This window comes from Nuphar pumila, chromosome 2, assembly GCF_984573655.1.
Source record: "Nuphar pumila chromosome 2, dmNupPumi1.hap1.1, whole genome shotgun sequence".
Lineage (NCBI taxonomy): Eukaryota > Viridiplantae > Streptophyta > Magnoliopsida > Nymphaeales > Nymphaeaceae > Nuphar > Nuphar pumila.
The window spans coordinates 131,813,217-131,885,305 of record NC_143250.1 but is presented as its reverse complement, the minus strand read 5'-3'; the positions used below and the strand labels follow the sequence as shown (position 1 = coordinate 131,885,305).

The following is a 72,089-nucleotide window of genomic DNA, read 5'->3' as shown; positions in this document are numbered from 1 at the left end:
TGTGGGTTGTTATGGGGCTCTAGCATGATAATGGTAAATATGGGTTTAGGAAAATTGATTACATATATGATAGTTATGTCCAGAGGCTAAACCTGTTTGAACTGCAATGATGTCTAAATTTGACTGAATATGTGGGGACACTTTGACTCCCACACGAAAACAATATTCTGGTGCACTGATCAGGCTATGCTTGAAACAAAATTTTGTGTGGATTGCAAGCATTGTGCAGGTTTGGATATGCTCATGCATGTCTTTCTTCTTATGTTAAAAAATCTTGTGCAAGCCTGGTTATAATAACAAGTTCTTGTGTTTGGGATCTATGATCTGCGGGCTTTAGAGATTTTTTTTTCTACGTAGTTTTATTTGTATTTAGAATATGAGAAGTGATATCAAGGTATGATTACACAGAGTTGTCGGTCGAGGAAGCAAGAGCGAGAAGTGAGAATCAAAGCACTTCTAAAATTTTAGGAAGCGAAAAGCACAGAACAACATAAAAGCAAATTGGGAATCGTCCCGAAAGCAAGAAGAGAATCAAACCGGATGCGACCTAGGAATTGAACCAGGATTCCAAGGGGAAACAAAGAGGAAAATGACCTAGAATTTGAGTGACAAGCGAACAAAAATCGAAAGGAAAGCAAAAATATAATTATATTTTTCTTAATTTACAAAAATTTAAGATTTATGAATAAAACATGAGTAAATAACATTAAAGTTGATCTATTAATCTAAAAAATTAAATCATATATGCAAGTGCAACCATTTAACAAATGCATCATGTTGCGAGCATTTAATAAATAATACATCAAGAAAAATTCATATTTCAAATTTCTGTTGCAACCATTTAACAAATGCATCATATTACAAGTATTTAATAAATAATACATCAAGAAAAATTCATAATTCACATTCTTGTTGCAACCATTTAAACAAAATCTTTGTGGCATAACTTGAAATTTTGATGTGCAGCTGATTTCTAGCGTTGCTATTTTAATTTCGAGAATGATTTGATTTTAGGGATCACTTGTAGGGTTTTGCATAGAGGAAACACTATGCTTGGCGAGTCAGCAAATGCTGTCAGGGTTACCTATGCTGCAACCAAAATTAGCACGATCTAAAACTGAGATAAAAGAAGACAAAGCAATATGCATCCACACATCAATTGACTGACACATGTTTGGAGATCATATTGAAAATGCTATCAAAATCTAAAAATGTTTTAGAGTGAGACAGAGAGAGAGAGTACGTACTTGAGGACACCCCATCGTCGGAGGCTCAGAAGTCAGTGGAGATTGCAGAGAGAAAGAGAGTTGCGATGTGTGAATGAAACACCAACTCTATGAGATTTGGGGATTTTTCACATTTTTTTTGAAAATGACCATTTTGCCCTCTTAAGAAACACAGTTTCTTTTTTTTGTAGCAAACTTTAATAAGGGGGTAAAACTGTCCAAATTCTTAAAAATCCTGATTTTGGGAAGCACATTTCCCGTTAACGTGGAAGTACACTTCCCCATTTCGGGGAAGCGTGCTTTCCTGTGTGTTTCGCAAGTGCGTTTTGCGCTTCCGAAGCGCATTTCGGGGAAGCACTCTTTCCTTTCGCAAGTGCGTTTTGCGCTTCCGAAGCGCATTTCGGGGAAGCACTCTTTCCTGTGTGTTTCGCAAGTGCGTTTTGCGCTTCCGAAGCGCATTTCGGGGAAGCACGCTTCTCCACTCCTATAGACGCTTCCAGTAACCCTGGTTACACAGCCACTGTAACAATAGACTGAACTCTACTCTTAATTGTTTGGTTTCATAATTTTTCTTTTCTTACTGTTGTTACGGAAGATTAAATGTAACTGTTGGCACTAGATTAAATGTTGTGCTTAAATGCTTGATCTCATGAAATCATTGCCACTAACTATCAAGTGATATCAACTATCAACATGATTGGGCCTTTTGCACAGAAGTTCTGTTTTTTAATTGTTATTTTACATGAGAGGCCAGCCATTTTCCTTTAATGGTGTTGAAACTACTAAGGGTGCTTAGGTATATGTTAAAACATGCTTCTAGATGGTATCGTATTCTCAGCCATAGGTTGTCCTGCAGGTTAGTGCCAAATGAAGAAATTAGTAGCTAATGCTAAGGCAAAATTTCTTGTGATTGCCAAGTGGACCATGTTTATTATGTTAGCTCCTGGTAATAATGCTTAGAATCCAGTTGAATCTGTTACTACTATGAAGAATCTTGATTTCTTCTTGTCGGGATGTCTTTGATGTGCTAATTCTTAATTCTGTCTTTATGACAGACAACTGGGGGCTAAAGGTCAGTCTGTATTGCTTCTCAAAACCTATTCTGGTTGAAAGGGTTGCTTGAAAGCGTGGTAGATGAATAAAGATGGCAACTGAACTTTCTTGGAGATTCCTCTCCTTTAGAGGAAAAAATAATAGTCTTAAGACTGTAATTACTAACTATGAAGCCACAATTTTCCATACATCTAAAGGACCTTGGGTTTTGGTGGCTAGTTCTGCAGCCAAGAGATGCATCCTTCCAAACTTTTACTTATCATGAACTTCTCAGTTGCAGTTTCATGATGGGAATGTTGGGCCCTTTATTTTGCTCCATACTTCTTGCTTTTGTTGCCCCATTGCTTTCTTCCAGTTTGCTTCGAGTTTGGGCTTAGGTTTTTGTTTATACTTGAGTTGGGGGAATTGATGTGCTTGCTTCACCTTGTTAGCCCTTGTATGGTTTCAGCTTATTCGCGGGTTTGGTTTGCATTGTGTTGCATGTGATAGATTTAGAGGAAAAGTGATTGATCATTTCCCTGGAAAAAGTTTAATGTATTTCAGACACTTTAGTCCTAGCTGTTACTATCGAATTATTTAGTTTTGCTTGTTAAGAACTTACAGCTGTACAATCTTTTCTGTAAGCTTTTGAATTGTAGCACCAACTCTCTAGACAGTGGTATATCAATGAAACTGTTGTATGGTCCCATTTAAGTTTTACTTTTTTTTTTTTTTTAACTTTTCTAAATTACTGTTTAATGGATTTAGAGGACTGAATAGTTCTTTTTATCTTGATAACTAAAGATCTGACACCATTAAACATAGGAAATAGGCCATATCTTTACAAACCTCCATATTGCAACTATGAAAAGCCAAGAGGATCTTAACTGCAAGGTTGAGACTTGGATTGTTTTCCCATATGATGCTCGCTCTCCTGAAAATTGGTGCTAACATGCCTGAATCACCCTGTGGCAAAAATGTATCTTTAGGCTAATGCTCAGCATTTGGTCTGTTCGTTGTATTAGATGTGACCAACAGGTTAGTATCTTTGTACCTGTGATTAAAATTCCTTTTGTTGATGGTAAAATTTGTTCTTTGCACATACATACACGAAAACAGAACTTTCAAATTTGTGCATTTCCTGTGTAAAACTGTGAGAAAGGCAGACGTGCAGTTGCATTTATGTAAATGCACCCTCTGTTGTTCTTTGATATTTGTTATTTATTGGTCGGCTAGTTATGACCTATCAAGTCTGTTTGCTACGTCTGGTGGCCGTGTGACATTGGCCCTAAGCAGGTGTACGCATGTGCGCGCGGGGCAGGCGTACCCATGCCTTTTTTTACAGATTCCTGGCCAAACTGGTGCTTGGATTAGTGCTCTTGATGAAAGAGTTGATAAGCATGTTTCTATTTGGTGTGGGTGGTTATGCATTTTTTTTCTTCCCAAGTTTGCCTTTAAAGTATATGAAATTCAATCTTAAGTACAGTACTGAAAACAAACGCATATTTTGTTAGTTGTAAACTATGATTTGAATAATATTTATCACTCGTTAGGTGACGTTTAAAGTTTGTTTTTTGAACTGTTGCTATTGTATAACTTTATTTAAATAGTCTTTTGGGCACATGGTATCTTGGTAATTCCTTTGTTTTTTTTTTCCTGTTAACAGAGAATTCTATGTAGTGGGGTTGGATACTGATAAACGGATGGGCGCATGATTAAACTCAAAATTTATAAGACTAATTGTTGCCTAATATTTGTTACAAGTATGATTTAGAATTCACTAAAAGAAATAAGTCGTGATTGTTTCTAATTGTTTTGTGTAATTCAGTCACGTAAATTTAGTACTTGCTGCACATCGTGGTAATTCAGTTTTTTTCACTGTTACTCCACGAGGCGTAGTCATGTCAATTATTTGTTATGAACTTGTAACTACAGTAATTCAATATGCTGTTGCAAAATTTGCAATAGCACATTAAAATGTTTTCTTCAAAAAGAAAAAAAGCTATTAGAAAATGTGGAAAGTAAGAGTCCAGATTCGCTGCTGCTGATTAAGATAAATGAATGGCGGTCCTTAATCACGTGACTGAAGCTTGTTGGTTCGTTGGACGTTCAAATCACAAGCGTGGTGTTTCAGGTTCGAATGATACGAAGGGCTACTCCGAAGCTTGTCCATAGGGGTGTGGATCTGTCGGGTTTGACCCGGATCTGACCTGTACCAAACCATATAGAGTCAGGGTTTGGTGATGAAGGAAGTCCGATTAGAAATGGGGTCGGACCCCAAAAGTCTGATTAGTGTATGGAGCTGGGTATGGTTTGTGAAATTTCATGCCAAACTTGGTCTGGTTCATGTTATCTTTAGAGAACCTGCATATGTTTTTTCTTATAGCACCTCAAAATCAGATTTGGGTTCAGATTCACCTGCGTTAGAACTGGATCCTACACACCTCTACTTGTTGTCTATCCCCACCGCTCCCCTCCCCTCTCGGGAACAGAAGATAAAAGATGGGAAAGAATCCTTATCAATAAACTGATTTTGGGATTGCCAGGGTTGCAGGGGTTCGGGGAAGTTTAAAAAAAAAAAAAGATTTACAGATACCGGCTCAACCTTTGAAATATTTACAAATACATGTTCAACGTTTTAAGTTTTACAAATTACGGGTTTGGTTTAGAAACTGATTTTCAAACACCCGCCTAACCTAACCCAAATGCTTTAGCCCGAGTAATATCAAAGTTACTTCAAAAAGTCAATTATACCATTCTAGGCGCCGGTTACCAACCATGACATGGAAGGATGGCAGTGGACCGGTGTTATCATTGCAAAATTTTACTTTTTCAAGTCAAACTGACCTTTGAAAAAGATTTTGAAAAAAACTTGACTCTATTTTAAAATGCAGGATAATTTTGAAGAATGAGACTCGCATGTCGGTACGAGGTTCAACCATTTTTTGCGTCATAACCAGGGCTAATCGAACCAAGGATCAATCTTATGCTTTGTTTTGCTCAACTTGTCTAAATCGATATTCTATTCCTGAATGCACAAAGAATCAGACATGTGTTAACTTTAAAAAATGCAGATTGAAAATATGATGTATGCTTCAAATACTTGAAAGTACTTGGGAAAAGAAGACACTTTGAAAATCGTAAACTTGGACTTAGAAAATTATTTGGAAAAGGGAAATACCTTGAAAATTGATTTTGAGGAAAAGTCAGGCAATTTTGAGAAAATAAATTTTTTTTGAAATGGATTTGTAAAATAATCCAACAGAGATGGGCGTGTGGCCCTATGAAATCTTTTCATGATGCCAACTAAACCTAAATGATGCATGAATGTCATTTGAGAAAATATTTTCTGAGGAATTTGAGGAAAATCATTGATAAAAGAATTTTGTGCCTTATAAAACTTAGCTGAAATAAATTCTTTACATATCCCTGACTATTACCACGAATATGCATTGGCTATAGTTCATTTAATTTTAAAAGGGATAAATACTTGGAAAAGTTTTGAAGTATGCTATGATTTCTGAAAATGCCTAAGAGTGTAGGCTGTTTGTGGCTTAAAAGAAGATAATAAATTTGGATATTGTTCGTATTCTGACTATGACCACAAATACGAACTCAATCGAGTTTATTAACTCTTTAGAAGTGAGTGCATGTGTCATTCGTGTAGACCATTGTGAATTTAAATATGCATGAATCATCATTCATCACACAAACCATATTATTAAAATAATAAACTACATGCAATATGACCCTATTCTAACCAGGAAATTAAATTCTTATTCCAAATTTACATCAAAAGAAAAAAAGAAATAAAAAAAATACACTCTTAAATGTCTCTGTAACATTAGCAAACTTGTTAGTGGAGATCTGTCAGTTTTTAATTTGGAATTTATCCAGCAATATCTAGAAATTGTTAGATTTATCTGAATATAAGCCTTTTTTCATACTTCTCTGAGATAAACATAATAAATGATAATGCAGAATTGAATTAATAATAAAAATAAACAACTTTAAAATTCAGAAATTTAGGAAAAATGACCAAAATGTTCCTAAAAATAAGACTATGGCTTTGAAATCAGGGATTTTAAAAAAGATTTTTGTAAAACTTTTAATTTAGGGATCAAACAGATTCAAATCAACACCAAATCGGGTGTAGAGCACCCTAGCATGATTATGAACATGATAAAACCCTAAAAATATAAAACTTTTCATGAAAAATTTAGAATATCATAAAAATATTAATTTTTCCCGTGTTTCAGTTGAACCAGACTCTACGGGTATCCTGTTTTTGTGATTTAACTAAACAATGCATCAAGTGAATTTCAAAATTCACAAAAATTGACATGGACACTTCTAATAATCCTAAAATTAAAGTGTAATAAAAAAATATTTTTGGTATTATTTTAATATAAAAATTAAATAAAAATATGAAAATATGTGATTTTTGTCTGCGAGCACGTACCTGTCACAGTGTCAAACCCGAATCAGATATCAAATCACCATGAAAATTTATAAAATTTTACATAGAGAAACTATACTTAAAAAAAATAATCCTTTTTATAGATCAGAAAAATCATCACCGGTTAGGGAGATATCGTTCCGGTAATATACGCTTGATTACGACGAATGTGTAACAGTTTTAGAAAAAGCAGTTCTAGTTTTGGTTCAATTAAAAATAGCGAACAGAATTAAAAAATTACAAAAATTATACTAATAAAACTAGACATGCTGATGAATCCATGATTTTTTACAAATCATCAATCGGATATCCGGTTAGGGAGGTATGATTCACGCAAGTTGAACTAGGGCTTAAACAATATATAACGGTTAATGTGAAATAGATTCTGATTTTTGACAAAGAAAAAATATCAAACGACCATAGAACAATCTGAATTTTTTACAAAATATACTATACATCATGACAAACCCACTACTTTTCATGGATTGTCGATCGGATCTCCGGTGAGGGAGATATCACCTTGATAAGCCATCCTCGATTCCACATAGTGTTTTCACAGTAGAGGAATTAGAGTTCGGTTTCTGGTTTTTTTAGCAGGGTTACATAACTCAAAATAGTCCAAAATTTTTATGGAAAGTCACTGACACATGCATGATTCAACTCTAAAATAATAATATTTTATTGACATAAAAATGCACATGAAATAACGTCATTACCGCATGCTCGAAATCAAGAATGCATATTATCAACAAAGCACATGATTAAACCTAATTTAAGCATGTAAAAAGCATAAAAAAATGCAAATAATGTAACAAATCATGATTTGATGCTTAAACACATAAAATGAAGATTAACATGATGAAATAAAAAAAAATCAAGGAAGCATAGCCACAAATTTGATTTAACCGGTAAAAGAGGGATTCAACCCATTGAAGGATCAAATCTCGATCTTTTTCGGGCGTTTAGCATAACAAGTATATCATCAACAAATTCAATAGATCAAAAACATATAAAATCTCATGGATGATCAATAGATCATCCTTTTAGGTTGTGGAACATGGTATTTGAACAAAAAGAATAAAAAATCATGCATAGAGGGGCGGCAATGGCAAAAACACGCAGAAAAAAATAAATATAACAAATAAAAGAAGAAGAAGATGACTAACCTTGGGGGGCTGCAACAATGGAGGAAGGAGAGTCTTGAAGGAGAGAAGGCAATGAGATACAAGGAGAGAAAAAAATGGGTCGACCCCCCTTGTGCCCCCTTTTTATAGAGTTTTTAAAACATTCATTAGGAAGAGTTTTGATTGGTTTAAAACTTCCTTAATTAAAAAAGATAAACCAAAATGAGAGGGGCGATTTTTGGTGAAGTGTTCTAACCTAATCTAACTCTAACTAACTGAATTGAGTCCTAATTAAACCCTAAAAAGATCAAATGTAACGCCACTTAGTGTGAGCCCATATTTGGTTTGTTAAAACTCTAAAAACAAAGTTAAAAACACTAAAGTGAAAATGGATTTTTAAAATCAATTTTGACTCTTTTAAACTTCTAATCTAGGTAGAACACTAACTATATCCTAAACTAACCTAAACACTTCCCAAATATGGTGCTACCTACTATGTGCCCCATTTGATTTTTCAAAAAATGATTTTGAAACCTGAAAATAAAGAGTTAAAAATAAGGTTTTCAGAAGGGGATAGAATAAAAATGAATTTGAAATTGAAGGTTTTGAATCAACCAGAGTTCTGACTGGATCGAAATTCTTCCAGATGTGGCACAAACTATGTGGGCCCCACTTGTTTTTCAGAAAATAATTTTTAAAGTTTGAAAATAAAAGGGTTAAAACAAGATCTTCAAAAAAGGTTTGAAATAAAGGATAAAAATCAAAGTTCTAAATCAATTAGAGTTCTGAATGAGTTGAAAGTCTCCTACATGTGGCGCCAACTGTGTGGGCCCCACATTAGGGTTTTGAAAAAGATTAAAATAAAGGTAAAAAAGGATTTTTTAAAACATATGAAAATAAAGACAAATGATAAAATCAAGGAATTTAGAGTCCTAAACCAACTGAAACTCTGGCTAGAGTCCTAAAATTTTGAAACTCTTAAATTTGGGTTTTTGAAAGACAAACGAAGAGTTTTTGAAAGATCTTTTAAGAGATTAGTGAAGATAAGCAAAATGATGAAATCAGGGTTAGAGTTCTAATTAACCGAAACTCTATGATAGAGTCCTAAAATTTGAAACTCAGAGAATTGGATCTATTTTCAAAAACAAGTGAAATAAAAGTAAAAAGATGAAATCAGAGTTGAGTTATGGACCGACTGAAACTCTAGGACAGAGTCCTAAAATTTTGAAACTCTACAATAAGGTCCTAAAATTTTGAAATTTGATTTTTTGAAAGATAAATGAAGAAGTTTTTGAAAAAAAAAATCTCAAAAATGAAGTCAGGGTTAGAGTCCCAATCCAACTGAAACTCTGGGATAGAGTCCCGACTCGACTAAAACTCTAGGATTTTGACTTCTTTTGAAAGGTTTTGAAATATTTTCTTGAAAACAGGTAAAAATAGAAATGAAAAATAGAGTCCTAATCCGACTGAAAGTCTGTGATAGAGTCCTAGTCTGACTGAAACTCTACAATTTTGGCCAAAATGAAAGAAATGGACGAGGGGTAAGGCTATGTTCGTGGCTAGATTCTCTTCTCATTTCCCCAAAAGAGAGACTCAGGATTGACCCTTACCTGAACGGGTAATAAAAAATACTCATCTCTTCCTTGAAGAGGAGGTGTTTGCAAAATGAACTTTCGTAAGTTATGTTATCATACTATTTCTTTGATGTTTTTATTTGCATTGGTTGTGGATCCTATAAAATTGCATAACATGAACTCCCCCACATTCATATATATTTTCCAAAGAACACAATGTTGGTTGTCTTAGTTGACATAAATTAAGATTAATAATATAAATTGAGTTTAAAGTCATTATACATAATGAAAAAATTTATGTTTTGTAAGTATGCAAAGTTGTCTAACAGATACCTTGTCATATTAAAGAAAATGATACCACAATTCTCCGGTCTCCAAGCGTCTACGAGCCTCATCTTTCATCCCCTTACTTTTGACCATTTGCTATAAACATTTAATGTTTACTACTTAGTTTTTATTAGTTGATAGAAAAATAATAGAAGCATCTTTTTTGAGACTCACAGAGAAATACAGAGTAAGGTAAATGATCTTTGGCACTTCTATTGCCATGTCTTGGTTGTGGGATGCTTAGAGTCTTTGCATGAATCTTGCTAGATGCTATATAATCAAAATATGTGATACATTCATGTTATATTCAAATGAGTCAACTTACAAACATAACAAAGGAACAAGCAAGCAAACGTACAAACTTAACACTTGCGTCACTTATCAACACAGTTTCTTTATAAAATTCATGCTTTTTTGGGTCTTGACTGCTGCATATTTTTTCTGTCCCATTAACCTATTATCATCACCAAATGAAATTAAATATAAACACATACATGTCAATACCACTGACTATATACGCACATGACTTGGGACATTCATTATACCTAAGACACCATAATTGTGTCATTGCTTGGTGGTGGTGTGTGTGTGTGTGGGAGGTCCTTTTGTATTGTCACGTTTCTCTTTATGTGCATACACCGTGAACTACCTAAGATATATATAAAGGACATAAGATATTTAAGTAGTTCATTAAAAACTACTAAATAAATATAAATAAGCAATTTATTAAACAACTCTTAACAAATATATATTTTCAAGGCATAGGTACTCAAAATTTTTATTATTTGTGCTTTTTCCTATTGTGATCTACCTCACAACATACACTACACTTGTATGGCATACCACCCTTGTGTTTTGTTCTTCATTTCTTCATCTTAGATCACTCTGCTTTATGAACCACTTTTGGTTGATATATAAGAATAAGAGTCGATGAAGCGATGTGAGGGACACTATCCGTTATCTCAATAAATGGATATGCATTATATATATGATTTAATTTTGAAGAACTTATCATAATAATCCTTTGGTAGCATGCCCTCATATAAAATGCATGTAATCGCATAAAATCTCACTAATTTGTCACTCTTTACAAGAACATAACTGCTTCTCAATATCAACATTGTAACCCTGAGATCGGTCACAAGTTTGTACCAATGTTGATGACAATACACTACCTACCTACGTAGTTGTTGTGCCTTTTTCTTAAGTACCTCTACCTTTTATTTGACCTTGGGCACAAAAATGCCTGATATTTTTGTTGGATATTCTTTTTTTTCTCAAAAAGTTTCACCAATATGAGACACTTTGAAAGTCATTTTCGGGTTATTATGCATGTGTTTGTGAATAACACTTGAAATTCACTTAGAAGACACTTTTTTACTACCTCTCATTTGTTCCTATCCACGCCATGCGTTTTTGTAAGTAACTTCCACACCTTTTTCGTGACTGATGTCATACAAAATGCATGTAATCGCATGGAATCCCACTAATATGTCACTCTTCATAAGAACATAACTCCTTCTCAAGATCAACACTGTAACCTTGAGATCGGTCACAGGTTTTGTACCGATGTCGATGACAATACACTACCTACCTACGTAGTTGTTGTGCCTTTTTCTTAAGTACCTCGACCTTTTATTTGACCTTAGGCACCACAACACCTGATATTTTCTGATGGATATTTTTTTTCTCAAAAAGTTTCACCAATATGAAACACATTGAAAGTCATTTTTGGATTATTATACATGTGTTTGTGAATGACACTTAAAATTCACTTAGAAAATACTTTTTTACTACCTCTCTCATTTGTTTCTATTCACGCCATGCTTCTTTGTAAGTAACCTCCACACCTTTCTTGCGACTGATGTCATTAATATTTCTCTTTAAGTCATTTTTAGATTATTATGCATGTATTTGTGAATAACACTTGAAATCCACTTAGAAGACACTTTTTTTACTATAAGGTTATCCAATGATCTACCACATGTATGCTCGTTGTCCTACTCCTTCACTTGAAAGAATGTTGTTCATCACACCTTTGTACAATAGATCTTTTAAGAGCAATCATGCATAATCTTTGAGTTCTTTCTTGTGCATATGATAATGACTCTATTATTACAGCTCTTCACAAATTTTGTTTTATAGTTATTCTTGATCACATAATCTTTCAAAAACTCGTGATAGTGCTGAAGATTATTAAACATTTTGCCGCATGCAAATTTTTTATCATTTGAGCCTGTTGTTAACCACTAAAAATATTCACAATCATTAAGTTTTTCGTTACGCAACTTGTCATACAATTAAGATTTCTCTGTTTCAATGATTTTCAATTGCTTTTCATTGTATGAGAACCCATTGAATGAGAATTTGTTCAACCATGTCTTATTAGTGTAAATATATAAAATAATTCTACTACTCAACAAATGTACATATAACTTGTACAACATACCAAGGGTTTGACTTCTTAATTGCCATTTATGCATTATTTTTACTTGCTATTATTTGTCTCATGTCATTAGTGTCTTCGTCCTATCTTATCATTTTTTAATCTAGATCAAAAGCCATGCTATAGTAATCATCATTGATATCATTCGATTCTTCACTATTTATGTCATCATTGCTACCACTAATTGATTGTTCTATTACACAAACTAAATCAAATTTCATTGTATATATTGCTTCTTTTGCTTCTATGCATGCAATATTCCTGTATTTTTAACTTTTAAGATTAACCATAAAAACATGACATCCATCATCACATACATCTCAAGTATAAATTAAAAAGTCCAACAACTTGTACATAGCTTTGTTATTTGCCCTAAAAGGTTGAATGTCATCCACATTACAACAATAAAGATCACTGGCACTGATTTGCCTGCGCAGTTCCACATCTTCTATAATGATCATCTGATAATATACAATATCAATTATTCAAGAAAGTTCTTCATTGTATGTACGTCAAATATCTATATTGCTAATCGGTTTGGGCAATTGCATGCCCTCTGTATGCCTGAATTTAATGTTTGAGACATTAATATCGTTCATTGTTTGGGACAACTAGATTTTTGCCAAAGGATTGAGCTCGATATGTGGTGCCAGAGATAAATGTACATTCTCTAAAGGATTCTCATCATTTCATTTATCAACCGCTTCTTATATATAACTTCCAAATACTTCTTGTTTAACTCTGAAAGCAATATCTTCTTTAATTTTGCAAGCAAATATCTAAACATCATCACTAAATAACATTTATTCTACAACATCATCATCCAAAATATCTATTTATATATATTGCCTATCTAATTTTGAAGAATAACCATACTGGAGGATCATTATCTAGTTTTATAAGACATTAAAGCTATAAATTTCTTATAGCTATTGTTTTTGGAGACCACTATAGATCTCCAAGTAGGTTAATTAGTGTTACAATAGTATACTTTAATCTTTTCAGAGGCCATCATTAACTACCTACACCAACTACACAACATAGCATTCATCTAATGAAAATAGCATGTGAGAAAATATCATTTACATAAATTTTATGCATTCAATTAACATAATTATCTACAACAACTACTCTGAAAATCAACCACCCATAATAACTCCTAACTCTTATTCAATGCTTGTGTACAATCGACCATAGCCTCATTACACCAATACAAAAATATTAAATATTAACTAAAGAACACACAAACAAACATAAATAATTTACAACACAAACAAATATATATATATATATATATATATATGTGTGTGTGTGTGTGTGTGTGTGTGTGTGTGTGTGTGAAAAACCCTAAACATAGTAAACCTCTAAATTGCAAATCTGGTGACAAATATTAAATAAAACATACAAAAAACATCCACAACAACTACACATGGGCTATTAAATGCTTATATCTATAAACAAAAATTGTAATGAAATAAAACAATATACATATCTATATTTTTGTATGAAACTCACATTTCAACCTAACTAGGGAAGTCGATAAAAAATATACCGCAACCTCATCAGAATGTAACAAAAAAGTTCACGAGAATCACCGCAAGGAAAAAAAATGCCGAGGGTTCTAGAGGAAAAAGGGTGAGGTTTCTTTCCAAAAACAAAGAAAAAAAAATAAAATAAATAACAATGACTTTATATATAATTTAGCAAATACACAAATTTATGAAAATTCACATGCCAATAGCTTATTTACAATGATTGTTTCAGAGTGCGAACTTCACAAAAATTCGCAACATGTTATATGCACAGATCACACATATTTATGGGTCTCCTTGAGAATTAGTTACTGAAAGGTAGTTCACATAATATCTCACGAATGTCATACTATATATGTGAATTTAATGCTTTATTTGTGATAGTCATTTTGGAGTGTGAACTTCACAAAAATTGACATGTTATATATGCAAAACATCACATATTTGCAAATTTCCTTGAGGACCAGTCATTGAAAGAAAGTTTGCATGGTATCTCATGAATGTTATACTATATATGAGAATTTAGTTGGTATTTACAAAGTTACGTAGGTTTCAATTACATGAGGTTTGAAATTTTGGTTATGCGAACTTCATGAGGTCCATAAAAAAATGTATGAATCTACATTTTAGTGAGAGTTTGCAATACCAGGAGAGTGTACCGATATATCTTGTGAACCTTAAGAGGTTTGGGAAATGTGTCAGACATTTGCTAATTTGGACATGGGGGCAAAATTTGAAAATTATGGAGTATTTTAAGAAGTGTGTCATTTTGCTATACGATAGTCATTTTCCGTATAAAAAACTTTTCATATATTATTTCCTGATATGCTTCACGATAAGATAATCAAAGTTATCATCAAAGTCGATGATAACTTGTTCACGTGGTTGATGACCATTTTTGGAACACATCAAGGCCTGTTTGGGAGCTTTGAATTGGAAGTGTGTTGCAATTTCCGCCAGTGCTCTCATGCTTTATGCTGTTTGGGTGTTTGGGAGCAGTGGTGTTGCCAAAACACTGCAATGAAGATGGGATTTTCCGCCTCAACACAATATCTCAACACCATTCACATCAAAATATCTTTAGCAACTCCATCCTCAACACTGCGTTTTGGCAACACATGAAAATGGTGCTACCATTTCAATGCAAGGCTCCCAAACAGAGCCAAGTTAGTATATTCAAAGCTTTGGACAGGTTGGCTAAACAAACTCGGGGCTGCTGGTTTTTTTCGAGTAAAAATGAGCAATCCATTCAAATTGACTAAATAATGAGGCCCCTTTTAACCATAGAACTAAGGGAGTCAACAGGTCGGATTTACCCAGACCTGACCCATACCAAATCCTATAGGGTCCGGGTATAGTGATAAATAAGAAGACTCAATTTAAGACTTGGGTTTGGACCCGAAGGTCCGATTAATACATATGAAGCCAGGTATGGTTTGTGAATTTTTTTACCAAACCCGGCCTGAACCAAGTTCCGGTTAAGACCCACAAATTTTCAATGTAAAAATGAAAAAAATTATTATTTTACCGGGTATAGCCCAGGTCTGGTTCATGTAGTTCTCATCGGGTCCAGGTATAGTTTCTCTTATGATATGGGTCCAGACCCGATACCATACCCAAAAATAGGGGCCAGGTCTGGTTCCACCTGGGTTCGAACCAAACAGGAGCCGTTGACACCCCTACATAGAACGGACAAGGTGCAAAGTATTTTATTCTAAGATTGTGGAAGATTTGGAGATTGGATAAAAGGTAGAAGAACTAATATTTGATTATTAATGATTGAACAAACCTTCCAACCGTCTGATCTGAAACTATGTCATGATTCTTCAAATATGACAAAACTACAGTATCACAAGGCAAAGCTACATAATTTACATTTACAATATAAGAATAGAGGGACAAATTTACAACTCTTCTGCCCAGATAAAAACCCTTTGGCTCAGCTAAACCCTAGCTTAGGATCAGAACAGTGGCAACTACGTGTTGAGAGTAACAACATCACTGCCCAGAAAAAATTTGCTAGGACCAAGGAGAAAATCTACAAACCTCGCCAAGATTGCCCACTAAAACAGGCAGGCCAAGACATGTTAGCAAGAGGAGGAAGGATTTACAGATGCACAAGATGTTACATCCTCATGGTTAGGTGAAGAGTTCTGAAAATGACCACATGATAAATCTTGCGAAAATATCTGTCTCTAGGAACTCAATGTGTGCAGCACGGCCAATTATGGTATTCAAGGATCGACCTTGAGTTGAGGTGTCAAAATTAACATCGCAACGCATGAAAGTGCGTTGCTGCATGGAGGGAGCATTTATCTGATCCAAGCACGAGTTCAACATTTCTGAAAAGATTGGTCCTCTTTTTGAGTCAGGGACCGATGCCTGGCAGAACTCGATTCGAGCCGAATGATATGGTACATAGCCATCCTGAGGATGGACACAGAAAAGTCTTAGTGACTTAACATAAATAGTTATGGAAATAACAGTCTAAAGAATAAAGATACCTGTGGGGAGGATAGCAGGATTATGTTCTTAAAATTCTCTAATGTCTTCTGCTGCAATAGCAAGCATGTTTTGTTAGAAATCATTTCCAGAAAAATCAATATTACAGGCAATACAGAATGAAATGCAACCAAGGATATCTGGCCTCAAAATGTGGACTTATTGGTGACCAAGCAGATTCTAAAGGCTTACTCCCTAGCATTTGGTAATTATAACCATTGTTGTGTGTTTCTCAAGACATTTTTCCTACCATGATACAGGATGATGCATAATTTGATAGGTAATAGCAAAAACCACTCAGCCTGTTAGCTTCAACCGGTTTTATATAAGAAATTGCTGAGCTGGCTTCCCTTTCCCTACCCACCATGAATGAAACAAACATCACAGATCATGGTGGAAAAGTGTCATGTTGGCCCCATTTTTACCCACCACCTCTTTTCATATGTAACCTTCCCCCATATGGAGGAACTTTCATCGGAAGGCTGATCTGGAGGAGTTTTTAGAAAGCCACGTCCTTTCTCATGAAAGACTTCCCTTACATGGGAATGAAACAAACGGGGTCTTTATGATTTAACCAGCATTCCTCTTGTCAATTTCATGGTCATGCAATGTCGTCTAACTAAATTAGCTCCTAAAGACTTACTATGTGAAATAGATAGCCAGCATGCAGAATTGGTGACCCATCATTTCTCTGAAGATGAGAAGAATAATGCATTTTTGTCCACAGGATAATAATGCACACAACTGGAGAATACACCCTACTTCAGCTTAGATTTGAATAAATCCAATAGTTGAAAAAAATGTGTGGAATGTTTCTAAGAATATCTCTAAGCTGACTAAACTATGACCTTAGCCTTGTTGTTCAATCATTGATATACTTGGATCAACCACAGTTTGTGAAGCCAACTCAACTCAGCAGCTCATCCTTTCAAGAGAAAAACCCACAATATTTGGCCTTAAAGAGATGGACAACGAAGCATGTTGAAGATAATGTACCTTGCAGAGTTTGTAGAGAAACGTATTGTGCATATCAGCATCATCACTAAAAGTCAGCTGGTGGATGCAGTGAGCCCCTTTGAGCTTCTTGAGAAGCCATAGTCCCGAGTTGAATAAAGAGTTTGAGCTGTACAAATATCCCAGGTGGGGGCCAGAAACTGACATGTAAGTGTGTAGGTATTTTAGGTATGGCTCCATTGCAGGCTCTGATAACACAAAAAATTGGTCCATCAATATGTAATGTATCAAACTTGCATATATACCCTAGGTGCATTGAAATGTGCTCACATGCCCTTTCCATTTCTGAAAAATGTTTCCTAGTATTGAAAGCAATATGCATTTAGAGAAACATGATTAGAATATGAATCTCCATTCTACATCAGCCGTGCATTTTTGCTTACATGTATACTTGATGGGAAGCTCAACATATCTATAAGCTGTGATCATCCAAAATACTGGGGCAAAATAATCTAAACAGTGTGTACATGCATCAATATAGTCAGTTTCAACTGCTTAAGGGGCAAATGAATTTTAAAAAGGCAGTTAAAAATCAAACACGACAAGCTGAATGTATGCTTATGATTAGAAACAGATCCCTAATCAACAAAGATGCATATGTCCACAGATCCCTAATCAACAAAGATGCATATGTCCACAGATATTGCAATCAGCAACCCTCACCAAGTCCTAAATGCCAAAACTAGCATGAATATGAATTCTCCCATATGCAAGTGGGAGCACCCTCAGCCCATGCAAACATCTGCTGGCACAAAAGCTTGGACATTCAAGAAAAAAAATCATCCCTAAAACCATGGACTCCAATCCCTATCTTCCCATAAAGAATATAACGTGATTGAAGTTTTGTCAAGAGAATGGAAAGCGACCAGAAGATAAAAAAATGAAAAATCAAATACCATTATCTAGAAAATCAATCACATAAAAAGATAATACCAGAATTCAATACCTGTTATGGCGGTTCTAATTATGATGTTTCCTATGGAGTGCCCAACAAAACTCAGCTTCACATTTCTGTAGGTTCCAGATCTTGCATCCATTTTCTTCTTCACGAAAAAAGCCACCTCTTCGGCCAACCTTGCACCCATTTCTCCAAAATCTCCCGTTGTTTTCTCCTCATTCACCTCTGACATAAGACATTCTGCTCCAGGGTCTATCAGAAGCCATTGATTCCGAACAAGCCGTAAATCCAGATGATGCCCCTACTTATAGGTAACATGTAAGAAAAGTGATGCCAACTGATTCATCTCATAGATCCATGCAAAGAATATAACTCAAGCATGCCAATGTTGTTAGCTTTAGCCATTGGTAGTGAAAGGTCAGTGAGCTTCATTCGTAAGACTTTTGAACAAATACAAGTTTAAAATGAGAAACTAGCTCAATGTTTGAGGAACAAAGAAGTACATGTCAGAGTATTGGCAGTGAAAACTTTGCAATCAATATAATGAAAGGACAAGAACAAATTGGAATGTAGCAATACCAGAACTACGTTCTCTAGCAATATCCTTCTAATAACTGATTAACAATTGAACAATAAAAGGAAATGACACACCAAGTAACTGCTACAAAGCCTATATCAACTGAGTGGTAACTATAAAAATATCAATTCAGGGAAAGAAATGTATCAGTCTAACATAGCGCTTAGAAGAGTAATCTAGCAAGGAAGTTGATCATTATATGAACATGATATTGTTTTGTGGACCATAGTGGAACATGCTCCAACACGGGAAAATGCTCTAATGTGGCATATCTGTAATATAGTGCATTGTGTTATGATATTTCAGTCCTGAATCATTATGTAACTAATCAGGGGCATATATGTAAATTATCTGTGATCCCTAATGTAATAAATACTTCATCTCTGTGGAACATCCAGCCATATGCTCATTGACGGTTGTTGGACTTGCTGCAATTTATCTCTCCTCTCTTCCTCTCATCTTCTTCTTTCTATTGTTTAAAGATCTAAAACAATTGAAGCCTAAAACTTACACCAACTTTATGTGATAACAATATTTAAAATACTAAATGTTTCAGCCAATCCAGTGTAGAAACTCTAATAATATAATGACCAGCTCAGGCATTGAGACCAGCTCAGATATTATGTAGGAGCATCTGTATAATGTGTAAACACATAATTACTTTTCTGGAACCAGTATGGGTTTAAATACTGAAGGACAGAGAACTAAGGCCATGCTTGCAATGGAGGAAATCTGCAACCTTTTTGTTCACTGCCAATAAGCAAAAGTTGCAAAACAACCTGAAAAAGAGCACATTCCTCAGATACTTTTCGATATGAGCACCAAGAAGCCCTCCTGCTGTGCTCCCTCTGTTACTATTAGTTCACTGATTTTGGTGTACTCCCTTATCCATTTGACAGAGGTAATGTGCAATGTTTGGGGACAGCAAATGCAGCTATCTTGGCCTGGGATCAAGATGGCCAGAAATTGCATTTCCATGAGCTCAATGAGTGGCAGGAAATGGTGCTAACCTTTTCCCATTTCCTGGTTTTCTGTTTGTATAGGATAGAGGCAGGGTTGGATTATTTTCTGCAAGGCATTGACAAGAAACACCAGTTTTCCAAAAGTAACCACATCTTTTTCTTACACCTCTTTTATGGTCAGTCTGACTGAAGATGCAGATCTGAAACATTCTATGAATCCAGCAAGATTTTGCCAGAAAGTGCAAGTTTCCAACAAAAAGCTTTACCATCCACACACACGTAGGGAACTAGCGAGGTATCATATATTTATGTTATATACTAAATATAACATATTTAAAACATGTATTAAATACATATAATATATATTTATTTACTGAAATATTTATAATGAACACCACTAGTTGGTGCATCGGTAAAGCATTTGGGCTGTCAGCATGAAAATGCTCGGTTTAGTCTCTGGAGCAGTCACTTCAGGCAAAGGCAGAAGGATAGGACTAGCTCCAATCTGTCCCTAGCACCCCAGAATATGAGACCTACTCAGTGTACTTTTAGAGGTTTCAACTTTCAAGACATTTTGCAAATAATTGAAAATGTGAACTACCCATGTTCACAACTGTCCCAAGTATATTTTGCAAACAAAAGAATGTTGAAATACCAAAGAAAAGTAAGCCAAGCTCACATTCTTATGGGCTCTACTTTCTCGAATTTTCCCCCATTATCAACATTTGCCTAAAACATTCTGTACTCTCTAGGATGCTTTATTCTTTAGACAATTGTTACATAGAGCAAATCAAATGGCTGAGATTACCAAGGCTCAAGTTAGGCCTGCATTAAATGGAAAAAGCTTCTCTGATAATAACAAATAATGGGTCCCAAGGTTACAATAACAACCCATGGATAGAAAACAAGAAAAGGCCAAAGCTAATATCTTAAGCATGTCCAGCTCTACATAGACCATCAACATCTCATTCATTGGGTATAATATGCCTGATGACATAGATGAATGGTCTACAAGATAGCACCAATGTAATTGGAAAGCACACACAGAACACACACTTGAGACAAGAAAAAAGGACTTCATTATATTTTAAAGCATAGTCACCAGTATTTCACAGTTAAGTTAGTAGATGTTATGTGTAGGAAAAATATTGATATTTTATGTTTACAAGAGACCAAATGGGTAGGTGAGAAAGCAAAAGTGATAGAACCTTAAGGATATAATATTTGGTATACAGGAATAAATAGGAATAGGAATGGAGTAGGGATTGTTATGAGTCGTGAGTTTATAGATAATGTAGTTGAGGTCCGTAGGAAGGGTGATAGGATTTTACTTATTAAATTAGTATTAGGTTCGGAGTTTATTAATATTATTAGTGTTTATGCACCTCAAGTAGGTTTAGATGATTCCATTAAGCGTCAATTTTGGGAAGATTTAGATGGAGTAGTACAAGGGATATCTTATGGAGAAATGCTTTTCATCGGCGGTGACTTTAATGGGCATGTAGGCATTAGTAGGGATGGATTTGAGAATATCCATGAAGGCTATGGTACAGGAGAAAGAAACGAAAGTGGAGAAATGATTTTAGATTTTGGTTTGTCCTATGATATGATCTTAGCAAACACTTGGTTTAGGAAGAGGGAGTCTCACCTAGTAACATTTAAAAGTGGGGTTAATACGAGTCAAATAGATTTTTTCCTACTTAGAAAGAGAGATAGGGGTTGTTGCATCGATTGTAAGGTTATACCGGGAGAAAGTGTAACTACACAACATAGAGTCTTAATTTTAGATCTTAGAATTAGACAATGCCGCAAAAGGGATAGACATAGGATAGATCCTAAAATTAAGTGGTGGGCACTGAAAGGAGCTAAACAAGGAATGTTTGTAGAGCAGGTAGTTAAGGAAGTTGATTGGTGTCTCGAGGAGGATTCAGAATCAATGTGGAATAAGATAGCGGGTGGCATGAGAAAGGTGGCTAAGGAGGTATTGGGTGAGTCTAAAGGCGGTGCACCACTAGGTAAGGATACATCATGGTGGAACGAGGACGTCAAATTAGCTATTAAAGTTAAAAGAGAGTGTTGTAGAAATCTAAGTAAGAGTCGTGATAATGAGAATTTGGAGAAGTATATGATAGCAAAGAAGGAAGCTAAAAAAGTAGTTCGGAACGCGAGGGATAAGGTATATAAGGAAGTTTATGACAAGTTGGATACCAAAGAGGGCGAGAAGGATATTTATAGGCTTGCAAAGATGAGAGATAGGAAATCGAGGGATCTGGGTATGGTTAGATGTATCAAAGATGAAACGCAAAGGGTTTTAGTCAAAGATGAGGAGATTAAGGAGAGATGGAAAGATTATTTTGATAAGCTATTTAATGAAAGTCATGCTCAAGATCTTGGAGACTTGTCCATTCCTTTTCATGAGATGAATCGTGACTTCATGCGCAAGATTCAAAAGAAAGAAATTGCAGAGGCTTTGAAGAAAATGAAATCAAGAAGGGCAGTTGGCCCACATGGTATACCTATCGAGGCTTGGAAATGCTTGGGAGAGAAAGGTTTAGAATGGTTGACAAATCTTTTTAACAAGATTTGGCAGACAAATAAGATGCCTAATGAGTGGAGGAAGGGTACTTTGGTGCCTCTATATAAGAATAAGGGTGATATACAAGATTGCACAAACTATCGTGGTATAAAACTCATGAGTCATACTATGAAACTTTGGGAGAGGGTGATTGAGTCTAGGTTGAGGAAGGTTGTCATGATATTGGAGAATCAATTTGGTTTTATGCCTGGAAGATCATTTATGGAAGCTATACATCTTCTTAGATAACTTATTGAGAGAAATAGAGAGAGGAACAAAGATTTGCATATGGTTTTTATTGATTTAGAGAAGGCATATGATAGAGTACCTAGGGACGTTCTCTGGTGGACAATGATGAAGAAAGGTGTTTCTCTCAAGTACATTAGTATAATTAAGGATATGTATAAAGGAATAGTTACCAATGTCCGCACTTGTGAAGGGGTGACAACCAATTTTCCTATAACGGTTGGGTTACATCAAGGATCTGCTTTAAGCCCTTTCCTATTTGCTATAGTGATGGATGAGCTTACGAGATCAATTCAAGAAAATGTGTCGTGGTGTATGTTGTTTGCTGATGATATTGTTTTGATTGATGAGTCTAGAGCTGGGGTTAATGCTAAGTTAGAATTATAGAAACAGACATTGGAAGCAAGAGGTTTTAAGTTGAGTAAGAGTAAGACAAAATACATGGAATGTCTGTTTAGTAAGCAACGAAGTAGTGATGGGAGTGTAGTGAAGCTTGGTGAGCAAGAAATACCGGTGGATGATTGTTTCAAATATTTGGGATCTATCATTCAAAAGTATGGAGAAATTGATGGAGATGTAAATCATAGGATAAAGGTTGGGTGGATGAAATGGAAAAGTGCAACTGGAGTATTGTGCGATCGTAGGATGCCATTGCGGTTGAAGGGAAAGTTTTATAGGACGACTATTAGGCCTGCTTTACTATATGGTACGGAATGTTGGCCTGTCAAGAGACATCATATTCAAAAAACGAGTGTAGCTGAGATGCGTATGCTAAGATGCAACAACAACAACAACAACTACGCCTTCATCCCAAAACAATTGGGGTCAGCGATAATGCGTATGCTAAGATGGATGTGTGGAAATACAATAAAAGATAAGATTCGAAACGAGGAGATACGTAAGAACGTAGGCATTGCACCCATTGAAAATAAGATGAGAGAGAATCGTTTACGGTGGTTTGGACATATTAGGCAAAGGCCTAATGATGCTCCAGTTAGAAGGATGGAGAAATGGGAAAATATGTTAGTTAAAAGAGGTCGGGGTAGGCCTAGGAAGACATGGATGGAGGTGATAGGAAAGGATATGAATGCTTTGAACCTCACCGAGGACATGGCATTGGATAGAAATGATTGGAAGAGAAGAATTCATGTGGAAGACCCAGAATGATTTTCTTTTTTTGGTTCATATCGCCGACCCCAATTGTTTTGGGATGAAGGCGTTGTTGTTGTATATATATATATATATATATATATATATATAGGAAAAAGGTATCTGCCCACCACTTTTTTTAGCCTACCACCGGCCTACAGCGAGCAAACAGTGTTTACGGGTTGTTTTTCGCAAATCTGACCCTGCAGATGTGTTCATCATGGTTGATTTGCTAGGAAACAACACTTCAATCATGTTTTTTCGAATAAAAAATATGATCTTTTAAGTCTTGAATATTTATGTAATCTTAGACCATTGATTTTTAAACCATATAAAAACCTACCTGCATATAAGAATTGACGATAAAGGAGTTGATTCCTATAAAATCAAGCATGTAGAACACATCTGTACTGTTACAACAACAACAACAACAACTACGCCTTCATCCCAAAACAATTGGGGTCAGCGATATGAGCATCTGTACTGTTAGATTTATGGAAAACTTGAAAAAAAACCCTTCAAATGCCGGTAGACTAAAAAAGTGGTAGGCAACTACCACACACACACACACACACATAGCAAGAGAGAGAGAGAGAGAGGATTGTGCTGCACCTCTTTTATCTTAGGTCACATTAGGACCCTCCAAAAATCATAGTTTTAGGTGTTTTATGCTAGATCTGAACAGTTAGATGTGCTTATCATTGTTTTTCAATAGAACACGTGTTTTTGATTAAGCATCTTTATGCTCAGATGTTTATTTTAAAGAGGTAAAAGAATCAATGGTCGATATTGTCCTAAAATTTGATGATAAAGTGTTTATATTTTTACATCAAATCAATTAGAAACAAAGCTTGCTTCTTAATAAATAAGCAATGATAAACACATCTAACCGTTGAAATCAAGCATAAAACACCTAAAACTATGATTTTTGGAGGGTCCTAACATGACCTAATGAAAAAAGGGGCAACACAATCCCCATTCTTATATATATATATATATATATATATATATATATATATATATATATATGAATTTACCAAAACTTCTTTTGAATTTAAACCAAATTTCTGCTGAATTATATATCAGACTGATCCCTTGGTTTTTAGTAATTTGTACAATTCTTGTTTCCAAACCAAACTCGTCTTTTATTCAATTAAGCTTGATATTGTCCCATCATTTTGTTGATCTTTGATTGCTTCCTCTTATTCTTAAGACCATGTCAATGTCTTCCTCATTTTTACTTCTAAAGCATCCTTCAATAAGCATATATTCTGGTGGGACAAGCATGTTTCATTGTATAATGGCGAAAAACACGAGATTCTATTTCTAGGATAGAAGTAGGAAATAAAGACGGCACTAGTAACAAACCATGCAAAAATGAAACAAAGAAATAATAACACATGCCTGAAAACCATGCACAAAGACTACAAATGACAACTGGCGTGCATTTCTTCGCCGTCCAGTACCCACTGACTTCAGTACAGGCTTAGCCCCTGCTCTCGTATGCATGTCAGAAAAATCTTTCAGGTCTGCATTAGTAAATGAAAAGCTTCCACCCACAGTGCCCGTATCCAGACCATTGATTTTGTGTTGCTCTACAAGAATAACTGGAACACGAGAAGGATCACCAAAAATGTGCATGTCTTGAATTGACTGAGTATTAATCTGCATAAGATCCTCATAATTTCAGCCAGAATTATTCAGACATGAATCATCAACTGCATAAATGAAGTTTTACCAGATAATGAAATAGGATACCTTCATTTGTGCAATACTCCGCCTGTGCAGCTCAGCACGAGAAATCGCACTTTGTGACAGCTGAACAAAAAAAGAAAGAAAGATTCATTCTTTGGCATTGGTTATTCTGTGACTAACTTTAGATTTTAGGCCCGCAGATGAGCTATAGCTCCCTGGCACAACTAGCCATACAAATGAATGATCAAATAAAAAGTTGAATTTCATTATGACATACATCATCACTGGCCTTCCGTAGGACATTCACTTTTCCAAGGACTGTATAATGAGATGCTTCAACCCCATTTTTCAGTTTATGGTGTGGGGTTTCCACCGTAGAATGGATCATCCATATAGACCATTCAGCCCTCCTATCATTGGCCCATACTTCACGGAGATATTCTACAATCTTCGCCCTATTGCTTCTGAAGATTATGCAATTAAAGTGCTTCGTTAGAATCATTAATCATTCCATTAATATGATAATTAGATGCTAAAACAACTGAACCAATGCCTTAACTTACATGAAGACTGGCACTGACTTACTAAGCTAATTAACAACAAACACCATTACTCTTCAATACGATAGAAAAGCTCAGAGATAAAAAAATGTAGAAAAGTTCACAAATTAGGGGCTTCTTTCCATCAATAAGAATGTAGCTAATCCAACCACCTGCAGTTTTTACCTAGACAAAGGAACAGATAAAGGGAGATGCCTTAAAAAAAAAACTTCAGGAGCCTCACTAGCAAAAGACATCCTGATAAAAGTACCAATTTCTGTCTATATTCTTTATTTTTACTTGATGATTTCATTAAACATATGAATCTGATGCAAATATCACATGTCTAAATAAGCAAATTAAACTCCACGCCTTTTAGAAGCAGAAAGTGAATAAAAAAGGAAAAACCTGCCAAACTAATCACATTACAAGCCAAATTCAAGTCTTACATGTCATTCAGAAAACATGATGCACATTAGCATTGTTAACGAGTTTTCTAACTCAATATGTAGTCTATTTACATTTAACAACACATGCATGTCTACCTGCAAATGGTGGTGGGACACCGTTGTTTCCTCACATCATGTGCTCAGAAAATGTCTGAGAAACTAATGCCACTTCTAATTTTACAAATTCCCTATGGGTTTTTTTATGTGAGATCACTTTGATTATTCTTAGCACATCCAAGATGGAGTTTGTTAGAGCTACAAGCATTGTTGGAATTTTAATCAGTGCAGCAGAACCTGATTGACCTTTTAACATTTACAAGTGTATGTTATAGACACATTTCATAAATCCATGACCCGCTCATGTATTGTATAATTGACCGTATTCAATAATTACAGGCTTAAGAATATCCGAAGCAGAGGCAGGTTATGAGCCAAGCTACTAAAAATACTTCAGGTTCTGAAGCTCATTTATTGATCACAACAAGCCAATATCAAGCTTTTATGATAAATGGGTGAGCTCAAACCTGTATGAGTCTGAATAGGCTGACTAAATTGAAAAAAAAATACCCGTTCACTGCACAATCCTTTTCAAAAGCATGTATCCCGCAGGTAGATGACCACGGGACCTTGCAAAAGGAAGGTCAAGAGTTCTGGTCCTGCAGCTTTATCTCAGTTGAGGCCATCTCAAGCTCGGATCATCAAACTTGAATTGAGCTGAGGTTGAAAAACCTGAGTTCCAGCTTAACTTGTCCCTCATCAGATGCAATAATGTGTCTTATAAAAATTATTTTGCAAATATAATGTAGTATGATATTAATTGCCTAACCAATGAAATTAGACCCCATATTTTCTTCCAATAAATTAAACAATGGTATACGCAACAATAACTGATTAGTTGTGATACCTTCTACAAAACTATTATTGCAGGGGCGTTTTATCATAGCCCATAGGACCAACATAAGTTGTGATGAATCAAGGGCAAGAATCATACCTGTGAAATTTCAAGAATGCATTCCATATCACTGACAGTTGGATCCCCAGGCTATGGAATGCATCCAACAATTCATCATTGGAAAATGATTGGACCACCTTCCCATCAGCACCAAGATCAACCGTTCCATTTGCTTTCTAAAATATGTGAGTCAGTCAATATAACATATAAAGTAAAGCAAACAGAACCGAAGATACAGATGACCAAGGTAATCACGAACCTGCAAAGAATTTTGAGATTTGATCATGTACTGTCTATCATCATTCCTTTCTTCCAAACTCTCAGAGTTCAGGGTGTCTGAGTGTACACGTGTAAAAGATGAAATCATCTCATTCCAACTCATACCAGGAAAAACATCCACCAAATCATCAATTGGTTGATCAAATGCTTTGCTAAACTTTTGTAGTTCTTCAAGAACTATATTACGTGATTCATACAAAGCTTTAACACATTTGAGTTCCAATTTGCCAAATGGCACACCTCCACCTGATGCCTAAACATCCAAAATAAATAATTGATCAACATAGGAAGTTGAAAAAACAACATTAAATACAACACAACTGAAAAGAATGACTTCAAGAAGGAAAGAACATGAAAAAAAAAACAAATTCTTCCAATTTCATTCAGAAGATTGTTTTTTATTGTGCGATCTAATTCAAGTGGCTCGAGTATGAGTGTTACTGTGTTAGGGACCTTTTAACTTAACCAAGAAGTCTCTGATTCAAATCAACTGAGGACCATCTTTCCTAACTCCGAAAGGGAGGAAAAAGGAAAAACATAAAAAACAAAAAGGTTCTCGAAAAAAGAAAGCTGCATAGAGAAACAACATAAAAATATGAGGGACTTCTATAGTAAAAGCAGTGATAGTCAAGATTGTACACTTCGTTGTTTAACGTGTCAAATGAAAGAAAGTACCTATTTTGCTGAACGTAACAAAACTCGGTGCTTGTGTTACCAGAACAATTTGATAGCATTAAGGATTTCCATGTGATAATCTTAGTTGCCAAAGGCGGCACCTAGGCGAGCTAGGCGCAGCCCAGGGCGACTAGGTTTGGGTGATGGGGCCATATTTTAGCTCGCCTAGAGTGGGACCGCCTAGGCTTAAGCATAGATCAGTCCTCTTTTCTTTTGGGTTGACCATACGGCCGATATAAAAGGGGAAAGGGGGCCCTAATTTCCCACTTCCCTTTTTTGCGACTATCTCGTTTGCTCTCCTCTCTGTCTCTGGTTTTTGCAAGACGAAAAGAAGAAGACGGCCAAAGGTACATCTCTCTCTCACACTGTTGGTGTCGGGATTTTGCAAGAAGAAGAAGAGGACCAAGAGTCCGATAGGTACGCCCTCCTCTCTCTTTCTCTCATTTTCATTGTTGATTCTCTTGGGTTTTTGCAAGAAGAAAAAGAAGAGGAAGACCAAGAGGTATGCCTCTCTCTCTCTCTCTCTCTCTCTCTCTCTCTCTCTCTCTCTCTCTCTCTCTCTCTCTCTTGTTCTCAGTCCTCTTTCCTTTTTCCTTTTCCTTCTTGTTTTTCCTCTTCTTCCTATTAATTATACTGTATTTCAGTAGCTTAGTTAAGACTTGGCTGTGAATTTAATATTGTTAAGGCTTTAATTGTGTTTAAATTATATAGTTGCCTTTTATATACATTGTCAATTCTCAGTTGCATGGTTTGTTTATTCAATTGTTCATTTCTTCTTCTTATAAGTCTATTGTTAATTTTTTTGTATACATGATTTTATTTTTTGTATATTGTTTATTCACATTGTTAGTTGTATGGTTTGATTATCCAGTTCATTTATTAATTTTTTTGAGCAGCCAGTTGCATGGTTTGTTTATTCAATTGTTCATTTTTTCTTCTTATTTGTCTATTGCTTATTTTATGTCTATTGTTGTTAATTTGTTTGCATACAGGATTTTATTTTTTGTATATTGTTCATTAACATTGTTAGTTGTATGCAGTGTTGTGAAAAGCGTTGAGGCGTAGCGAGGCGCTCAACCAAAAACCGAGGCGAGGCGTAAGCCTTGAGGCGTAAAGCGTAAGCCTCAAAATTTTTTTTTGAAAACTTTTAAAAAATTATAAAAAAATATCTAAAAATACAAATAAATAAAGAAATGCGTTATTGATGAAATTGACAACCAATAAGAAATAGAAAATGTCAAATAAGTACTAAAAAATATAAGATTAACATATAAAAGTAACTAAAACCTGATTACATAACTAAAAAATATATGAGATTAGCCTACAAAAGTTAAAATATATGGGATTAACCTATAAAAGTTAAAATATATGAGATTATTCTAAAAAATATGAGATTAACATATAAAAGTAACTAAAAAATTGATTACATAACTGGAAAATATATGAGATTAACTAAAAGAAATTAAAATATATGAGATTATTCTAAAAAATATGAGATTAACGTATAAAACCTAACATCAAACCATGACAGTATATCATACACCTAACATCAAACCATGGCAGTAGAAGTAAATTTAGCCACAAACAACTTAGTTATTGTATTGTGGAATAATTAAAGATTGATAAAATTGATTAAATACTTAGTATCAAGAGCATTTACATTATTATGCCATAAAATAAGTTTGTTTGCATGTGCACACAGTGTTCTGGCCAATGAATGGAAACTCTAAATAAAGTAAAGTAAAAGGGTAAAGAAGACATGAGAGGGATCCCCAACATGAAAAGAGATCTGATATTTTTTTATGACATAAGAAGCGAACCAATACAATTAGCCAGAATCCTATATATTCCCAAACCTATACCATGTGCTTGAAGTTAGACTATTGGATTTGATTCCTAAATTAGTTATACTTGTCAAATTATGTGTTGAAAACTACGTTTCTATAAGCTAAGTAACCAGTGAAACTATGGTTCTCTTTACTGATCCAACTGTGATTTGCATCTTTTTATGAGACAGCGTGCAAAATACAACACTCCCAGTGTGGATGCTATTGAGAAAGCAAGAACAGTTCAACTGTTACAGTTGTATAAACTGCAGTGAAACAACCGTGACACTTTCATTAACGTGACACCCTTTTCTAAGATCTAGTTATTTAACTAATCCTAGGGATGATGTTTCTATATATATACCTATATATCCATTATTTTTGTAGAATAAGATTTAAGTCTGAGCAGAAAATTGGCCTATTGTTGGCCCATCTTTAAATTCTTGTATAATAGTCTACTACACTTCTAATCTTACTAAAAGTGAATCTAACTTATTGCTTATGACTTGAATAGTAAATTCCAGGACAAACTAATTAAAGTTGAACGATTAAACCTATACAAAGATTCTCACAAAGCACATATGAACAGACACACCACAGGGAGCACTTTGGAGTGGAGATAATAATAGATCGATAAGAGAATCCTGGTATTAATTCTGTGTAAAAAGGTGAATGTGGATATGATGAACATATAAGTGATCACTTTATTGAAGGGGAAAAGTGGGCATGAAAATCAATTATATAATTTCCTTCTTCGATAGGCATGTATCTATGGATTATATATAGAGAGATTCAGATGGCATATGCTAGCTGTTGGAGAGTATAATTTGCTAATGACATAGGATAAAGTTAATTACCCACTTAGTTCTTAATTTCATAAGGGGGTTTACTGTTTTCATACAACTTGCAAAAGATTGGTGTTTGAGTTGGACTCCCACTGCATAAAAGTTAGAAAAAGTTGGAGAGAAAATTCAATAGGACAAAACCAGTGTTATTAAAAGCCTCACCTTGAGGCGCGTACGCCTCACCTTGAGGCGCGCCTCGCTCTGAGGCGTACGCCTCAAGGCGTATGAGGCGTGCGCCTCAGGGCTTTTGCGCCTTATGCCTGCGCCTCAAGGCACAAAGCCCCTCGCCTTGAGGCGAGGCACGCTTTTTGCGCCTTGAGGCGCGTTTTTAATAACACTGGTTGTATGGTTTTTTTATTCAATTGTTTATTTATTCTTCATTTTTTAGCAGATTGTTTAATATAAGTGCTTTACAATATTCGACATGTTATGTTTTGTCTATTGCTTATTGTTGATTGATTTTATGTTGTATACATGTTTGCTATTAATTTTAACAGTTTGATTACATATTTTGTGTGTTTTTAAAAAAAAAATTATTTGGGGTACCGCCTAGTCCTCCTAGGCCCCGGCCCACTTAGTCGATCCGCCTAGCGCCTTTGACAACTAGGGTGATGATTGTATTTTAGAAAAAGTTAATACTTTTTTACATTGATGACATGAGAGTACCTGTGATAATGATAGCATTGAGAACATAAAAACACGATTTCAGATACAGTTTCAGATGACAGATCCAAATTTTCAACAAATACTTTTTAGGCTTAGAGATTGCACGTATTGACCTTGAGGTTACATTTTTTTGCAGATGAAGTTTGTTGCTGATATCATCACTACATTTGGTATATTTATGACAAAAATATATATAGACCAGAGGTCTTGAATGCAAAAATGAGAAATACAGATGGATTTTATTGGAAGACCCTGCACCTTATTGTCAATCAGTTGGAGATTTCACATATTTGACCACCACCCATCTTGACAACTATGCATTCTCTTCACGTGGTCAGTCAATATGAAGAATCACCAACCTCCATACATGAGCGTTATTCTTTGCATTGTGAAATATGTCAAGCATTCTATTACCAGGGGTCTCTTCTTAGCTTCATAATCAGCTTTGGACTTATATGCTCACACAAATAAATTGGGGAGGATATACTTTTGATAGACGCTGTACTATGTCACAGGGATTCGGCTAACCAGGTGCTGCACCCGCGTCGACGCGACACGGGTGCGGGTGCGGCACCTGGTGCCATCAACCCGACCCTATGTAAAAAAAAATGAAAAAGGAAGAAGAAGAAGAAGACCCAGGAAAGAGAGAGGCGAGAGGGAGCTCACCTGAAAGGGGGCCGGAGACCGGCGTTGGGTGGCTTGCCGGACGTGGGGCTTGCCGGCGTCAGGTGATCGGAAAACGAATGGGAGCCTGCGGCGGGGGGAGAAGGCGAGCGAGGAGAGAGAGTGAGCAGCATGGGGAGGGGGAAGCAGATTAGGTTATGTTGCGTGGCCATCCGATTAGCATTTTAAAAAGCTAAAAAGTCAACAAACTACGTGACATTCATCCAAAATGCAAACAGACGGCCACGATGTGTGCATGAGCAAAAACGCTCATGTTCAGCATGACCTGATCTGCTTTCGCGTGGGAGAGGACCCTACATGCGTGCTTTAAATAAGCACGGGTTTGGATCCGAATCCTACCCGGGTCTGATTTTTTTTTTTTGCCGCACCCCCGCACCCATGTTGTTTTAAAGTGTTGCATCCCCGCACCCGCACCTGCACCCATGTGACATAGACGCTCTAGTGCAAGTTACTCTATATTCCAAGGTGAGTCGCTAATATCATGGATATGCAAGAAGCAACAAAAGTGCCTAAATCTTCTATTGAAACTGAATACCAAGCTATGGCTACTATTATAATTAAATTAGTATGAATCTGGTGTAAGCACGAAGATCTGAGAAATTTTTTTATTCAATCATCTCAATTATTCTGCAATGACAAAAGTGCAAGGCAAACAATCATAAATTTCAAGAATGTACAGAACACATCAAAACGAATTGCCACTGTGTTAGAGAGGAATATATTATATGGTCATCTCTTTGCCATAGATTTCATCAAAGTTTCAGCTGGCGGACTTCTTCAATAAGACTTTGCCATCTCCACTATTTTATTTTTTTACTTGACAAACTCTTGGTTATTCATCAATGAGCTTGAGGGGGAGTGTTAAAACTTAAAAGTAGTGTTGTAAGTTTCGTACTGTATCGCACGATATTGTACGATACATATTGTTACTATGAGCGTTTTCAATGTGATACAAATATGATACACTTGTATCACGATGCAAGTGTGCATCGTACCCATATCGAGAATATGGTACGATATAACCCCGTATCGTACCATATGATACGATACACCGGAGGCACACTTAAAAAAGAGCCGAAACTTACTTTTTTTAGTTTTGGGTTTTAAACTATGTCACATGGGTGCGGGTACGGGTATGGGTGTGGGTGTGACACGGGGACACAACTATATATATATATATATATATATATATATATATATATCTATATATATATATATATAAGATCCAACCCCGATACCGTCTTGGATCTGGGTCGGGTCCGAACCCGACCTAAGTCCAAATTAATTTTAATAAATGGACAAAAATAGACTCAATCAAAGTTGACCGAGTCTAAAATGTGAACGGACTCGGCCCCGGTGCGTTGATCGTGTCCGCCCTGTGTTCGAAGCTGCACCCGTGGCAGGGCATGTCGACGCGGGTGCGTCGACCTTCTAGGCGAGTCTGTGTGACTTAGGTTTTGAAGAACTCCCTAGTACTGACCTCCCCATTTGTGTAGAGGTCATTAGAGGAGAACCCAAACACCCTAGTAGCTAGGGATGCACAACGAGCTGAGCTAGCTCGAGCTCGACCCGTTTAAACTCGGCTCGAGCTCGTTCGAAAAATAAATGAGCCGAGCTTGAACAAAAGTTTAGGCTCGGTACATGTAAACAACCTGAGCTTGACCAGGTAGTCCAGTTCGGTTAGGCTCCATAAACCTGATTAGGCTCGGTTCACATAGTTATATAAAGAAATTAGAGAAATTAGAGTTTATATATGTATATTATTTTTCTATATTTGAACACAAAAAGAGTTGTTAATGTAGTGGGTGTGTCAGTTGTCTCTTTGAAAAGTGACCTGGGTTCAAATCCCATCACATACTGTTTTTAAAAAAGAACTTTTGACACAAACTTTAAATTTTTTTTATAAATATGTTCAACTCGAGCCAAGCAGAGCCCGAACATAGGTTGTTCAAGCTCAGCTCGAGCTCGAGCCCAGCTTGAACAACCACTTCTTCCTCTCAAGTCGAGTCAGCCCAAGCTCAGCTCGAACCCGGCTCGTGTGCATCCCTACTAGTAGCCATGAGAGCGACTTGGGGGTCGATTCATGCACAAGGGAGAGGCTTTTGTGGTTTTCTCACATAAGAGTGCATTTTCACCCTTTTTTCACTCAACAAAGTAGGCTAAGTTAAAACAATCCCTATTCTTTGCTTCTTATTGAGTTTTTTTAGAAGAAAATGACATCAAATGACCCGACATGGCAATGGGGCACTTAAGCAGTGAGTGAAAATCGATTGAAAATCAAGTGCAACTTTTTTCTATAATACTTTTTCTCGCGGTATCTCCCGGTTGAAGTATCATTTAGCTATGGCCTGTGTCATAGAGACTCGGCAAAGTAGGTGCCGCACCCGCGTCGATGCGACGCTGGGTGCGGTCAACATGACCCTGGGTGCAGTCAACGCACCCAGGGTTGTTTTCATCCATATTTCGGATGTTTAAAAAAAAACCAATGAAAAGGAGTGATTAGGGCAAAAAAAATTTTTGCCCAAATCACTCCTCTCCTCTCCCATGCAACCCTCTCCTCCCGACGCCACCTCCGAAGCTCTTCCTCTCCCTCGTCACAGGTACGTCCCTCTCGCTCTCTGCTTGTGTCGGCAGGGGAGGGGCTGAGCCCCCCTGCACCCTCTCTTTCTCTCGTTGGGTCGGCAGGGGAGGGGCCGAGCCCCCCCCCCCCCATGCGCCCTCTCTTGCTGGTCGGCAGGGGAGGGGCCGAGCCCCCCTGCGCCCTCTCTTGCTCTTGTTGGGTCGGCAGGGGAGGGGTCGAGCCCCCCTGTGCCCTCTCGCTCTCTGCTTGTGTCGGCGGGGGAGGGGTCGAGCCCCCCCCCCCCGCTCCCTCTGATTTCGGCAAAGGAGGGGCCGAGTCCCCCTTGCTCCCTTTGTTTTCGGCAGGGGAGGGGTTGAGCCCCCCCCTGCTCCCTCTGTTTTTAGCAGGGGAGGGGCTGAGCCCCCCCCCCCTGCTCCCTCTATTTTCGAGAGGGAAGGGGGTTGAGCCCTCGTTCCTGCTCTCTGTTTTTGGCAGAGGAGAGGCAGATTCTCCCTCCTTGGTGATTTTATAGTAAGATAATGTCAGTCTGTATAATTGATTTAAAATTTTGAATGTATTTTTTTTGTGTTTTCAGGATAAAAATGACGGATAAAGGGAAAGGACTTGCGTCATCCTCATCCCAACATGTGGGTTCTGCTGCTAGTTTTGCTGATAGTTGCAGTGGGATTGATGATGTGGGGCCACTATGGGTACATGTAGATAAACTTGCAAAAACTGGAGAAGAAGGTGGTGGAAACAAAAGATTTTGATGCAAGCTCTGCGAAAGAGATTTTGTTGGGTCTTACATAAGAGTGAAGGCTCATTTGTTGAAGATACTAGGACATGGCATTTCAGCTTGCAGAAAAATTGATGAGACAATGCGAAGACAATACAAGAAAATACAAGAAGAATATGAGAAGAGAAAGGCAATGACCGATTCTTGTGCAGTTAGTGTGTCATTTGCAAGCCACCAAAAAGATGCTGAAAAATATGTGTATAACAAGACTTTTTCCAGAAGCATATCTTCTACATCAAATCACACAAGAGTTTGAAAAATTTTCATCTTCGAGATTATATGGACCGACATTATTCACGAGAGAAGAAGATAATATAGATCTTATTACATGGTGGCCAACATTTGGATCAGAAACACCTCTTCTCCAATGTCTTGCATTAAGATTGCTATCGCAGCCTGCTAGTTCATCTTGTTGTGAAAGAAATTGAAGCACATATTCTCAAATCCACAACATGAAGAGAAACAAACTCACCAGCAAGCGTGCAGAGGATTTAATATATGTTCATTCAAATCTTCGATTACTTTCGCGAAGCAATGATGAATACAGGTACTAATTTGCTTTTTTAGTTATTTGATTATTTCTTAGTTTTCATTTAAATATACTTAGTTTTCATTTAAAGTAGCTAAGGAGGTATTGGGTGAGTCTAAAGGCGGTGCACCACTAGGTGATACATCATGGTGGAACGAGGATGTCAAATTAGCTATTAAGGTTAAAAGAGAGTGTTATAGAAATCTAAGTAAGAGTCGTGATAATGAGAATTTGGAGAAGTATATGATAGCAAAGAAGGAAGCTAAAAAAGTTGTTCGAAACGCGAGGGCTAAGGTATATAAGAAGGTTTATGACAAGTTGGATACCAAAGAAGGCGAGAAGGATATTTATAGGCTTGCAAAGATGAGAGATAGGAAATCGAGGGATCTGGGTATGGTTAGATGTATCAAAGATGAAACGCAAAGGGTTTTAGTCAAAGATGAGGAGATTAAGGAGAGATGGAAAGATTATTTTGATAAGCTATTTAATGAAAGTCATGCTCAAGATCTTGGAGACTTGTCCATTCCTTTTCATGAGATGAATCGTGACTTCATGCGCAAGATTCAAAAGAAAGAAATTGCAGAGGCTTTGAAGAAAATGAAATCAAGAAGGGCAGTTGGCCCACATGGTATACCTATCGAGGCTTGGAAATGCTTGGGAGAGAAAGGTTTAGAATGGTTGACAAATCTTTTTAACAAGATTTGGCAGACAAATAAGATGCCTAATGAGTGGAGGAAGGGTACTTTGGTGCCTCTATATAAGAATAAGGGTGATATACAAGATTGCACAAACTATCGTGGTATAAAACTCATGAGTCATACTATGAAACTTTGGGAGAGGGTGATTGAGTCTAGGTTGAGGAAGGTTGTCATGATATTGGAGAATCAATTTGGTTTTATGCCTGGAAGATCATTTATGGAAGCTATACATCTTCTTAGATAACTTATTGAGAGAAATAGAGAGAGGAACAAAGATTTGCATATGGTTTTTATTGATTTAGAGAAGGCATACGATAGAGTACCTAGGGACGTTCTCTGATGGACAATGATGAAGAAAGGTGTTTCTCTCAAGTACATTAGTATAATTAAAGATATGTATGAAGGAGTAATAACCAATGTCCGCACTTGTGGAGGGGTGACAACCGATTTTCCGATAACGGTTGGGTTACATCAAGGATCTGCTTTAAGCCCTTTCCTATTTGCGATAGTGATGGATGAGCTTACGAGATCAATTCAAGAAAATGTACCGCGGTGTATGTTGTTTGCTGATGATATTGTTTTGATTGATGAGTCTAGAGCTGGGGTTAATGCTAAGTTAGAATTATGGAGACAGACATTGGAAGCTAGAGGTTTTAAGTTGAGTAAGAGTAAGACTGAATATATGGAATGTCGGTTTAGTAAGCAACGAAGTAGTGATGGGAGTGTAGTGAAGCTTGGTGAGCAAGATATACCGGTGAATGATTATTTCAAATATTTGGGATCCATCATTCAAAAGTATGGAGAAATTGATGGAGATGTAAATCATAGGATAAAGGTTGGGTGGATGAAATGGAAAAGTGCTACTGGAGTGTTGTGCGATCGTAGAATGCCATTGCGGTTGAAGGGAAAGTTTTATAGGACGACTATTAGACCCGCTTTACTATATGGTACGGAATGTTGGGCTGCCAAGAGACATCATATTCAAAAAATGAGTGTAGCTGAGATGCGGATGCTTAGATGGATGTGTGAAAATACAATAAAAGATTAGATTTGGAACGAAGAGATACGTAAGAAGGTAGGTGTTGCACCCATTGAAAATAAGATGCGAGAGAATCGTTTACGGTGGTTTGGACATATTCGGCGAAGGCCTAATGATGCTCCAGTTAGAAGGTTGGAGAAATGGGAAAATATATTAATTAAAAGAGGTCGGGGTAGGCCTAGGAAGACTTGGATGGAGATGATAGAAAAGGATATGAATGCTTTGAACCTCACCGAGGACATGGCGTTGGATAGAAATGATTGGAGGAAAAGGATTCATGTGGAAGACCCAAAATGAATTTCTTTTTTGGTTCATATCGCTGACCCCAATTGTTTTGGGATGAAGGCGTAGTTGTTGTTGTTGTTGTTGTTTTCATTTAAATATACTTGTATTGTATTTAACATTTTCAAATTGGGTTTGTAACGCAGACAAGAAACATCCAAATTTTGGGATATAAACCCAAAAGAGTGTGACTTCGAGGGAGAGCATGGTTTCAACATAACAAACATGGATTTAACTGAGCCCAGTATTCCTTCTAATGATGCATTTGATGATGAAGAAAAAAATTATTAACATCTATTACTTCATTAGGATATACTTTGGTATGTAATTTAGTTCTTTTATGCTTTACTTATTTGATTGCTATTTAGGTTGATTTATGTAATTGCTTTACTTATTTGATTGATAATTTGATATTTAGGTTGATATACTGCATGCATGATGAATGATATTATGACAATGTTATATGTTAAATGTTAAACTGTTAAAACTTCAAAATTATATATATATAGATTTTTTTTTTACATTTTTACCCCTGTCGCACCCCCGCACCCGGGTTTTTTGGAAGTGTCGCATCCCCGCACCCACACCCGCACCCATGTGACATAGGCTATGACACATCATAATGTTGCCCATACACATCAAGGGATTTGTTGGAGGCTGTGAAATGACAATGCCAATAATTGCTTTTCAGTTTGAGAGAAAAAAAGGAGATGAATGAGATAGAAATGAGGTACGCGTAGTCATAAGAGGATGTTTATGATGTAGATGAGTTACACACTTCTGATCATACAACCCCTAGTATAGCATCATAAGTGAAAAGCTTTGCAATGAAGGGAAAATGTGTGACTGGTGCTAGCAATAGTGGTGCGAGTAAAAAAAGAATAGGAGTGAGTTCCTCTAGAGGAGGTAGAGTTGGATGATCTATTAGGAGTTTTTTTTCTCTTAGGACTGGCCCTAGATCGCAGCTCGGCATTCGCACTACTATGACCCCTAAACATTTAGTCGAATAATTGAGAGATGGTTTTATGATGCCTGCATTCCTTTAAATGCAGCAAGTTCATTCCATTTTCAAGCCATGGTAGATGTCATAACTAGTATCAGTTATAGATAATGCCTTCATATTATGATTTGAGAGAAAATTTTCTAGATGTTAATGTGAAAAAAATGATGGCATATTCTGATGAGATGAGGCAGACATGAAAGAAAACTGGGTGTAACATCATGGTAGGTGAACTGATAGAAAGACAAGAACCTTGATAAATTTCTTTATTCATTGCCCCAAGGGAACTATGTTTTTTAAATTGATTGATTTGTCTGATACGTCTAAGACGACAGATGTGTTGTGCAAGGTGTACGATGAGGTTGTTGAAGAGGTTATGTCTAAAAATAGTCTAATTTATCACTGATAATGCAATTATAGGGCAACATGTAAAGAATTGGCAGAAAATTATGAAACATTCTCTTGAACCCCATGTACTGCCCACTGCATAGACCTTATGCTTGAGGACATCGACAAGGATTAGATAAAAGAAACAATAATATGTTGCCAAGTTACAAAAATTTATTTACAATCTATGTCACGGGGATTCAGCCAAACAGGTGCCGCACCCGCATCGACGCGACGCGATGCAGGTGCGGCACCGGGTGCAGTCAACCCGACCCTGGGTGTGTTGACCGCACCCAGGGTCATTTTGGTCCAATTTTTTTATTTTTTAAAAAAAAAAATTGCCCTGTGAAATGGGCTGCAAAATTTTAAAAAAAAAATCTGCTGACAACTGACCGCGCAGCGGGACCCGCCCCTTGCTGGATTTTGATTTTGATTTTGGCCTTGATAGCTTCGGTCTCTTTAGAGTTGCTTATTCCCTGACGAGGACTTTCATATTCTTCACCTCTCCCCACCCCTTGTTGGATCCATGCAGGTAGTGATGAGAGAATGAAAGGACGGAACAGCCGAAGCGTGGATGCCTGCTTGCTGCTGCTCTTGTTTTATAAAGGGGCACTTGTGTCCACAACATCTGATGAGCTTTGTTGGCATCCCATGCTATTCCTGCCTCCAAACAATGAATTCGCAGCGTTGGAAAACATATTGTTAACTTGGAAATGATGATCTATCCTCCTCAAAAATTAAAACCAAAATTCAAGAGCCTTTTGAAGTCCTTATCCTTCAACCATCCAGATCTTTCTTCGTCAAGGATTTTCTCTCTCCATAATAAATGATAATGGTGGTGGTAGCCTTGGTGGCTATTAGTATTCACTTTTCTCCTGACGAGATGGGTGCTCTAGTCGTAGCCTGGTGTAGACCTCTCTTTTCCACATGTCAAATCCAATAAATTTCTTTTAGTTGTCATCCAGAGTCCAGACCGGAGATCTGTGTGCAACTGTATATAAAATGAAATTTGAAGAACCCTAGGCAGTGGCGGTGGAGCCGTAGGCCTCGTGAAGACTCTCTCTCCAACAAACCACATCAAACCTTTTGCTTATAGTTTTTTCCGTGAAGACCAGGGAGTTTCAAACATGATTGAATCATGACAGTCAGCAGAATGCAGCAGGCTAGGTCGATCAGATTGCCAATCCTTTCAGTTCATCAATTTTGTCCCGTTGCGCCAAAGTACACAACAAGCAGAACGTGGGTAACAAGTCTTCAAACAAACACACCAGCAAAAAAAAATTTGGTTATAAGTCCTATATATATATATATATATATATATATATATATATATATATATATATATATATATATATATATATATATATATTTTGTCGCACCCCCACTCCCCCGCACTCGAGTTTTTTGGAAGTGCCGCATCCCCGCACCCGCACCCATGTGACATAGTTTACAATCATGCATGGATTTTGAGCCTAATGAGAAAGTATACCAATGATGCTGATGTTAAAATATGTTGATCCTTAAATGTACATATATATTTATATATATATATAAAGATACGTATACATATATATATATATGTATACATATCTCTATTTATATATATATATAAATATATATATTTTATCTTCCTAAAATACCCTCAAGGGTATTCTTGTAAATTAGCATTTTACGCATATTCCAATTGGAATATGCATTGTAATTTTTGTTTTATTTTTATTTTTTATTTTTTTTATATTTTTGGATTTCGTACCACATTGGGGGCCTCCCAAAAGTGACGTTGGGAGCCCCCAACGGTCACAAATGTGACCGTTGGGGACTCTCCAACGTCCCCTTTGGGAGCCCCCAAGGTGGTCCCTTTTCATGCTTATAAATAGGGGATTTCCCCTTTGTATTTGGTATTCTTGAGGGAGCTTATGCTCCATTGTAATGGGGTTTTTACCCCTTCTCCATTATTCTTCAATGATATGCAACTTATGACTTTATGTCATATTTTTTCCTTTTTATGGGTTTTATGTGTTAGCACATTATGTGCTTATGTTGTTTCCCTTTAATGGGTATATTTGCATTCCACGTGCATAAGTATGGGTTCATTATTGAACCCAATGTATTCCAAGTCACTTTCTAACATGGTATCAAAGCAAGGTTGAGATCGAGTTGCTCTTTGGTGCATCGGGAAGCGTGGTATTCAAGAATTTGTTAAAGAAAAATGGTGAAGTATTCATTTCTCTCTATTGTCTTTCTTATAATTATTCGGTATGCATTCTATTTCTTTGAGTATTGTATGAAGAAAGGAATATGTTCTTTTCTTTATGTGTGATTTTTGTCATTATGTCTTTTTTGAGTTTCTTGCTACTCCATTGAATCGTTTTCGTATGTTTTTCTTTGAAAAACTTTAAATGATAACTTGTTTGGCGAAAAATTAGATATATGATTGCTCAAAACTTGCTTTAATGGGTCGGTAAAAATTTATGACCGTTGGAACTTTGAATTTACATTTTAAACCTAACCTTGTTTATGAAAATACCTTTATATGAATGTTTAGTCTTTAAAGAAAGGTATGTTAAGATTAAAATGCTTGTGAAATATAGTTTTTTTGAAAAATGTTTGGCATATATGAAAAATTCCATATTATGTGTCCGTTTTATATGAGCAACATTTAATTAAGAAAGTTTTTTTTTAATACCGGTTGAATTAAGTTTTAAAATGGTCTTATGGAATATGGTGATTTTCTTTCTATCTTTACACTCTTAAGGATGTTTTCAACATTTAGAGAGTTCTCTCTCTTTTCAATAAGAGACATTTATATTTTTATTATGTGACTGTCTCTTGTGGGTTTTGGTGTTTGCCCTTTTGTTTGTTCATTAGTGAATGTTGTAAGTGCTTAATGCACTCTTTTGCTTTTCCGCATATTTCATTACAAAAGTTATGGTCTTCACTAATGTTTATTGTGTACTTATTTCATTAGGAGTAGGTAATAATCTATTAAGTCATGTTTTTCGATAAAACTTAAGAGTGTTAAATTTTTCCTCAATAAATGTTTACTTTTTATTTAAGCCATAGTACAATCTTATTTATCATAAGGTTTTGTTAATGAATCTATTTTGTTGGGATTTCTTCCACTTTAATGGAGTTTTCTCTTTCTTTGGGAGTTGTATATGTTTGTTTGTTCAAACTCTCCTTAAGGAGCCTTTCGGTCCTTATAATCTTCTTGTGAGTATATACTCTTTTATGAAGATTTCATGATTGTTTATCATTTTTAAGTTGAAATAGTAGATTTCATAAGTTTTTCGAAATTCACCATCTTTATGAATGCCTATATTGGCCTAAGTTTGTTATTTTTGAACTTCACCAACTTCACCGTTTAATTGCACCTTATGTCTTTCATAGTTAAGGCTTGTTTGTTCCAAATCGGTTCATACACATGATGTTGCTTAATATTTCATGTTATGTTGCATAGTAAGCCTTTTTTTGGTGTACAAGACTTCTTTTGAAGATTAAGCATAATTCGTGGTTATGCAAAATTGTTTTGATGGATTATATTGGACCTTTGATTCAATTTGTTAATCGGTCCTCTTTGTAAAAATTTTTTATTTGGAAAATGATTCCTTATGTGTTTATTGCCCTTTTGTGGCATTTATGTTTGTCCATCACATGTTATTTAATGCATCATTGTTTTGGCCTTTTTATTGTTTTATTAGAGATGTTTGTTGAGGTGAGTTATGGGCACCTCGTGTTATATCATTTTAGATTGTCCAAATTGCCATATTATAGATGGTGGTTGAGGTGAGTTATGGGCACCTTGGGACTCTAGAATGATTTGGTATATGATCTCTAATTATGAGTGTGACACTCGTTGTTATGTCTTTTTAGATTGTCCACTTACCATATTATAGATGGTGGTTGAGGTGAGTTATGGGCACCTTGGGACTCTAGAATGATTTGATATATGAGTGTGTCGCTAGTTTGTTCTTGTGCCATTGATATTATGGATGCTTATATGTAAATGTGATGGACATATGGTATTTGAAACCTTAAATGTTTTAAGGTACTTTTAAAATCAAGATGTTTTGGGATTATAGCCCAACCTTTTATTTGTTTATGAATTTTATGAGTGCATTTGCACATTTGTGATTCCGTATGTTGTGCTTGTTGTGCACATGTGTTCTTGTGTTTTTTCACAAGTGTTCTTGGTGTGTATGTTCACACATTTGTTCTAAAGAATATTATTTTATCGGTTGTAGTATCTTGTTGAAGATACGTTTTACTTGCATTTATTCCAAAATGTTATTATAAGTTCTTTTTTAAAAGGAATATTGTTTCATTCGAGGTTTATTTTCATTACAAGTTTATTGCCTCAAAAGTCTTTTCCTTTTATGCCCATTATCTAAGTGTCATCATATGTAGACAAGAATTTTATTACACCTTCGTGTGTTTTTAGCCCTTTGTTGGCTTTTTGCTCTCTTGGTCTAGTAGCTGAACACACTTGTCTTGAGTGTTTTTATATGTAGACAAGGCACGTTGATTCACACCATGGTGTGTGATTTTTAGCCTATGTTGGCGTTTGTGTCCTTGTTCTAGTCGCTTAAGATGTATGCCCATGGTTGGCTTATTTCACTCATTTCAAGTGCTATCATATGTAGACAAGAGATGTATTATGTTTTAGCCCATGGTTGGCTTATTACTCTTGTTCTAGTAGCTGAACATACTTGGTTTTAAGTGTATTTTTTACGTAGACAAGAGATACTTTTTAGTCCATGTTGGCATGTATTCTCTTGTTCTTGTCGTAGATGCACTTATTTCAAGTATTATTATATATAGACAAGAGGTTCTTTTACACATCTTTGTGTGTGTCTTTGGCCTTTAATGGCTTTATATTCTTGATCTAGTAGCTTATACACTTGATTTATGGGTTTTGGAGGACTAATGAGGAAGATGTTTGTAATGGATAAACTATTGTTGAAATTTGCAAAATTTCATTCATGACTTGTGTTTTTCAAGCAAATCATATTTTTGATATGCATATCAAGTTGAATTCTTAGCATTTAATCTATATATTAAGTGCTTATGGTTTTTACCACCCTTATATGTAAAATGTGTATTAAGTATGTCTTTCATAAATGATTTTAAAACCTTGTGAACTCTTGGGTTTATTTTGCCTAAAGTATGCTTGGAGACTTTGTTTCTCTTGTTTGGCACTTCATTACATGTTTGAAGCATGTTCATTAATGAGTTCTTTGAGTATTAATTCATTTCATGATAAGTATATATATATGCTCTTTATGGCCTTTTTGGGCCCTCATTCAATAATGTTTATGTATATCATGCCTCTTCGTAGGCTTATTGTGGTGTCCCTTAGTGGACCATTTTGTTATTCCCCATTATGGGGTTATATTTGTCCAACGTTGGACCTTATGAATGCATTATGCATTCTTGCAATTTATTTCTGCATAATTTGCTTCCGCTCATTTTGTTTTAAACATGATATATGACTTTGAAACTTTGGTGTCATTTTTGCATAATTTGCATCTCTTCTAACCTGTGCTAGTTAGAAATGTTCCATTTGAATAAAAGTACAAAGATTTGTTTTACTTGTTTCTTTGTTGTTATTTCACAGGATCTTGGAGATAGGACAAAGAGAAGTACCCTGGATAGTTCGGGAAATTTGAAGACAATAGGAGGAAGGCCTTTTCAAGTTCCATTGCATCCTTGCCGGAGCCTCTTGGAGTCTTGCCCTTTGTTCAATCTTTTCGTTTCCCCGCAAAGATTGAGGGGGGGTGTTAAAATATGTTGATCCTTAAATGTACATATATATTTATATATATATATATAAAGATACGTATACATATATATATATGTATACATATCTCTATTTATATATATATATATAAATATATATATTTTATCTTCCTAAAATACCCTCAAGGGTATTCTTGTAAATTAGCATTTTACGCATATTCCAATTGGAATATGCATTGTAATTTTTGTTTTATTTTTATTTTTTGTTTTTTTTATATTTTTGGATTTCGTACCACATTGGGGGCCTCCCAAAGGGGACGTTGGGAGCCCCCAACGGTCACAAATGTGACCGTTGGGGACTCTCCAACGTCCCCTTTGGGAGCCCCCAAGGTGGTCCCTTTTCATGCTTATAAATAGGGGATTTCCCCTTTGTATTTGGTATTCTTGAGGGAGCTTATGCTCCATTGTAATGGGGTTTTTACCCCTTCTCCATTATTCTTCAATGATATGCAACTTATGACTTTATGTCATATTTTTCCCTTTTTATGGGTTTTATGTGTTAGCACATTATGTGCTTATGTTGTTTCCCTTTAATGGGTATATTTGCATTCCACGTGCATAAGTATGGGTTCATTATTGAACCCAATGTATTCCAAGTCACTTTCTAACAGCTGATTTGATTCGTAACACAGTTACTAAATTTGCTACAAACTTTTTGGCAGTGCAAAGTCTAGTAAAAAATAAAATTGCACTCAAAAAAGTGTTTTTATCATATGAGTGAAATTCATAACACAATGCACAAAAAAAGAAAGCCAAAAGAAATTATGGATATTGATTTAGAAGTGAATTCTCAAGCTCTTGTGTGAAGTTGTTGAGAATCACCACACCTTTGGTGAAAGTGCTTTGATTGGTAGACAGTGAAGACAGACCAACTATGAGTTATCTTTATAAGGCCATAAATAAGTCATAAGAGAGATAATTTGAATGAAAAGAAAAAAAGGTTACAAGCTTATATGGTGCATCATTAAACATATGTGAACTGGACCACTTCATCAACCTCTTCATGTTGCATCATATTATTTGAATCCTACATTTAAATACTCCTCAATATTTAAATTAGACAAGGAAGTGAACAAGGGAATTTTGGATTGCATCGAGAAGATGATCCTCATTATCACGTCCAAGATGAAGACAAAGAAGTGGAGATGTATGATAATGCATTGTATGATATGGGGAGACCTACAACCTTAATTGTCAAAAGCGCTAGTCGAAGCCTAGGTGGAGGACCCCTAAAAGGACTAGTTAGGGCCTAGGCGAGACAAAAAAGAAACATAAAGAAAAGTAGAAATGTTCAAAATAAATAGTTAAATTTAGTAAAAATCATATGATTGTAACTAAGAATGATGAGTATAATTCAATGTAACATATCGCAAAGTTTGTAAACTTGTATAATATTGAATATATATATATATAAGATAAACAACACGCACACATATATGTAAGGATAGAAATAAAAAAAAGAAGGAAAAAGGGTGGGGGAGAAGAAAAAGAAGAAGAGAGTAGAGGGGCAAGAGGAAGAAGAAGAAGAAAAGGAGAAGAAAAAAAATAAGAAAAAAAAGATCAGAGAAAAAAGAAGGAAAAAAGAAAAGAGAAAAAATGAAGGAAAAGAAGAAGGAAGAGGAAGAAAAAAGAGGTGGAGGTGCAAAAGGAGAAAGAAGAAAAGGAGAAGAAAAAAAGAAAAAATAAAAAGGTAAAAAAGAAAAGGGAAAGAAGAAGAAAATGAGAGAAAAAAGAAAGGGTTTGGGATGGAAGAAAGAAGAACAAAAAAGAAAGGATGAAGGAGAAAAAAACAAAAGGAAAAAGAAAAAAAAGGCAACTATGACCTTGCGACTTAGGCTAGAAAACAAGGCCCTACCGCCTAGACTCATAAACCTAGACAGTGGCCTTGCACATAGCCCTCCCAGGCGGCACCTAGGCACTGATTTTGACAAATAAACCTACAACGGTGTGAAACCATTCCACAATGCATCCAAGTAATTTATTTTATTTTATTATTTATTTATGATGTTTTGTAACATATGTTTTTTTCTCATTTCTTTTTTTTGTTGTATTTTTACACGTATGATAAACTAGGTTTGGGAGTGATGTTCCAAATTTGAGAGCTTTTGCCATTCACATTCTTAGTCAATCATATAATGCAAGTGGATGCGAAAGAAACTCTAATGTTTTAAGCAAATTCATACAAAAAGAAAGAATGGATTGGAGCACAAAATGCACAAAATGTTCGTCTACATTTGCTACAACTTACAGTTAAGGCAGAAGTCAAGGAAGCATAAGGAGCAATTTGATGTGTTGAATACATGAGTTCAAGAAGAACCAAGTGTTTCAACTGAAGATGACATTAAGTGGATCAAAGTGAAAGGAGCACAAGAGGTAGATGCCGCAAAGCCTACGTATATCAGGGAGGATGTGAATGTGAATGATGAACAAGGAGAAGGACAAAAAGAAGAAGAAGAAGATACGATGATAATGATGATTGAATCATATACATTTGCTTTTGTTTATATTTTGGAAAAACTCGGTTATGTAAAACTCAAAGCATTTACAAGCTTGGTTATTTTGTTTTTGTTTATGTATTATGAAACTATAAGTCTTGTGGCATATTCTTAATTGCATGATATTTCATATTTTGCATTTTGCTCATGTGAGATATGCATGCATTATTATCTTTATTATTTGATCTTTGATGATGTCTTATCATAAATGCTACATATGTGATTCTATGGCTGTATCTTGTACAATTCATTATTATTTCATGTGTTGTGACTTTTTTAGGATTATTCCTGATTTTTTCTGATTCTTTTGGATTTTTCTGAAATCTTTTATTAAAGAGTTATGGTTTTTACAATACAATACGATACATATTTTATTTTGGGCTTGACCGAAACAGGTTATGATACACTTTTTACAACCTTCGTTAAAAGCATCATAAGTTTGTGTTTGTGTGTACGATATCGCCTCCTGGGTATCATTATCATTTTACCATTGTTTCTATATTTTTGCATGTGCTTTGCTATGTCACGTAGACTCAACCAAGATCCCATCGCACCCGTGTCGACGTGACATGATGCGGGTGTGCCACTGGGTGTTGTCGCACTTGGTGTAGTCAACCGTTCCTGAGCCTAAACTTGTCTGAAACCAGACTAGGTCAGCAATGACCAAGTCTAGTTTTGTTCTTTTGATAAAATTTAAAAAAATAAAAAAAGGGCAGGGGTTGGGCACGATGCCCTAACCCTTTTCCCCACAACCCTGTACCTCTTCCCTCTGGCCATGCTATGCCAATCCAGCTCCATCTCTGACGATAAGCTCTCCTCCATCTTCAACAGCGAGACCCCCACCACCACAGGCGTGCGCTGAGTAATCTCTCTCTCTCTCTTCCTTCCCCTCTTTCTTCCTTTCCTCCTCTTTCCCCTTCTTGTCCTCATGTTCCACCTTCCATTGCAACTCAGCTGAGGAGCCCAGGTCTGGACTCTGGATCCAGAGCTGGTTCTGAGCTTGACCCAGGTCTGGATCAGACCTGGTCTGACAGTCTGAACCAGACCTAGGCCCAAAAACGAAGACCCAGATCTGATTCAGACCTGGGTCAGTTGAGCTAGACCTGTTTCAACTCAGGTCTGAAGCAAACCTGGACCTATCAAAACTGACCCAGGCCTGTTTCAACTCAGGTCTGAAGCAAACCTGGGTCCAGTTTGACCACCCAGGTCTGATTCAAATTAGACCTCAGATGCTTTGACCAAAATCTGAATCAGACCTGGGTCAAACTAGTCAAACTAGACCCAGGTTTGAATCACTTAGGTCAAAACAGACTCAGGTGTGTGTGTATATATCTGCACCCGCATTTTTTTAAAATGCCACATCACCGCATCTGCACCAGCACCCGCACCCGCACCTATGTGACATAGGTGTTCTGTATAGGGACAATATTGTCCTATGTTACATATGCTCATTGTATTCTCATTTATAAAGAGTGCAAAACCAATAATGAAGTTGCTGAGATTATTTCACCGTCAATCTCTCTAAACTGTAGCAATGATAATATCTTTTACATCTTTATCTTGACCCGTAAGTATTATATTATTTGCAAATAACATACACTAACGGAACTAATCTTGGAGAGAATATGTTACTTCAAGCATGAATAATGCAAATAATTTGTAGGTTTAAAGTGGATCCACTGCATAGTTCAACTAAATTGGAAACATATTTGTGTTTCTACGTGTTCCTCACAATTGTCACAACCCATCATGCATATGCTGACTGGTTGTTCCAGCGTATGAGATCTCTTTCTTCTACAATATTACGTAAATCAGTTATTCTGGTACTCTATAATAAGTTAGTAATGACAAGATTTGAAATGAGAAATGTGAGCCTACCTGATCATTTCCACCACAGTGTTCAGCGGCAATGATTTCATTTATTCGATGATCACTGAAAAATAATGAACAGGTCAACTGTATCTGCAAGAAGTGGGTGAATGCCACTTTTCCAGAGTGAAAAGGGTAAAAGATGGCCTGTAACTAACCTGATCAGTTTCTGCGGAGTCACAGAAGCACCAGCTTTCAAAAGGACTGTGTGTATACTCATATCCACAAGGACTGCATGAAAGGCATCAAAATGAAGAGGACAATATGAGTGCAAGCCCAAAAGGGCTTTTGGAGGAATTCGGAGTTCATGAACTGCAGCCGTTGAAGCATCCAGAGAGGCCTGCAGTTCAGAACTGAGAAACAATGTTTTATTAGTGCTAACGTAGTGTGATACAAGGATATATCCTTGTAAGTACCCTCTTATCAAAGTCCAAATGAAGCATAGGAAATCCCTAGAAAATCAACAGAGGTATGGTCTCTGAACTAGCAACTCAAAATATTCAAAACATTACAGAGAAACATTAGCTTACATGTCTTCAGTTATTGGAGCATAGAGAAGCTCAAACTTCAATATTACTGCAGGCGCCAAACTCTGAAAGTTTAATCACATCAGCAACCACACTAACAGATCATGTTACACTGGTTTTATTTGAAAAAAAAATTGGTGAAAAAAAAATGCTACGATATAAAGTCTTTCAAGAGAAGTTAACAGATATCAGTGTAGAAAGACTACCAGGTCTAGTTAACTGCATCTTACCTCATCTTGTTGTAGAGCTAAATTGAAGGAGATCATCACAGAAAGAAGCACATCCTGCCTTGAATATTTGATTCGGAAGGGCTGGGTTGAGAAACTGTGATCTACATCACTTATCCTCCAAACTGTGAACATATCATCACGGCCTAACTCTGGCGCTGCACAAACTCCCACATCATGTCATGTTACCCTCAAATAAAAAAGATGGCCGCCTCACAAAGATTAACCTCAATTGAAGGACTTGTTACACATTAAAACACTTACATAACAATTTGACAAACTAATGTGGCAAACAAAGTATTGTATATCAGTATATCTACAGTTGAAAAAATCAGATGTGGACATGGTCCAAAACAAGAAAGGTAATGAATGGGTCATAGCCCATAATAGCTTATAAGCAGTATATTAAGTCCATCCAACAGATATGAGATGAAAGTGACAGGTCCTTCTAGTGTAAAGCTTGGGAAGACCTTCAGAATTACAAAACACAGGTGTTCAATTGTCACACCGTGCCCTTTTTTACTATCATAACAAATCACAGAACAGAACAAACCAGCTAAAACATTCAATGCTTATCGACTTGAAAAGTGGAAGTCATGACTCTTCCACATAGATACTGGAAGTGTACTTCCGTAGTGTGAAATTCCACGCTTCCCCTTAAAGAGGGGGAATCATGGCAAAACATGTTTCTCAATATTTGGAAGTATGATTCCCTCGTAATGAAAAAGTGTGCTTCTCATTCGCTTAAATTACTTTTCATTTGCTTCCATCTCAGTTTCCTTTTTTTCCACTCTTATATTTTTTTTTGTCACTTTATACTCACTTCCTACTTGTTTCCACGTTGTCTCCCATTTGCTTCTATGTCTGCTTCCATATCGCTTCCAGTATGGTTTTTGTATCGCCTCCCACATGCTTTCACAAACGCTTCATAAATGCTTTCAGCTTCATACTTCTCCCTAACAATTGCTTCTCCATTTTCTGCTTCATGCATCACCTCTCACATTCACTTTCAACTATGGTAATTATGCTCCTCCATGCTTGTCACTTCATTTCAGGTTCAACAATTTCTACAATTTCATGTTTATTAACCAGCTAGATTTGAGGAAAACAAGATTTAAATATGCTTTGATCTAGTAAGCCAGATGGCCAGTTCTCCTAGAACATGTCTTTGATCATAGTTGGCATGCCAAAGCCAATGAATCTGCTGATAAATCTAAACATGATCGTGCTACCATTGTTCCACATGGAAACCAACTTAAAGCTCAAGCAAGCATGTTCCTAGCCTGTTCTGACCCATATACAATAGTGACTCTTTGGGAAGGTGATTCTATTGATCTTTTGCATGCATGTTGCAGATTCATTTACAAAAGGAATTAATATGGCTGCAAATGAAGAGCCCAAATTGCAGCCAATCACTATTCTATTCAACATATATTAGGGTTTGGTTTTTTTCGAGTAATATTCCTTTCTATACTTGATTTATGATATGGGAGGGATTAGCATGGCATGATTGTTTTGTAAACAAGAGTGAAGCTAGTTATGTATACTGTACACGTACTTAATATACATACCACATATACTGCAAAATGGAAAGCGCCATAAAATACAAACAAATATAAGAAGCATAAAATTTTATATAAATATACATGTACCATATGTATTGTAACTATGTGCATGGGTAGCAGCAGCCAGAAGAGCCAACATTGGCATGGGTATATTGGGCATCTGAAAGTAATCATGTTACATAGCATTACAAAATGCTGAAAACGACCTCATAAATCCAACTGCCATTCGCAAATTTTGCCACTATGTGTTAAGTTGTACATATATACATAGGGGAATGAAAACCTCCCCAATGAAAATGGTCCCAAACCTACCCAATTGAAAAATTTATTGGATTGTTGGTGTTTTTTTTCAAAATTCTAACCGTACAGGTGTGATCTATATGCTTGTTTTTATAGGAATCAGTTCGTGGAGCATTTGATTCTGATGCATGGATAGGTTTTTATAAGGTTTCAAAAATCAATGGCATACAATTTTCATAAATTTTTGAGGCTCCAAATACCCATTTTTCTACCCAAAATTCATGATCCAAGTGTCGATTTCTAGTAAATCAATCATGTTGAACACATTTGTACGGTCAGAATTTTGAAAAAAGCACCAAAAATCCAATAAAATTTTCCATTGGGTAGGTTTGGGACCGTTTTCATTGGGGAGGTTTTCATTTCCTTATATATATATATATATATATATATATATATATATATATATGAATACCCATTAGGGGTATTTTAGTCTTTTCACAGTATTGTAATAGGCTGTGCCCATTAGGGGCACAATAGTATTTTGTATTTTTTATTCTTGTTTTTTGTAACTTAGTAAATAGGTTTAGAGTATAGGGCATTTAGGTAATAGAGCCATAGAGTCGCTGGGACCTCCCCAACGGCCCTATTTCTATCCATTGGGGAGAGTCCCAAGGGCTCTAAGTGTGTTGCTTTGTGTATAAATAGGGGTGTTTCCCCTCTTGTATTTTTATGCTTTCTCAAGCATTTCACTTGCAATAAAATCTTATATTTTTATTTGTGTTCTTGGTCCCTCAGTGGCCTTGGTGCATGTGATCTTGTATTGACCCATGAGTGGTTTTTGGGTTCTTGTAAACCCATAAGAGGCACTCTCTTGTATTATTTTTCTTATTTCATTACACTATGCACCTCTTAAAATGAGTTTAAGAGCCATACTTCCAATCTATCATGGTGCCAACTATTAGAATGTTCAATAGTAGCCTCTTCATTGAAACATCTTTGCTTGTAGCCTTCTTAATTTCCTCTAGAGTTCCACACATCACACTATGGTTTCACTTGAACTCATGGTGCAGCTAGAAAGTATCAACATGGGTACAGTGTCATTTTTTTAATTCTTTCTCCCAATGCTGTAAAAAGTGTTGAGGCGAGGCGAGGTGCCATAATATACTTGAGGCGAGGCATAGGTTTCAAGGCGTTAAGGCACAAGATTCATGGACAAATAATTAAATATTAAAAATGAAATAACATAACCAACTAGATATAAATATTTAAAAAATAATACATACATTTTATTTCTTGATTTTAAAATTCAAAGAAAAATTTAATAATATTTTATAAAAAAATAAACTCTCATGGCTTAGAAAGATATTAAATTTACTTTATTTGAAAATAATGTATATTTATATATAAAAATACAATGCATATATTATGTTCTAATTGTTAATTTTAAAATTGTTGTGAGACATATGTTTTATCTTTTATTTGGATTTAACAAGGCTAAATCAAAATTCTCTTCTACAATTATTGTTAATTTAAGAATAATTAAAATCATGGTGGTGACAACAAAAGCATGCCACTGTCAAGATATTTACTATAAAAAGGAAGGTTTAATATGGGAAAAGCACTCTTACATTGTTGCAATATAGACTATTATATTCTTGAAAAATATTGCATTATCAAAACAACACTATATGTAGGGTTAATATTGGCTACTAATGAAGCTACGGAACTAATGAGTAGAAATCACTTTTTCTTCAAAATTTTCTAATTTTTTGTAGATCAAATGTTATGGATGTGATCTACAAGGTTTGTTTAATAGGAAACTTGTTTTGAATCATGTGATTATGACAAGCTATGTCACATAGGTGCAGGTGCAGATGCGGGTGCGGATGCGGCACTTTAAAAAAACTTGGGTGTAGGGGCGCGGGGAGGATATATATATATATTAACAGTTTTAAGTTAACACTATGTGTATTTGTGTGCATTTATGTATTTATATGTATAATATAGATAAAAATGCACTTGATTAGGGTTAACTGAATCTACTTTTGGATAGAAATGAACCTCAATGTGGTTGACTTCACCTAACACAAAGGAAACTGCGTCTAAGTGTCGCACCCGCCTGGGTGCGGTTGCGACGCGGATGCGGTGCCCTGTTAAAAGAGTATGTGTGACATAGATGACAAGTAATTAGGTTTTTGAAAGGGTCCAAAAAACAACAGCCCACAATGTGCCAAAATTTCATAACTCAAAAGATCACATTTTTACATCAGCAAAGCACAATCCAAGGCTTGATCCTTAGCAAACAAGCCATGTTGAACACATCTATGTGGTTAGATTGAGTCGATACAATTTGTACCTATGATTTCTAGCTCATTAGTTCTGTACCTTTATTAGTAGCCTATATATATATATATATATATATATATATATATATATATATATATAGAGAGAGAGAGAGAGAGAGAGAGATGGCATATGATAAATGTTTTGAGAAATTCTTTATTTAGGTATAGTTTCTAAAAATGTGCTTTTACTACCTAAGATTTAGAGAAGGGTGGGAAAAAACCAGATTTCCCATGAAGCACATGACAAGGAGAAAACCCAAAGTAGGTTTTAGGCATTGTCTTCTCATTGCTTATTGATTTTTAGGATTTTGTGGTATTTCTATTAAAGTAAATCTTTTTAAACCATTTTTGTTCTTTATTTTAAATGCTTTGCTTTTAACATATGATGTGTCCTTTACTAGGTAGTCAAAGGTTGACCAATGACAAGGAAAAACAACATATAAGCCAAGTTGGTGCTTGGCATTTCATTGCCATAAAAGATGTGACCGCCTCAAAGTGAGGCACAGACTCACTTCAAGGCGTGTGCTTCTCACTTTGAAGCGTACTGCCTCGCCCTGAGGCACGCGCTTCACACCTCAAAGTGTGAGTATTTAACAACATTGCTTTCTCCGTACTCCATGTACCATGCAATTTCTCATTTATGGTCATACAATCATGACATTTTCCTTCAGCAAATGAAGGAGCTTGGATACCTAAATTAAATTTATCTACTCCCCGGTGAACTGAGAAGTTGCCCAACCTTGCAGGGGTTAACCTCATGATAGTTAAAATACATTATGAAATTGGTCACCAAGTATCATCAGATTATGGTAAAGTTGATGATACTCCTAAATAGACTAAAATTAATCTTCTGCAATCATATGACCTGGCTAATTCAAAACCTGCACGAAGATGCTACTTGTGGGATGCTTAATCTATCTCATGATCCAGCGTATGGTCCCTTCTGTTCATTATGGATTTGGTGGAAGCATCATCGTGCATGTATGCCAGAAATTCAGTTTAACTTTTTCATCCTAAGTATGGAACAGACGCTCTTATACACACTCCTAAAAGCAACCGACCTCTTATCACAATCTTGCATATGACAAGATAGCTATTCAAGTTCTAACCAGTAACGTGAATCATTCCTTCACTTCATTTCATTAATTCTATGAAATCATCAACCAGAAGGGCTTCCCGCACGGAATTCTTCAAAACACGGGCAATCAAAGGAATTCTTCTGCAGCCTTTCTCTCTTTCTCGGCAAAAACTAACAAATCTAAGAGCTTTAAACGTTATAAACAGTAAAACAGTTCAGATTTACGTTTTCAAATTTTAAATTTCTAAACTCATTGCTTCAAAATCAAAGATCTAGCTCAATTGAACGTCATATACATCAATAGTACGGGAACAAAAACTCAAAATGAAATACATTCCAAATCCAAAAACAGAAGGAAAACTAACACATTTCCTTCGAAAAAAGAAAGGAAAACAAAAAAAAAACTCTTAGAAAGGAACTACCTTCGTATTGAACGACCCGTGCTGGAGTTCCAGGAGATCTATGGTCGCCGTCCTCCCATCTCATGGTAATCTTTATCTGATACCACCTGCGTAAACATCGAATTTCAAGAATTGAAACCGAAAACCCTAAGAAAATACCGAGTTGAAACGAAGAGGATGACAAAAAAAAGGGAAAAAAATTGAATTTTTTTCTAAACACTGACCCTTGTTGGAACAGATCGAGATTGTGGAACCTGTGAACGTAGACACCGATCTCCTGCGCGGTCTCGAACATCCAGGGATCCATGGCATTCGCCCGTTGCATTGACGCGGACGTGACGGCAGCGCCCTTGGAATTCAGGCCGATGAAGTTCCGGAGGCGCCGGAACATAAGTGACGGAGAGTGACGGAGCTCGATCGCCGCATGCCGGAGCCCTAATTTCCCGTAGGATCCGGGGATCGGCGGCCGGAGGAATCCCCGATCGGCCGCGGTTGGATCCGAGCGAGAACCAGAGATCTCAGAAACCGATGGGCGAAAAAATGAAGGAGAGATACGGCGGCGATTCCTCCCACGAGAAAGAGAGAAGGAAATCCTGCAGAGCTCCAGCAATTCCGGTCTCTCTTCTCTCCGAGACAACCCCTTTGAGGTCAACAGAACGAAATCTCCAGACGCCGTGAGTTGGGTCCTCGCGTATATCGCGCGTGCTGTCGCTGTGTGCGTGTTTGTGCACGCCAGCGTCATAGCCGCGATGTTGGCGCCACGGAAAAACAAAACCCCGTGAAAAAAGAACGCGGTAAAATCTTTTCCCTTTCTCTTTGTACAACGACAACAGTGTAGATGCATGGGAAAATAACCGTTTACATAATGTTATAGTACCAATAGGAAATTATCGGCCACGAATTTCTCGTAAAGTTTTTTTATTGATCTAATTAATTTTGCTTTGGTTTATAGATACGAAAGAGATCTGATTCTATAAAAACCAAAGGAAAATTAGATTAAAAAAAAAAAAAAAAGCTAAACGACTCTCCACCACAGATAAGGGTGGGTGGAATTCATCTTGGAATAAGGGATCCTTGGTATGGAAGAGCATTGTCAAATCATTCATTTGTTTCAAACAGTTTGCAATGCATCCTCGCAACTAAAGTCCTCATCCTATGGCTGCGTGTCTATACCAGTGTTTTAAAAACCGGCGACTCATCACTCGGCTCGCCCTTGAGTGACTTGTAACTTTATATTATATATATATATATATATATATATATATTGTTTATATTTTATAGCATTTTACCAATATATTATATATAATATACATTATATGATATTTTTATAATATATTTAATGTATAATCTTATTAGTATAATCATATTTATATATATATATATATGCATGACTTGGCCGAGTTTTGTTAAAGCCGGGTTGCACCTATTTTTTGACCCAGTGGCTGGGCGATCTGAGCCGAGTCAACCGAATAATTAGGTCAACCCGATGAGTTTTTAAACTATGATATCTACTTGCTGGGGGATCGATACATTGGATCGCCGTCACCTTGCAAACAGATGTTTGTGAAAAGAAGGTGAGTCAACTTGAATAGGCCCTTACCACGGTCATGGTGTCTCAGCCTGCCATACCTACGGTCATCGTGCCAGCAACATAAAACTCTGAGACTAGGACATCTGCTCTCAAGGCTTATGCTACGCATTAGCGTGATCAGAAGAAGAAGACGCCGTAGGAATCCAACCTTGACTGGCCGTCTAGCAGCGCAGCCAAGGCCCCACCCACTACGCCAATCCCCCTTGGGGCACTCACCTCCTTTGAGCTTGCGAATCTTTTCATTTGACTTGGGAAGGCAAAGATAACATCTCTTGCTACAGGCAATTAGTAATTGGCCCCTTCTTTCTCAGCAAATCTAAGCGTTGGCTACTTGCTGCTTGGTTGGCGTCGTATGGGAGGATTGACAAATCAAAGTAGGTTTTCTTTTTCAGAGATTATTATAAAAATGTTCGTACTTCCTGTTAGGGTTGCAAATGGGTCGAAACCACCTCAAATCCATAATTATGTACATTTATATTATATTTGGATCTGGATAGGATCGGATTTGGCAATTAAAACCCACATCTGATTATGTTGCAAAGTTATAAAGATCGAACCCCAATTCCGACTTCAATTCAAAAGACCGGGTGACATATCAGATCTGGATCAAGATGCATCAAACGGGTCAGATCTAAATGATTTGTCAGATCCACGCCGAGTGTAGGACTCAATGGATCCGTTTTTTTTTTTCTTTTTCAGTGAAACCGTCATGCCTGTGGCAACAAAAGAATCATGACCCACTTTTTTTTATGACAAGGAACCCTCACCGGGTCACTTAATAGGCCGGACCTATGCAAGACAACCCCACTGGGTTTATGCAACACCAAAAAAACAGCCCCGAACCACTTATATGGGACTAAATTCCAACCACACAAGCCACAAATCATGAGCAAACCAACTAAATAAAGCATAAAAAATGAAAAGTTTTCTCTAATTAATTGTGTCCATGAAAGGCGCGCCCTTTACCTACTCTCCCCACGTTTTCCTATAAAGGTGATAAACATATTTAGTTTTTTTTTTTAATTTTAAACAATACCACAAAAAAAATCCTAGAAAAATAGGGTAGAATATGAATAGGTGAAAGCAAACTGTGAAGGCTTTAACAAGTTGGGTTTTCAAAAACTACATTCCAGCTCATTTTTAACAAGTCGGGTCCGAGCCCAGTTCTGAAATTGGTTTCCATAATACTATCCAAATTAAATCGGACCCGATTACGGAACTTTCTTATGAACCAGACCTTCAGTCGGGTAAGAGGTCCTGTTCTGATCCAACCTGTTTGCACCCCTACTTGGTATAAAACTGAAACATTTTCAGTTTATCACTATTTCATCAATTTTTATGTTATATGGATACAAATTTCTCATTTATAAGATGCACTTTTATTTATGTTTGTAAGCAATAAATAAAAACATATCTAAAGGAAGCGCAATAATAACGTACTAACGGGCATACTACAATTTTCACTTTTTTTTTTTTTTGAAAGGCAAGCTGGGGTTCGTTAGACCCCTACCAGATATCTTTTAGGCCTCATGTGGCAGAGGGATTCGAACATGGGCATTCAGCTTGGCACAGGACCCCCCTTACCACATGGTATACCACCTGGGTTTTATTATGTAGTTAGAAACTATAAGACTCAATTTGGCTCGACATATGCATTCAACATGGTCTATTTACAAGGGATATATAACACCCTTGATCGTGTTTTTCCCAGGGTTATCAGACACGCTACAAAAGGGTGGGAAACGTGTTTCTTGAGAAACACAGTGTTTCTGAAACGTTTTGAGAAATGTCAAAAAATCATGGAAAACACGTTTCCCATACCACAGGAAACACATTTCCCAAATTTGGCAAACATGTTTTCCATGTGTTTCCCTTTCGTGAGATACATTTTCTTTTTTTTATTAATTTATTATATTGTTTTTTCTTAAATGTTTCCCAGTCATTTCTCCATTTCTTTCCCATTTTCCGTTTCTCATGCGCTTGAAAAACCTCGTTTCCAGTTTTTGTCCCGTAGAACAGATGATGTAGATCACCCACAAATGCCTCAAAAAATGAGAAGAAGGTGGTGTTTACAACTAGATAGTTTGTACAAATTACTGTACAATGTATTTACTTTATATATGTGGGGCAAATATTTGTTACTACGGTTAGTATTGTTCTAAAGCAATTTCAAATTGTTAACAAATTACATGATTTAACCATTTATATTTCAATGTGTTAAATGTAGTGAGATTAGTCCCATTGCTATTAAAAGTATCATGTTTTTTTTTTGGAAGGCCAGCTGGGGTTAGGCAGACCCCTACCAGTTATACAACTATACTATTGGGTTTTGAACCAGCAGCCCCCCAACACAAGGTGACTTGCACTAGCTGATCCTACCAGACAAGCAGAGTTACCATGTCAGCAATGCGATGTTATCATTTGAACACCTGCTTGAGGTAGGGCTGGTAACAAACCAAATAATGGGTGTCCGGGATTAGCTTGCTTATGATACACGAGCCGTCGTGGCCGGGCTAACCAGGCTCATTTGGCAAGCTTGAACGGACTTCATGTAAGGAGAATCAAGGCAATCCACAAGTAATTAAGTTCATTTATCAGCCTTATTGGTCATGCATATATTTTGCATTTTATTCATATTATTTTATGCATAATCAGTAAAAAATTATAATAAAAAAACTCATTCTTATCAGTATTTTTGAAAAATTGCTTTGAAATTGAAAATAAAGGAGAAATCACATATTTCAAGCTCTACCCTCTGTTTTTTAGTGTTTTAATTAGTTTAGAACTTTTTAATTTGTAATTTAATTGTTTAGAAGTGTCCTCTCTTTGAAAACATGTTTTTAGAGGTGGTCTTTTAAAAAATTTGAAAATTAATCAGACCCCTTTTAAAAATTCTGTGACCTAAATTTTTCATTATAAAAACTATTTTTCCAGTCATGGGAGGGGTCTTCTCTCTTGAAAAACACAGACCTCTATCTCCCTCCCCCTCTTCTCTTCTTCTCCCGTTTCACTCTTGGCTGGTTCCTCCTTCGGTTCTTCCTTTTCCTCTTGTTTCATCTTGCTTCTAATCTCTGCTACCATCGGCTTCTCCTTGTCTCAATCATTGGAAGTACGTGCAACTCGAAGGAAAGATCATTTTCTTCTTCTCAACCCCTCTATCGAAGGTAAATCACACGGTATACTTCTCTCCTATCTTCGTAGTTATTTTAGAATCATTGCATGCTTCATATGATATTTTCATCATCATCATCGCATATAGCACAATCTGATTTTTATTTGTTTCGTTCTCGCATCTTAGAGTAGTCATATGCATCGTAAAAATTAGTTTTGTTGTGTTTTGTTTTGTTTTTTTCTTTCTTGCTTGATCTTCAAGATAGCATAGATTAAAAATATAATTTCTCTAGCATTAGTTAATGCGTAAATCATTTTCTTTTTAGTTGCTTTTAAGTGGTTGTCCTAATTTTTCTTTATTGAGTTTCACAATGGTCCTACGACCAATGTCAAACACGGCATGTTGCACAGCGTGTTCAGTTGACTGAGATTGGCAGCAACACAATCTTGACCAGCACCATTTGATCGGCTGGAAACTGTGTTGTTTACAAATATTCGTGTGAGTTCCTTGCAGACACAGGCTGCACATCAGTGCATTTGGGTATAGGCAGCGTGAAAACACTGTTGACATTTTCTTTAAACCATCAGCATCAATCATGTTGTTCAGCGTGATTGACGCTGCTTGGTATCCACTGTTTGCAGTTGATATTTGCTTGAAAGGTTGGCTTACTCCAGAGGCAATACCCCGATTAAGCCAACATTTTTCTCTTTCTTTAGGCCGAACGTGAATCATACCCTGGTAGCGTTGATCACATTCCAACGTGATCCTTCAGGATCCGGCATGATTGATGTCAGTTTAGAAATAAATTTTAGTTTAGTTTATGTTCTAGTTTTGTTATTTTATTTATTAGCCAATAGATTAATTCAGCACTTAGGTTATAATAATTAGTATTGTTCAATAGATTATTCTATTCAGCATGTTCTTTTACTAGATTGTTTTGAAATTTCTTTTAGTTATATAGTTAATTAGTTCTTAGTTGAGTTTATGTTTTCTTTTCTTAGTTAGTTGAATCTATAATTTACCATGCCTTCTAGTAGTTCTAGACTTCACATTTTCTTGACATCAAATACTTAGTTATTGTGTTAAGTGTGTTTCATAGTGTAACGCCCCAAAATTTTTAACTTTAATTATAGTTCAAATATTGAAATTTTGAGACCAATTTTTTTTGATAAGTATAAGTAAATCAGATCTTATAATGTGAAAATGATTTTTAAAAATGGTTAAGACTTTGAGCGCGGTTACACTAAAGATAACAATCAAATCAAAATATACGGGATATGCACATTTCAAACCACGTACAATATAAGACTGAAATATGAAGAGTTTTAATTTCATTTCAAATCAGAGTATGAAAATAATACTTCAGTCTCTACATGATCAAGTACTTAAAACGAAAAGACCATGAATACCAAGATCGCAAGGTAAGAGTGGACCCTCGAGGATGCAGCTCGACCAGCCCTTTGCTCAAACTACTCATCATACTTTACCTGCATTACCTGTCTCCCATAAAACGGGGTGAAACTCGCTAAAGTCTGGTAAAGCAACCAAAACTCAAACTTAAAGAAAACATATCAAGCATTTAAAGGTAAAGATATATTATTCATCCATCGTCAAGTGATAGACAAGGGAACAACGTCCTATGAGTAATTTATTTCAAGCATTCTAACATAAAACATTTAAAAGCATTTCATCACTTAATATTTTATTCAACCTTAACTCATATAATAAAACATAATCTACATGCATTCAAGTCATACAAGTCATTACATAAATATATATATATATAAGACATTTAGATCATTGCATCATTTTTATATGCATTCATAATTCTTATAAACAATAAGTCAAATCACATTTGACCATTTCAATGTGAAACACACGCACATACCTTATAAGCAATTTAGTTAGATATTCATGATACATAGGTGTGATATATTTACTCAGACAATCATAATACAATCACTTGCAATGAAACTATGTAGGCGTGATGTATCATTCACCTAATAAGTCAAAACTAGTCATTTGTAGGCATGATATGTCATTCACCTATATGCTAATATAAGCATCACAATCATAACCTCATATCAAGATCTAAAATTAATAAGGATCTAATTATCATATCTGAGTTCAATATATAATCATGTTATAGTAAAAAAGCTAAATCTATGGATTGATAACTGACTATCTCAATCAACTCAAAAGATCATAACATTTCATTTATTCATAATAAAGATTTACAAAATCCATGCTGGATCACCTGGTCTGGGAAATGTACAACCTCACAAGGAATTACCGCCCTAGACGGATTGTCTGCTTGGTCTTGGACAATGCACTTCCTCATAGGAATATACCGTCTTTGTGGGTTACCCGCTTTTGGATAATGCACTCCCTCACAGAGACTTACCGCTCTAGCCGGATTACCTGATCTGATCATGCACACCCTCATAGAGAATCCCTTGGGAACAGTTCCTCAACGGGTACCATATCCAGTGAAAACTATTGTGATACATGCATCAATACAATTGACCACTCTCAAGGTCAATAGCCATCAACACCGACATAATCATGTATACAATCAAAGCATCACATCATACATCACTTCATATGGCATTAAAATTATAAATTCACACATTTAACCAATAAGGCTTCATGAACCAAAGTTTACTATTGAACTTAAACATTTATCGCATGCATTTATAATTTTATTAAACATGACATTTAAATCATATCATACATAAGCATATTATCCTACGCATCATATCATCGTCATAAAGAACATTGCACTTCATAAATTGAACCTCAAAGTATGCATAAACAAAACATGAGTTATATCCATGCATACATGAACATGCACATTTCATAATACGAAGCAACTAAACCTCAACATACATAACTCCTACGTAGTTCGAGATTTACACACACGATAAAAGTCATATGCATTTTTCACTACATAAATCGATATATCACCTTAGATATAATTGTCTAAGGTTTGGTCAAAATCTTATTGACCATCCTACCGTACATCATACACATATATTTCTCAAGCAAACAAGACATACAAGTTAAAACAATTTATAACATTCGCATGCATTCTTCTATACAAGAGTAAATGAGTCCATCATATGACAAGACGATATATATAACATCCACAATATGCATCAAACAAGACTTATACATATCTATAGTAGTTATATGTGCACCATATATCAAATTCATACAAACACACAAAGCAACATAGTATGCGCAAATCAAAGTATGATGACACACATTGTGTACATATTATACATTCATAAGTGCACAGGCATTCAAACCCACACACATGTGTACCTGCAGCAAACACACTCCGTATTCCACTAACTACAATCATGACAAGCATGATCTTCAAACTACAATCATAAGAGTCCTAGATATCCACAACTAAGTGAAGTGTGTGAGCATAACTTGTATTTGCAATTCATTTAGATATTCAGTGTAACATCATGCTTACACAATTAGTGCCTAAACATACTCTTTATAAGTTCAATTAAGGTATCTTACCTTAATAATGTGAAGAACAATGAATCAAAACTCAAAAGACCGAGGAGTTTCGAAGTCCGCAAAGACCGCTACCTAAGCAATACAACGAACCCTTCGTGTGCGATCACAAATGCCAAAAACTAAAAAAATATCAATTATAACAAGATTAGCCAAAAATAGCAAATTACCCTATAAATCATTACCAAGAGCCAAATAACACATAAATACACTCCAATAATTTACAAACTCTATCAAAAATATATTTAAATATAATATATATATATAGTGATTTATAGCCCAAAATAGTTCTATAAATGCAAATTATACCCTGATTGGCTTGAATGAACAAATGAATATGTAATAAATAAATAAATGAAATTGAAAAGCTAGAAACACATTTCTAATTTGGAGATAAAAAAATGAGTTCTTTATTTATTAATAATTCTTAAAAATTATGGGTTTTAAATTCAAGTGTTCGCATAATACTTGAGGTTTCAATTGTTAGAGTATGATTGTGATTCACTCGTGTGATGCATAGCTCAAACATGTATTTCTTTACATACAAAAATGTGTTAACCTAAATGTGGTTTATTCATATGATGTATCGTGCTTTGATGTCTTTCTTTTATGTAATAGATCATGAAATACTTGAATTTAGTGAACTGTACATTTATCACTTGTTTAAATGGTTATTAGTTCTATATAAACGTGTTGCACATATACTTGTACATATGACACTGTGCACATTCATATAGATATGATGCTTTTTACTCAGACGGGGTAGACTGACCCTTCTAAATTAATATTTTCAGAAAACAGATAAAGACGGACAATTGCCGTCGTCGCTACGGACCGTGCCATGAGACCATATCTTTTGCAGATGTCCTGAGAAACTCTGACTTTAATAATTATTAAGTTTGTAATTTATGACTTGTAACATTTCAATGAAAGAGTTTAATTCACCGACTGTTATTGCTTTCGTGCTATTACTTGTAACCCGCCCAAATAAATGGACTAAGAATTTAATAAAACATTTCTGCTGTTGTTTAGAAAAAAAAATTATTCCAAAATTTTTAAGTTAATTATTTGAAGCATTACACATAAACTATAAGTAATTTAGTTAGTTTCACGTTTGATTAGTTTTGTGGTTGTTTATGAGTAAGTGCTCATCATATACTTTTCTTTACGTAGTAAGTAATTTACAATTTAGTTGTTTTAAGTAGTATTCGATTGAGTTCATATTCAATTTAGTTAGTCGTTGGTTTGGTATTCAATTTGTTATTTAGTTAGTTTCTTTCTTGTTACATAGTTAGTAGTTTGCTATTTTGTCTTTTAGTTAGTTTGTTATTAGTAGTTAGATTCTTGTTTGTTGATTTTTTTTATTCAACTAACCCTAAGCGTTTGTCTAGTTTTTGTTTATTTTTGTTTTGTTTCGTATTTGTGTTTTTGAAGGAAAGCGTTTAAACGTGCAGCGAGCACTCAAAAGTACCCCTGAAAAGCCTCATGAAGAGCCCTCTAAAGTCTCCTCAAAAGACCCTTCAAGCCCTTCAGAGAACCCCTCAAGGAGCCTTTTATGAATCAAATAAGCAAGAAGAACATACATCGATCCAAAGAAGAGACTAGAAGCTCAAAGCACTGAAGACCTTCTTTTATTTTTAGCTTAGGGTTTATTTTATTTAATTCATTGGGTTTGTAATAAGGTCACTTAATTATTTTTATTTGTTTAAGCCATCCGCAGAAGGTCGTACTCTTAGTTAATTAATTCTTTTATTTTTTAAGGCAATAAAGAGTATATTAGTTTTCTGTGGAATACAAAGTGTTTCTCCCGTTCTCTGAGATCGACTCGGACTCCACCACTCGTGCGAGCCGGTTCTTTTAGTATTTGGTGTTTGGCTTTCACACTGTTTTTATTGAAAATATTATTTTAAAAATCTATTTCATAAAACTTACACCAAATTTTTGGCATCGTTGTAGGGAAACGATGAAAGATACGAGTATTCACTTTATTGCCTATTATATGCTCTCATTTTGCTTAAGATTGTTAGTTTCCTTTTTGTTACTTATTTAGGGCTGCTAGTTTATTTTTTTTGCTTATTATTTAGGATTGTTAGTTTATTTTAGTACTTAGGATTGTAGAACCACGTGCTTGTGAGCCATAGAGACCAATTTACTATTTCTGCACGATCCACCTATTAGGCTACCCCTAGAATGTGAATATACATGATTGATATTGTGCTCATAGTTTGTTTTTCGTAAAATATTTGTTTGGGTGCAAGTGTGTGGTGTGTGTTTACTACTTCTTTCCTTATTTTATTTTACCCGCATTGTGGTTTGATCACGCTGCATATTAGGTATGTAGAAAGCCCTGCTTTAGGACGGTTGCTACACTGGTATACCTTGAAGTGTATGCAAGGGCGACTCTTGCTTGACCTCGAGCTTGTTGAGCCTGTTGAGGAGTTCGAGTCTATTATTAGGAGAGCTCATCGATCCGGCCCCATGGCTGAGGATCAATAGTTGACCCATCCTCTGAGAAAGTATTTCATTCCCAATTAATATACTTCTGTCCCCTGTATCGCTAGACCTGTTGTAGGAGCACCACAGTTCGAGATCAAGGCCAATATAATCTAAATGTTACCATCATTTTATGGCCTTAGCAACGAAGACCCTTACCGTCATATCGATGAGTTCCTTGAGATCTGCTTTATGGTGAGGATCAAAATTTTTAGGAATGACACATTAAAGTTGATGTTGTTCCCATTCTTTCTGAAGGACAAAGTCAAGCATTGGCTGAAGGCCATAGATGAAGTTCAAATTACCACTTGAGAATGCATGCAGTGAGAATTTCTCAAGAAATACTTTCTAATTGGTAAGATGAACCAGTTTTAAAAAGCCGTCACCAGATTTTCTCATATTGAGAAAGAACAATTCCATGAGACTTGAGAGAAGATAAAAGATCTTCTCTGGAAGTGCCCCCACCACTAGATGCCTCGTTGGCAACAGGTGCAGTACTTTTATAATGGCTTGACCGAGAAGGACATGCAGATGGTTGATTCTTCGTGTGGGGGCACGTTCATGCTCAAAAGCGAGGATGAGGCATGGGCCCTATTCGAAACGTTGAGTGAAAATGCTATGCACCATGCCCTGTTATCGAGACTTGATAGAACCACATCTGTTCCTAGTGGTCCTAAAAAGGGAGGGATTATGAAATTGGGTCTGAACATGAATTATAAATCCAAGTAGACCAGTTGACCAGAAAAGTTGATCAATTACTAGCCAACACAGCTTCATTGAATCACGTAGAAAAAGTGTGTGAGCTATGCGCTAGCCCTGCACACTATGTTTCGCACTGTCTGGTAGTGCCACTCTATCTCAAGTTCGTTTAGAAGCAAGTAAGTGTTGCAAAAGGTTTTGCTAGACCGGTGCACGATCCATATGCAACCACCTATAACCCGGAATGGTAAAATCACTCCAACTTTGCATGGAGCAATCCACAAGCCCCATCTCATATGCCTGCCTAGATGCAGGCTAGACCGGGTAACCTCCCACAAGGTTACCCACGGTCCACATTCCCATAAACCCCTCCTCAACTTAGCTTGCCTTCTCTCCAAGAGCCCACATCGAGTCAATCTTTTCAAGAGAAGCTTCTCGAGACCTTCTCTGACATCAAGGCCAACATTAGTTCTGAAACGCAGTCGATAGTGAAGCTAGAAACCCAGATGGGACAATTGGCTGAGGCCTTGAACAGGCGAAGCTAGGAAAGCCTCTTAAGTCAGTTTGTTGTCAACCCGAGGGGTAAAGAACCCATGCACCACGACCTGCATCTCACAGAGTCTCATCAAGAGCAGGCCAACTCTGTTATGACCCTCTAGAGTGGAAAGGAACTCCACCCTACTCAGGAGAAGACTGGAGAGCCTAGTGACAGACCGATTGACCAGTCGATCTCTCCTACCAGGCCCAAAGAAAGTGAGCAGTGCCCATGGCCTATGCTTTCTTTTTTATATATTTTTAAAGCCCATTTTCCTCAGGCTTTAAAAAAACTGAATGATTTTAGCAAGCAGAGGGCTAGAATTCATGAAATGCTTGACATATTCAAGCATGTTCACATAAACTTCTCCCTACTGGATGTCATCCAACAAGTGCCCACCTATGCAAAGTTTCTTAAGGAACTTTGCACGCATAAAAGAAAGTCAAGATCACTGCCTAAGAAGATCTTCCTGACTGAGCAGGTGAGCTCTATGTTTTGACTCCAAGTCCCACCTAAACTGAAGGATCTTGGGGCACCAATCATCTCTTGTATGATAGGAAACATGACCATCGAGTATGCATTGCTCGATCTTGGGGCAAGTGTGAATATACTACCGGGTTTCCTTTATGACATTTTTGGGATTGGAGATTTAAAGCCCATGACGACCATCTTACAGTTGGCTGACAGATCTACCAAGCTTTCCTGAGAAATATTGGAAGATATGTTAGTCAAGGTCGAGGACTTTTATTTTCCCGTTGATTTTCTCATTCTAGACATGGAGGGTACTGATGCCGCTCACCAGACCCCCATCATTCTTTGCAGACCATTCTTGGCCACTGCCAATGCTCATATTGATTGTCGTACTGGGGAGATGAATGTTTCTTTTGGCAACAAGTGTTTGCGCATAAATATTTTTTATGTTGCCATGAGAGCGACAAAAAATGATGAATGCTTCCATGTGACAGACGCTTAATGGAAGCAATTCGATCCATAATTGGATGATTGTATAGGTAGATATTCGGTTTATGGCTCGCCATCTTTTGAAAATAGTCTTTACATGGAGACTACGCTCATTTATGGCATGCTAAAGAGCCATTGTAGGGTCCAGAAGGGTAGAGTTGGAGGAAATATTGTGGGCAAGGTCATAGATGAAATCATTTTCCTTAGACCTCTCGTTTAAGCATGACTTCATGTCTATTGATCTCATGAACAATGAAGGGTCACCAGAGATCTGTCTGGCTGAAGACGTAAAATTTAGTGCTCTATGGAAGGCAACCCATATTAGTGTTGTAATATTAGTAGTTTTGTTGTTTTCCTGTCATTTTCTTTATTCATGAGCATGAATTTTAGATCATGTATGCATTACATTTGGTGCATTTTGATGAGTTGTAAATATTAAGATGGGTGAAATCTCTGCAAAGCCAGTTCAGAGCAGCATTAAGTAAGATTCCACAGTGCGGATCAGGTGACTTCTACTACTTTTCGCCTATTTCTTCTATTTCTCATGTGCATTCATATAGTTTCATGCAAGCATGGGTGAGTGCCACTGAGGACAGTGTCATTCAAGCATGGGGGAGGGTGTAGTTTGTACTCCCAAAGTTTTTTTTACTCTGTACTTGCATATTGATGAAAACTCATAAAAATTAGGCTTTTAAAAAATGAGCTTGACCTTATATGAATGTTTTACATAATCTAATATTTTTAGAGAATTTTTAGGCCCCATAATTTTTTTTCTGACACTAATCTAGAAAAACATGGTTACTTATGTGGATTTGAAAGAAATGTTGATAGATACATGCTAGAGTTTATTTTGAATCACAAGTATGAATATGCACGGTTTATTTTTAAAAACTAAGCAAATCAACAACATTGAAAAAAAGTGCTCAAAAGTAAAAAAGAGCATACATTTAGCTATTTGATCTTCTTGTATTCTCTAGTAGCTGGTCTCAGACATAAGTTGAAGTGTTTGATTCCCATGTCGAAAAGGATAATGAAGGAAGTCACTTCTTTGTCTAAGTTAATATCCATGGCCTATTTTGTTCGAGCAAGTAGAGCCTGAGGGGTGTTTACACCTGGTGCCTGTGATCGTTGCAAAAATTTTCCTTCTTCTCAGGAAAGGAAAACTCTTGCAAGGTCCACTTGACCTTTGGAAAAAGATTTTAAAAATAACTTGCCTCCATTTTCGAAAATGCGGGGAAACTAGGAGACGAGGCTCGCTCGTCGGTACGAGGTTCAACCGTTCCTGGGGCCTTTACCAGAGGTAATTGAACCAAGGATCGAATTTATGCCTTTACTTTGCCTAAATTTGCCTAAGAAATTATTCTAAGTTCTAAATGCATAAAGAATCATGCTTGTACTATGATTTTTGAAAAAATAATAACGATGCATGCTTTTAATAGTTGTTTTGATTTGAAAAATGCTTCAAAACTATTTCAGAATTGAATTTACAAGTGAATTTCAAAGTTTACTTTTAGAAAATATTTAGAAAAATCCTTATGAAAAAAAATGCTTTGAAATTAACTTAGAAATTTTTGAAATCACTTTGAAATGAAAATTACTCTGAAATTGTTTGAGAATGTTTGGAAAAATGGATTGAAAGTAGCTTAGAGAAGTGATTGAAAATAATTGGAATTTGAAATTTGTATAAAAATTGAATGAAGTAATTATTGAAAATACTTTAAAAGTGAATTAGAATTAACTTTGAAAATGACTTGATATTAAATTAAAATAACTTGAAAAATAATTCAGAAAATGATTGACAAATAGATTTGAAAAGTACTTAGAAAAATGAAATATTCTAGAAAATACTTCAAAATTGGATCAACTTTGAAGAAAAAATAATAACTTGAAATAACTTTGAAGATAAATTTTTTTTTTTTCGAAATCAACTTGAAATTGAGATTTGGAATCAAAAGTTCAAATTGAAGTCTAGAATTGAAATTGAGATTGAGAATCCAAATTGAAGTTGAAATTGAAATTATTTTTGGACTTTGAAATTGAACTTTGAGATTGAAATCAAAATTGAAATTGGAATTTGAACTTTGAAATTGAAATCAGAATTGAAATTGAAGTTTGAACTTGAAATTAGAATTAAAATTGGAGTTTGAAATTGAACTTTGAAATCAGAATTGAAATTGAAGTTTGAAATTGAACTTTGAAATCAGATATGAAATTGGAGTTTGAAATTGAACTTTGAAATCAGAATTGAAATTGGAGTTTGAAATTGAATTTTGAACTTGGAATTGAAAATGAAAACTAAAGTTTAAAATTGAAATGGCTTTTGAAATTCGAAATTAAAAAAATGGAAATTGAAATGGAATATGAAATTGGACTCAAAATTGAAGTTAAAACTGAAGTTTCTTTAAGATTTGAAAATAACTTTGAAAAACACTTTGAATTTATAAATGATTTTGAATTCTAAAATGATTTTCAAATAACTTTGAAATGGATATTGATTTTCGAAAATTAGTTTTGAAAATGGATTGAAATGGATTTCGAAAATTACTTGGAAAATACTTGGAATTGCTAATATTTTGAATGGTTTTGAAAATGAAAAATAATGATGCAATTCTATCCTAAGTGATGAAATGCATTATTTTATAAAAAAAAATTGAAGGAATTTTATTGAAAATTTCTTTATTTAAAAGAGATTTTTTTTTTGCGTTTATAGAATTAAAACAAAGTTAATTTTCTATATATCCATGACTATGGCCACAAATATACTTTGAATTAACTTTTATTTGAATTCTAATAAAGGAAGAAAAAAGAAATTGATTTTGAAAAATTAATGTTTTTTTTAAAATGACCTAAGAGTGTAGGTCAAATTTTATTTAATAAAGAATAATAATTTTAAGTATTATTCATATTCTGACTATGGTCACAAATTCAAACTTTACTTAATTTTATTTATCCTCTATCACCATAGTGTATTTGAAATAAAAATTAAAAATACAACAGTTAATCATGAAAATTAAACTATATGCTCATTCATTCTAAACCAAGTATAAAATAAAATTCTCATTAATTGACTTATTA

At 35.8% G+C, this 72,089-nt stretch overlaps 1 protein-coding gene across 1 annotated transcript; it reads right to left on the bottom strand.

Moving 5' to 3' along the window:
- Nucleotides 1–15,470: 15,470 nt before the first annotated feature.
- On the bottom strand, nt 15,471–56,832 carry LOC149847128 (uncharacterized). Its single transcript, XM_089993284.1, has 15 exons — nt 56,315–56,832; nt 56,112–56,197; nt 50,465–50,619; nt 50,238–50,299; nt 49,866–50,060; nt 49,717–49,771; nt 27,538–27,810; nt 27,318–27,454; nt 25,616–25,802; nt 25,402–25,461; nt 25,048–25,308; nt 18,183–18,435; nt 17,219–17,424; nt 16,225–16,275; nt 15,471–16,147 (listed from the first exon to the last, which is right to left on the bottom strand). The coding sequence occupies exons 1-15, from the start codon at nt 56,830–56,832 to the stop codon at nt 15,860–15,862; spliced, it is 2,787 nt and encodes a 928-aa protein (XP_089849410.1). The 3' UTR covers nt 15,471–15,859.
- Between the last annotated feature and the right edge of the window lie 15,257 nt (nt 56,833–72,089).

What these genes read in the sequence shown, in the direction of transcription:
- LOC149847128 (XM_089993284.1), bottom strand. Translation starts at nt 56,832, where the DNA reads ATGACGCTGGCGTGCACAAACACGCACACAGCGACAGCACGCGCGATA. An exon ending in ACGGGTCGTTCAATACGAAG is followed by an intron (nt 50,620 to 56,111) that starts GTAGTTCCTTTC and finishes GAGTTTGTGCAG; the next exon opens with CGCCAGAGTTAGGCCGTGAT. An exon ending in AATTAGAACCGCCATAACAG is followed by an intron (nt 17,425 to 18,182) that starts GTATTGAATTCT and finishes TTGTGTTATCAG; the next exon opens with AGCCTGCAATGGAGCCATAC.